Source organism: Malania oleifera, chromosome 3, assembly GCF_029873635.1.
Source record: "Malania oleifera isolate guangnan ecotype guangnan chromosome 3, ASM2987363v1, whole genome shotgun sequence".
Lineage (NCBI taxonomy): Eukaryota > Viridiplantae > Streptophyta > Magnoliopsida > Santalales > Ximeniaceae > Malania > Malania oleifera.
In genome coordinates this window covers 76958195-77030283 of record NC_080419.1, presented here as the reverse complement: position 1 = coordinate 77030283, position 72089 = coordinate 76958195, and the positions used below count along the sequence as shown (strand labels likewise).

General features: G+C 34.2%; 1 protein-coding gene across 1 annotated transcript; it reads left to right on the top strand.

The window, feature by feature from the left end:
• Nucleotides 1-25370: 25370 nt before the first annotated feature.
• Nucleotides 25371-67388, top strand: LOC131151377 (uncharacterized). Its single transcript, XM_058102622.1, has 2 exons — nucleotides 25371-25588; nucleotides 67106-67388. The coding sequence occupies exons 1-2, from the start codon at nucleotides 25371-25373 to the stop codon at nucleotides 67386-67388; spliced, it is 501 nt and encodes a 166-aa protein (XP_057958605.1).
• Nucleotides 67389-72089: the final 4701 nt, after the last annotated feature.

Below are 72089 nucleotides of genomic sequence, written 5' to 3'. Positions count from 1 at the left end.
GCATGTTGGTGGATCCTCCTTCTTTTTGTTCATGCTAGAATTTCCTCTTTCCGATTTAGAGTTTTGGAATTTTCTATTGAACTTCTTGTTCTTCTTCAAGAACTTCCTGAACTTCTTTGTTAGCAAGGCCATGTCATCATCCATTTTGGAATCAATTCCTTCACTTGAGTAGCTTGATGAAGCCTTAAGCGCAGTGACCTTCTTTGCTTTTCTTTTCTCATTTTTCCTCCTGTTTATTGCCAACTCATAGGTGATAAGTGATGTAATGAGTTCATCCACTGACATCTCCTTGAGAATTCTCCCTTCTGCTATTTCCATAGCTTTCGCTTCCCACACTGGAGGTAATCCCCTGAGTATTTTTCTGATCAACTCATAAGTAGGGTAAGTTTTTCCAAGAGCATTTAAAGAGTTAATGATGTGTGTGAATCTAGTGTACATGGATTATATGGATTCATCAGTCATCATTTTAAATGCTTCATATTCACTAGTGAGCATGTCTATCCTACTATCCTTAACTCCCTTAGTGCCTTCATATGTAACTTCTATTTTTTCCCAAATTTCTTTAGTTGAGTTACATGTCATTACCTTATTAAATTCATTCACATCTAATGCACGGAAAAGTAAGTTCATGATAGTGGCATTGATTTGTACTGACTTCCAATCTTCTTCAGTATATTCATCTTTAGTTTTAGGTACATTAATCTTATCAATTACTTTCATGGGAATGTGATTTACCTTAGCCACTATTTTACAAACCTTCCGATCTATGTTCAGTACATATATGCTAATCGTACATTTCCAATAGGTGTAATTTACGCCACAGAAAATGGGTGGTCTAGTGGATGAGTGTCCCTCACCGAATGGAGTTACACCAATGTGTGCCATGTGATCTTTTTACAAATTAACTATTAAATCTATGTAAACTCGCTCTGATACCAAATGTTGAATCAGGTGTAATCCCAAGAGGGGGGGTGAATTGGGTATTTAAAAAATTCTTTGATGCTTTTTCCCTCTTAAACCCTTCTTATATATTTACCAATAAACTCTTGTTACTCAATTACTTATGTGCAAGGCTATCCAACCTATACATACAATATAAACAATTTAAATATAGTGCTGAAAATAAAGAGTAAAGGGAAAAGAGAAGACAAACACAGTTTTACGAGGTTCAGCCGACTTGGCCTACGTCCTCGCCTTGAGCAACCACTCAAGGATTTCACTAAATCCCTACTCCTCAAATTGGGATAGAGATTCCCTTACAATCCGTTGCTTACAAGAGGCACAACTCCCTCCTACTCCGCTGCTTACAAGAGATACAACTCTCTCCTCACACACTGGTTCACACATCGAACTGTGTATACAATACAATCTGAAAAATCAACACTCAAAAATGCTTCTAACAAAAGCGTGAGAGTACAAATCAAATTCCTAACACATTAACATATGATTAAACTTGAAGCTCATGAATGTATGAAAACAATAGAATCGTTTCATGTATGGTATGCTTCAACGCACAAAACCCTTTTTATCAAAAACTCCCAAGTAAAGAAATATTTGAAATGCCTTGGAGTACATTAGGGTTCTAGTTCACTTTGTAAGGATGCACAAATATTTCTAATGTGAACTTGTTGAAATGTTTATCTTGAATGTTTTATCAATCTATATTAAAAAGCTTTCTATCAAATATTTAATCATAGCCCGATCTTCGTAATATGTAAATATACACAATATGTAATTCAAAGATCAAAATACCGAGTATAAGGTTTTCAGAAACACAATATCCCTCAATAAGATAAATATTTATGAATACCAAGGATATATATTCAAGTGTTTTAATATATCTAAATTATGAATCCTTTAATTGAAAACACACTTGAATCAAACCATTCAATCAATAACAAAACCTTAATCAAGTAATGATCTTATTAAACAAAAATAGATATATGTATATGCACATTCAAGATCAACCTTTTAATACTTAATCAAAAATAGAATTTTCAATAATATGCTATATGAACAATATATATTGATATACTATTGAATCAAAAACCAATCAACCAATGGCTAAACAACTTTCTCAAGTAATGATCATTTTAAAAACAATTTTATATGTATTTGCACACTCAAGATCAACCTTTTCTAATGATAATCAAGAGCAAGTAATGAGATGAGAAGTTCTTGAAAATAATAACTTGAATGATCAAACCTCATGAAATTAGGAATAGCTTCCCAAGAGGGGGGGTGAATTGGGTTCTAAAAATTTCTTTTAATTCCTTTTAAGATACCTTAAACTTCCTTGAATTGTTTGTTTAATTCTTTAATCACTCAAGAACTTAGTTCTTTTATCCAATCAATACCACAATTAAACAACCAATCAATTAAACACAATCTTTAAACCAAACAATCAATTTATTTGCCAAGCACAAGTTAAACAACAAACAACCAAACCAAGATATAAAGTATTCAACACTTTGGTAATATAACAACTCAAGATGGTTGTTTGTTTATATTTGCAAAATTTGAACCAAGCTCTGTAGTGAATGAGAATTTATGCTTGTTGATGTAAAGCCCTATATAGATGAATCAAATCACTCTTTCCAAATATTTAGAACTTAAATAAACTCTTGGTAAATTTATCTTTGGGGTGTTAACCAAGTAACGTACTCCCGTATGGTTTCCGCAAGATATGGTGTAACCAATGTACTCCCTTTGGGTTTCCGCAACCCAAATCAAAATTGGAGTTTAAGTGTACTTGATTTCCAAATATGCGTAGTATGTATAATTTAAATATTTAAATCATCCACGCAGTTGTATATGAACTGAAAATAAAGAATAGGGAAAGAGAGAGTGAGACGGAGATTTTTACGAGGTTCGGCTTCAACACAACCTATGTCCTCTCCTTTGGCAAACCACCAAAGGATTCACTAAAACCTGTTCTGTTGACGGGTTGAATAACCTTTACAGCACTCCTTTGTTAAGGCTAGAGCCCACCTTCTCCAAACAATATCCCCTTGTTTGGTCACTCCTTACATAGGCTAGAGCCCGCCTCTCTAAGCAATATTTCCTTACTTAGCCAACGATCCAAACAACCCTTGGAATCATCAAAGAACTAAAAAAAATAAGATATAATCTGTGTACAAGTATACTCTCTCAAAGAGCAAGTTAGTACAATTTCAGCAGCATATACTTTAAATGTAAAATATCAATATGAAATACAATGAAGCTTAAGTGTAGAATTCACCAATATCCTTCTTAGAAGAGGATTAGCAATAGAAATTAAAAGGAGGAAGGATTAGTAGTAGGAACTCAGAGAAAGAAGGATCAGCACTTCAGAATTCTCAGCAAAAGAATTTTTAAATGAGTGACCATGAGAACTTAGGAAGAACAAGAGTACTTTCAGCTTCTCAAAACAGAATTTTCAATTCTTGGATATATTTTGATTTGAAAAACCATGTATTTATAGGCTTTCAAACTTGTTTCTATGATGCAAAAGTTTCCTTAGAGAGTTTCCCAAGTTGTTAGAAAATTTGGAGCTCAAAACAGCTATATTTTAAAATATTAGAATTTAAAAATTTGCCCGTTGAACAGTGTTCAGATGACTGCAGTCTCGGGTTCAGTCGCCTGAAGTTTTATAAGATTGTAGTTTTCAAAGTTAGTACAGGTTCAGGCACCTGAACTTATAAGGTCGGTTGCCTGAGGTTGTTCTGTCTGCTGTTTAGGCGCTAAAGTTCTGCCGTGAACAGTGTTCAGTTGCCTGATAGCTTTGACCCTACTTCAGTGTTTTGGCCATAAATTTTTCTATATAACTCCAAATTAGGTTTTCTTGGTGTCAAAAGAAAGATAAGAGAAAATAATAAAAATTTCATGTTGAACACATTTTAAAATAAGGTGTTTTTGATAGAGAAAAAGTCACCTCAATGCAGATGTATAAAAACTGATAGCATTTGGAAAAACTCTTTTTGGTGCTTTTCATTCCAAAAATGATTCTAACCCTTTTAAAATAATTGTTGACCTTGTAAAAATATTTTCCAAGTATTTTAAAAGGTATGTAGGTCCAAGAAGTTATTCTAAGAGCTTTAAAATATTTCAAACGATATTTTAAACATTAAGACACTTACATGAGACTTCTAAGACATTAACATTCTAGGTTCTTGAGTTTTCATGCTTTGTCCTTGGATTGAGTCCATCTTTTCTTCAAGTTTCCATATTCTTTGAGCTTTATCACTTTTCATTTCTTTGGCTCTTTTGACTTCAATATTCCTTGGCTTTCAACAACTCATTTATGTGCTCATAATGTTCAAGGTTTAATATATAATCTTTAAATCCATGATTTGACTCATTTAAGCTTCATTTGATCCTTTTGAGCACTTTGACCTTGCTTTCTCATATGTGAGCCTTGAAATAACATTACTTACACAAATATGTTAAATTCCACTTGTTTGTTAGCATCAAAAAAAGATAACAAGATTTTAAGCCTCGTAAGGCCAACACCTCAATACTAGAATGATAATTAAGATGAGTAAACAAGTTCCCTTTGAGATTCTGAGTTGACTTGCCCAAGTTCGATGATTAGAAATTGAAGTGTAGGCAATCGTAGAGCAATTGGAGCAAGTTTTCCAATATGCTTTCAACAAGATGTGTTCTTCTCTTTCTTGTGTGTCTTAGCTTCGTTCTAGCATTTAGATATTCAGTATATATAGTGTCTTACCCTGAGGATTGATCTCAACTGTTGGATCAAAGAAATAGCTCACGAGTTCATTTAATAAAAATAAAAATTTTTAGTTTCCCGTAGGTTCAGGGGCCTGAGGGTGAAAGCCTAGGCAACCGAAGTTTCTTAACCCTTTGAAAAAATAAACTTGGAAAGCAGCGTTAGGCGCCTAAAAAGAGGGTGAGGCTCCTGAAGTCAGGTCAGGCGCCTGAGGTCACAGGGTCAAGCGATCGAAGTGCCTAAGCCAAATTGCTGTGTTTCCCAATAATTCTTCAGGCTACCGAGCTTAATCTACAGGCTTCTAAAGAAATTCTTTAGGCTACTGAGGTTGAGTTTAGGCTACCAAATTCCCCTTTTTCACAATTTTTCTTTTCTAATTTAAAAATCTGCTTTGCTATTTTTCTTTGGGGTTTTATAAAACCTACTTTCCATGATTTTAAAAGTATTTCTAAGTCCATGAAAGTACCCTAATGATGTAATTGAAATGCATGAATCCTAAAGACATTCTTAGTTATATTGAGCCTCAAATTAAATAATATGAAAATGTAAGTACATAAGTTCTAAATACTCATTCCCAAGATGTTCTTGAACTTGGCCGCTTGCATCTTGATTCTTGTACTCTTTGAGTTCTATGGATCTTGCCAAGATATGTTAGCTTTACTTTGTGACTTCCATGACTTGTTATCCTTCCGTGCATGCTTAATATAGTTCCTGTTCACAAACTCAATGAATAGATGAAATACCAAGTGATTTGTAATTATCAAAACTGGATTGGACTCGTAGAGTCAACAAAGGCTACATCCGAGCACCTGAGAGAAGGTGTCTTTGGAAAGACGAATGATGGTGCCTCGCATGGTGGAGTATGCAGAAATGCCGTGATGGGATGAAACAAAGTTGGCATAAAACTCACGAAGAAGCTCCTCGTATACAAGCTCCCCCAGGTCAAAGAGAGCATCCCACCCGACGACCTTGATTTTAGATAGCAAGGTAGGGAGGTGTAGCTCGAGGAAATTAGATGACACGATCTTTCCATGGACGATGTTCCACTTGGCGATATCATTTTTGATATTGATAGGAAGCCTCTGCGAACATGAAGCATGGATCAATATCAGTTGGATCCTGCTGAGGTTGATCGGTGGGGGGATTGTGAGAAGACCCGTCACCAGCCTCAGTTTGAAGAACCCATCGTTTGGGTCAGGGAGCCATTTGATGGTGATAGGGAAACTCTAATTGATAATGTCGGAAAGAGAAGGTAGGTACATTGGCCTTTCTCCTACAGCTTCTCCACTGGCAGAGCTGGGAGGCCTAGCGATTGCACCCATCAGCGGAGCTGCAAGCTTCGGGAGTGGTGTGGTGGTGAAATGTAGTTGCGTGCGGGTGCAATGGAAGGAAGGGAGCTTTTAGGGTGCATGAGAGAGAGTGGAATGAGGGAAGGAAGAAAGAGGGCTTCATAGGGGCGGGAGGAAGGAGAGGAGTCAACGCTTTAGGGTTAGGGTTTGAAAATAAGCCTATGGGCTAGCTGGTATTTGAGGTGTCATGATAGTTTTCGTTGAAAAGGACCCTGTGTTTATCGACAGAATTAAGGCAAGTTTGGTGATGAAACCCCTGTGTTTGTCAACAAAGACAATGGATTTCTTGGCGAATAATCCCATGTGTCCATTGATGAGGTCAGGGAGAAAAACTTAATTTGAGCTTTAGAGCGAAGGAGGAGAGACAACTAGAAGATCCTAAAATAGATCCGAGGGAGTACACATGCCCAGGGCATGCCAAATTTTATTGAACCTGTCTTCATTGAGAGGTTTTTTCAAGATATTAGCTAGCTAATTTTAAGTAGGAATGTAAACTAACTCAACATCTCCCTTTCTGCTATGAACTTGAATAAAATGATGCCTTATCTCAATATGTTTTGTCCTAGAGTGTAGGCACGAATTTTTTGAGATGTTAATGGTACTAGTGTTATCACAATGAATTGGAGTACCCTTAACTAAAACTTTGAAATCCTCAAGCTGTTGCTTTATGCATAAGGCTTGAGCACAGAAACTCCTGGTTGCAATGTATTCAGCTTCGGTGGTTGAGAAAGCAACCGAGGTTTGCTTTTTGCAAGACCATGACACAAGTGAGTGTCCTAGGAATTGACATGATCCACTAGTGCTTTTCCTATTGGTTTTGCAACCTCCATAGTTGGCATCCAAGTAGAAGGTGGGATCAAAGGGAGCATTCTTAGGGTAAAAGAGTCCTAAGTCATGTGTTCTTGCTAAGTACCTAAAAATTCTCTTGACAGCATGAAGATGAGACTCTTTGTGGCATGATTGGAATCTAGCGCATAAACAAACACTAAACATGATATTGGGTCTATTAGAAGTGAGATATAAAAGACTACTAATCATTCCATGATAAAGCTTTTGGTCGACATTCTTCCCTTGTTCATCGGTGTCAAGTTTTGTTGTGATCCTCATGGGAGTTACTTTAGATTTTCCCATTTCAAGACCGAACTTCCTAAGCATGTCCTCAACATATTTGGCTTGATTAATAAAAATTCCGTGTTTCACTTGTTTTATTTGCAACCCTAGGAAGAAGGTTAATTCACCCATCATGCTCATCTCAAATTTGTTTTGCATGGTTTGGGCAAATTCTTAACACAGAGTCTCATTTGTAGCACCGAAAATGATGTCGTCTACATATATTTGTATGACTAGCATATCCTTTTCTTTATATTTTAAGAATAATGTAGTGTCAAATTTACCTCTGTGAACCCATCTTCTAAGAGAAATTTGCTTAAACATTCATACCATGCTCTAGGTGCTTGCTTAAGTCCGTAAAGGGCTTTTGAGAGTTTGTATACATATTCGGCATGTGTGTGGCTCTCAAATCCTGGATGTTGCTTAACATAAACTTCTTCATTTATGTATCCATTTAAAAATGCACTTTTTATATCCATTTGGAATAGTTTAAAGTATTTTTAGAAATCGAATGCAAGTAACATCCTAATAGCTTCAAGTCTTGCCACAGGGGCATAAGTTTCATCATAGTCAATACCCTCCTATTGGTTATACCCTTGAGCCACTAATCTAGCTTTGTTTCTAACAATATTGCCATCCTCTCTTTCTCATTCCTAAACACCCATTGTGTGCCTATTATTGTAGTGTTTTTGGGTTTAGTAATTAAGTCCCATACTTTGTTTCTTTCAAACTGGTCTAGTTCTTCTTGCATGACATTTATCCAGTTTTCATCATTTTCAGCTTCCTCAAAGTTCTTTGGTTCTAGATGAGATATGAAGGCAATATGATTACATCCACTTCTTAAATGAGATCTAGTGCTAACTCCTTGAGATGGACTAGCTATGATAAGGTCAGTTGGGTGATTCTTGACAAATTTCCAAGCTTTAGGGAGTTCGTAATTTTCTTCTTCTAGTTCCCTAGACTTTTGAGGTGATGATTTTTGATGATCAATTTTTGTGTCTTGACAGTTCTTATCTTGATCATTATTTATCTTAAGTTGCTCAAGTTCATTTTCAATTCTAAAATCGGTGACTTGATCTTCTTCTGTGTCAACAGTTGTTTTGGATGTGTGAGGGTTAGTTTCGAAAAACAACATGTGTTGATTCTTGAATAGTTTGAGTTCTTTTTTTGAACACCCTATACACTTTGTTATTCTTTGCATATCCTATAAATATTCCCTCATCGGATTTTGAATCAAATTTTTCCAGATGATCTTGATCATTTAATATGAAACATTTGCATTTGAAAACCTTAAAATGTGACATATTTGGTTTTCTACCCTTCCATATCTCTTATGGGGTTTTTCCTAACTTGGATCTAATGATGACATGATTACTAACAAAGCAAGTTGTGCTAACGGCTTCAACCCTGAAATATTTTGGCAAATTATGTTCGTTAAGCATTGTCCTAACCATTTATTGGAGTGTTCAACTTTTTCTTTCAACTACTCCATTTTGTTGTGGAGTTTTTTGTGCGGAGAAGTTGTGTGAAAAGTCATTTTCATTACAAAAGTCTTCCAGTACTTTTTTTTTAAAATTCTCTTCCTCTATCACTCCTAATGTGAACAATTGACATTCCCTTTTCATTTTGAATTTTTCCACAAAAATGGATGAAGGCATTACAAGTAAATCTTTTGTTTGCAAGAAAGATTACCCATGAGAATCTAGAAAAATCATCAACTATTACAAAAGCATATAGTTTTCCACTAAAACTTGCAATATCATTTGGTCTGAACAAGTCAAGATGGATTAATTCTAAAGGTCTTGAAGTGGATATCATTTTATTTGTTTTGAAAGATGATTTAACATGTTCTCCATATTGACATGCATCACATACTTTGTCTTTTACATAATTATCTTTTGGTACGCCATTTACTAGTTCCTTAGATGATAGCCTATGTAGTAAATCCATGCTAGGATGACCTTGTCTTCTATGCCATAACCAACAATTTTCATTGGTTGCAGCCAAACATCTAACGTCACAAGTTTTAATGTCATCAAACTCAATTGTGTAGATGTTGGATTCACGTTTTCCTACTAGTATGGTATTTCCACTTAAATCATTTATCAAACATTAGGTGGATTGGAATGTAATGTTTAACCCTTTATCACACAATCGACTAATACTTAATAGGTTATGTTTGAGTGTATCTACCAAACATATTTGATCTTCCACCTTTTTTTTCATATTTGAATTTTCTTGAAGAATTCCCATAATCTGTTTTTTCAAGCTTCCAACTTCTTTTTGAAAAGACTCCTTGTAATTTTTACACTCCTTAGTAAATTTTTCATTTTCAAAACTGAGAGCTACATTTTCCTCTTTTAGAGTATCACATGAGTAGATTTGTTTTTGCTTACATCTTGCATGAGTTTCTTCTAAAAGTTCTTTTTTTTTTTATTTTTGGTAGCTATTAATTCAGTGTAGAACTTCCTACAATTTTCTTCTAATTCTTCATATGATGGAAGGTATTTGTCGTGAGAATTTACCTCACTTTATTCATTCGCCATAAAGCAGAAGTTGGCATTCGATTTCTTCGTTGGTTGAGTTTCCATCTAATTCATCCCATTCGGTTGCGTTCATGGCTTTGAACTTCTTTTTGTCTCCTTGATGATTGTTGCCTTTGTTTTTGAAAAGAGGGTAGTCGGCCATGCGGTGCCTAATCTTTTTGCAGTTGTAGCACCTTATGCTTGATTCCCCTTTCTCCTTTTGTTTGCCACCTCGTTTGTTCATGAAGAAATTTTTGAATCTTCTTGTGAGGAGAGCGACTTCATGATCATCGTCATTTTCTTCCTCCTCTATGAACTCTTTTTGTTTTCCAGCTTTTAGAGCAATTCCGATTGCCTTCTTTGGTGCCTCAGCTTTTGCGGTAGCGTTTTTATTTTTGATTTCATATGTCATAAGGGACCCAATTAGCTCATCGAGAGTGACCTTTGATAGGTCCTTTGCCTCCTCAATTGTTGTGGACTTTGCGTGCCAATATGCCAGTAGAGAGCGAAGGACTTTCTGCACATTATCTTCCATAGAGTATTCTTTACCAAGAGCTTTTAGTTCATTTGTGATATGTGTAAAGTGAGTAAACTTAGCAGTAATTGTTTCACCCTCTTCCATTTTAAAATTTTTATATTCTTTAACCAACATATAAATTTTTGACTTCTTTACCTGGGTTGTTCCTTCATATGTTGCCTGAAGCTTCTCCCACATGTCCTTTGCCTTGTTGCATCCACATATTCGGTTGTATTCTTCATCGTTTATAGCACAATAAAGGAAGTTTTTAGTCTTGAAATTTAGTTGTGCTAGCTTTGCATTAGCCTTGGGAAGTTTCCCAATTGGTATGTCATCGCCTTCCTCATTCTTAAAAATGTAGTCTCCTTCGGAGATGACATTCCACATTCAGTAGTCATAGGCTTGGATGAAGATTGACATCCGATCTTTCCATGTTGGGTAGTTAATTCCACAAAACTTGTGAGGATAATCCATGGATTGACCTTGGGCAAACATGTCCTCCATATTGATCTTTGCGCCTGGGAGTTACTCCAAACATCTAGCGACTGGCACTCTGATACCACTTGTTGGCTCAGATATACGTCTAGAGGGGGGTGAATAGACATCTTTCATGGATATGCAAGTTTTTCTACAATCTCAAAAATTTCTTGGCAAGGACAAGAGTATTATATCACAATATATAAATAAAGCAAACAACAATGGCTGAGCAACACAAGAGAGAAAAGAGAAGAGAAGCTTAACACAGTGATGTTAACAGGGTTCGGCATCGCGCGTACGTCCACGCCTTGAGGCCAACTCAAGGATTCCCCAAATCCACTATGTGATCGTTCTTCTAGTGGAGAAGCCTATACAAGCAGCTTCTCACAAAGAGCTCTTACAATGGTGCTCACCTAGAGACAACTTACAATGGCTCACAAAGAGCCTTTTAATACAAGCAATTTGAAGAGAAGTAGATACAATGAAAAGTGCTCCTCTAGAGCTGAATATCCCAATGAAAACCTCACACTATTTGCTCTTTGTCAATGGAGTGTAAAAAAAAGCAAGAGAGAGAGAGGGCAAGAGTGTGCACAATGAAACCCTAGAATAAATGCACAATGAATGTTCTCAACAACCAAAATAGCTTCACATGAGTGAAATCAATGCATAAGACCTATTTTAAAGGCCAAAGGGGCAAGTTGGGCACTGGAGAGCCATTGAGCATTTATTGATATGGGACAAGTTAAAAAGTAGCCATTTTGGCGCATTAAATGCCGTCTGCAGCCCGACGTTCGTCAACAAGCGCCATCAGTACCTTTGTCGATGAAGCCTTGTGTTCGTCGACGAAGCAGTGGTTCTAAGTTTTGATAGGTTTCAATTTCTTTTTGTCGACGAGTACCCTATGTATGTCAATAAAATTGAGCATACTTCACCACCAAGTCCCATGTATTCATCAACGAAGGCGGTCTGAACTTTTTAGGTGTTCTCGGTAACTTCTCGTCGACGAGTACCCTATGTATGTCGATGAGGGGATGCATTGTTCTCGTCGACGAAACCCCTGTGTTTGTCGACGAGTCCTTTACTTTTCTAGTTTTATTTCAACCAAGTTTGTGTCGAAGAAAAAGTTCCTCATCTTTATTTTTCAAATGATCTTTAGTCTATTTTAAGATGTCTTAGGTTTAATAAAACATATTTGAGGGTTTTTCACATCTTGTGTAGTTTACTTGACCCATTATGTATGTGTGGGATTGTGCCTGTGTTCTAGTGATATATATGTGATTTTCCCATCTCTTTCTTGTACTTTCGAGTTGCACCATACACAAAGGATTACATAATCAAACTCTCTAACTCTCACACACAACCTAGAGCTTGTGCTTGCTATGCAGGATCCATGAAAGCTTTGGGAAAGTTCTGGTCATGTCATATGTAGCTCTTTTCTAGTTTGAGACTTTCTTAGCTCTTTATGCTTGCTTTGGAGCTATTCTATGCAACTGAGCTAGACTATAGAAAAACTGTTAATAACCTTAAAGAACTGCTGATGGGTTGTTGTCACCAAAACACAGCTGGAATGAAAGACCCTTAACCACTAGGTCTAACACTCTTAATAAAAGAAAGTACACTTTGATTAAATGTTTGCAGAAATCTAAAAAGAGAGTACATTATTTAATCGTTTACGCAAATCATTGTTAAGAGAGTGCGAACAATTTCATTCAATACAGGTGTTGACCCTATGGGTCATGCCCTGTTTTGATTATGACAAATATTCATGTATTTAATGTCTGTCGAGTTGTTGTGCACGTTTTCATTGACAATATCATATGATGGCACTCAAAGACCCAAATAAATATGAAGACCCTTATTGCTTTTAGGTGTTGTATTTTTTTTTTTTCATTCAGTTGGGTTTGTAATAATCATTTATTCCAAGGTCTGCAATAATCTACATATCATGCATATAGGAACTTATAAGAACAAGACCATAGTTGAAAGACCTTAGGGATTACCCTACGATCGACTGACATTGGATTTTTTTGGCAAGAAAAATGACCTTAGAAAGACCCCAAGTCCGAGCACTTGCACATAAGAAATTACCCAACATCACTTAATATATTAGGGGAGTTAACTAAAACAAAATTGGACTTAATTGAAAATCTTGTGAGAGGTTGGGTGACCGAACCTGTGGCATTCAAAATGCCACAGGTGACGGAACCATGGACAAGTCTACTTGTTGACTTTTGCTCAGCAGATCAAACCATATTGTACACATCTTCCTCGTTCAATCGAACCCTTGTCAGAGCACTTTTCACCAACCCAGCTGCCCGAACCCTAGGGTTCAAAATAGCCTCGGGTGACCGAACTTGTGAGTTCAATCAACCGAATGTTCAACCATGCACCGGAACTGTGGTTTTTTTTAGGAATCACCTTGGTCAGCAAAACAAGCCCATTTTCGGGTATTCAAACCTCAAAAACACCTTTTTGTGTTGTGTCTGTTTTGGCACCCGAACCTTGGACTGGGCACCCAAAAGCTCTCGGGTTGTTTATTTTTACCAAGGTAATTAACGGTTAAAGATGGGTTAAATCTCTAAAATTGCTTTAAATCTTTTCTTATAATACCTTTTTAGTCCCCAATGATCATAATTTGCCCCTTGCCTATATATACAAGTTCATTTGTTTGGATTAACAAGGATTAGCAAAAATCATTAAGGCCAAATTCTCTCAAAATCCAAATTTCTATTTTATCCTATACTACTCTCATACACTTTGAAACTCAAATTTCTTTGATTTTCCAAGTGTTGTGAGTGTTCTTAAAGTGGTTGTGCTTAATTCTCATTTGCTCATACTCTCATTTGCACTGATTATTGTTTGATTTTATTATTGAGAGTAAAGCTTAAAGTTCTCCCACTTAATTTATTTGATAAATCTTATATGGGAAGACTTTGAGGCTTGCAGTTCTTGCATAGTTATTGCAAGGTACCTTAGCCTGTATTTTTGTGTGCAAAATATTTTACAAAGTTTGATTTCAAACAACTCTAATGCTTTATACAATTTTTGAAAAATATTTTTTTAGTTCTTTTGAATATTATTGCTAGCATATTTGAAACACAATTTTGATATTGAGATTTGATATACTTTGCTTTCAAAGATTAGCTTGTTTGAACACTCTTGTGCATACTTGAGATTATCATTGTAGTGAGTGTAGATTGCGCACATATACACCCTCAAGCAGATAATTCGTGCATGTTTGGCGTGCATTGATTATACTGTGTGTATTGTAGTACATATCTTCTTGTGTAAGAAGTGTTTGTTTTTACGAAAATTTTCATATTCGTTGTATTCCAGGTATAGGCCTGAAGGGGGAGACTAGCCCTATGGAATAGTCCCGGATTGGCTTAGACCTGGTTACGAAAGCTTGGTGCACCATCCTGGTAAGGTGTAGGTTGATGTCAGCCCTGCTAATTGACTTGGTTGTAAAGGTTGAGGTCAGCCCTATGCTAATTGACCTAGTTGTAACCGGTGCTGCTCCACCCATTGAGTAAGCTTTAGTGGAATCCTTGGGCTTGCGAGCTAGAGGTAGGGACGTAGGCACAATTAGCTTAACCCCGATAACATTTCTTGTGCCTACTTTTAATTTCTGCATTTTAAATTCTAGCACGTGAATGTTTGTATTTCACTATTGTGAATGATTGGGTTTATAATTGCATAGACAGACCCTAGGTTGAGTAATTCTGTTTTTAGATTAGTTGAACCCAAGAAGAAATTTTTAAATACCTAATTCACCCCCCTTTTGAGAATACACCAAAGCTAATAATTGGTATCAGAGCCTTGTAGCATTGACTTAAATGGTTTTGCTAAAAGATCGAGATGGCTCACATTAGCGTATCCCCGTTCAGCGAGGGATGATCACTGTCCAGTTCTCCATTGTTTTGTGGTGTCGATTACACCACCTAGAAAATTAGAATGAGCGTTTTTATAAAATCAATAGATTTGATGGCCTGGCGGGTGATTGTTAATGGAATTTGTATGCGCTTCGAAGAAAATGATATTAGGTTAATGCATATGGAGTCATAAGCCATGGACATGTTATATTTTGCACTAGATGCTAATATTTTTGTGAGTTTGTGGCATGTCATAGTGTAAAGGATATCTTGGATGAACTCAAAAGGAAATATGGAGAATCCCAAGAGAATGATACCACCACTCAGGAAGTTGTAAATGATAGGGTAATTGCTTTATCAGATGTTAAGGTATATAATTCTATCTCTGCCTCTGTTGATGAATCTTATGTTGAATGCTATGATGTATCATATGTTGAATCATCTGTTGATAATACTGTTTGTGATGCATGTAATGATTCTAGTGAAAAATACTACAATATATTGTGTGATGAATCATCTGGTATTCCTTGTGATAAATGTTGACAAAGCATGCATTGATTCATATGTTAGTTATGGAGATAAATCTTGTGATGAATCATATGTTGAAGTTTATGATGAAAGCATGCCCTTGAACAAAGAACTAGAATGTATTTTGTTTAAAATACATAAACTTCTAGTTAGGGTATCTAAGCAGAAAACAGTCTTCAAAAATGAAAGTATAAGGTTGGTAAAACTATTAGAGGATCTAAAAGATTGTCATGCTATCCTTGAGAAGAAAAATACTGGAAAGATACTGAAAATTATCTACTTAAGGAAAGAAGTGAATGATTATTCTAGAGTTTCACTCAATGTAGAATTTTAAAGGAATAATCCTAATAAAACCTTAAGAGCCAAAAGAAATTTTTTTTATTTTTTTTTCAAAAAAAGGTCATTTTATAAATCCCATAGTCATGAATATTTTCATGTCTCATCTAGTAAAAATTGGGTATGCAAGCACAATCTTTCACGTTTATTCAAAACTTGCTTGCACCATAGACTAAAAAGGCACATTTGGTTTAATTGTCTATTTAAAAGTGTCTGAGGCCTAGACAAAGAAATGAAATGGATAATTAGTAAAGCACACCCCTTATGACCTAAGGAAAATTAGATGTAAATTAATATTTCCAAATTATTTAATTCTTCCTTAGACCCTAGGACTAGATTTAGGGATTAATAGTGACATTAGGCTTGCGAAGTCGCTTAGGCTTAAAATGTTGAAGTTTTGTATATACATCCACTTCCAAATGGACAAGGCTTCTGCAGCTGGTATATAATTCAAAATGCTTAACCCACACTTAAATATAATCATCTAAAGTTAAGCATACTTTGTCCATTGCACAAGATTGAGTGTTAGGGTTCCATCTTATATCATATATCACTGTACCCTAAACTCCCTTTTGAATATGAAAAGCCTAAATAAAAATTGAGTCATCACTCTAGGTATAAGCACCGATCTTCACAAATTCCTATTCTACCTAGTGCTTAATTTAGAAGACATTTTTCATAATCAAAATTAGAGGCAACCACTAAGGGATTCGAGTTTCACAAATCAACCAAAATGATCCCTTTGAAGCTTTAAATATAAAATTCTCAAACTTTGATTCATGCAAATACCTTTATCCTCCATAGGAACTCCTTACCAAACCACGATCATATTTGGTAAGGTTTCACCCATTCCTTGGTTTGTATCCTCGCTCCTCTATGTGATCATATCTAAAGGATACAAACCACTGTCCAAAGAGTTGTATTCAAAAATTCACTCTCATAAATGCTCTTTGCTTAAACCTGGAAATGATTACTAAGCACAAAAATATTTTGGAAAATGTCCACTCATTCTAAATACTCTTCTAAACCTAATGGTAACTTAATTGTTAAGAGTATTTATTCTTCTTCACTTCATAAGCTCTCAAACATTAAGTCAAAATCTTATACAAGCAGCTTTTGAACTGTGATTAAATCATATGAAATGTGAATACATAAGTTCTAAATACCCATTCCCATGAAGTTTTTGAACGTGTTGCTTGCATCTTTATTCTTGTACTCTTTGAGTTCCATGGATTATGCCAAGACATGTATGCTTTAATCTTCATGGTTTCCATGACTTGTTATCCTTCCATGCATGCTAAACCTTGTTTATGTTCACAATCTCAATGCACAGATCAAATACCAAGTGATTTGTCATTATCAAAACCGAATTAGACACATAGAGTCAACAATCTCCCCCTTTTTGATGATGACAAAAGCACGAGCAAAAAAATATATAATGGGTTACGCCTAGCAAGGTTCCCCCTCAAATAATGCATCAAATATTCAGAAAATGAAAATATGAACTATGCTCATGCCAAATGAAATATGCTCATGTCAATACATACATTGTTTAGCCTGATTCCAAATGAAATGTGCTCATGTGAGTACACAAGTTGTTTAGCCTGATTCTTTTCCTATAGCTTGATTTTTCTCCCCTATTACATAGCTAGTGTTGCCAACAATTTTTTCTATTATTCTTCTCCCCCTTTGCACAATTAGTTTTGCCTACAATTTTTGCTTTTGCTTCTGATTTTTAAAAAAATTTTGCTCCGATTTTTAACAATATTTGCTCCTGATTTTTAACAACTTTTGCTCCTTTCTCCCTTTTTTGACGTTAACAAAAAGGTGCATAATAATAATGCATGAGTGGACATAACCTTATGTTCTTCTCCCCTTTGAAATCTTAAAGTTTTAAAAAACTTGTTCAACCACCAGATTTGAAAAATTTACTTCTCCCCCTTGCTAATGCATAAAGTTGTGTTGTTGAATGTAAATTTCATTGTGAACATACATAGTGTGGCAAATTTCAAAGATAATGTGAGGATACCAAATGCTAATTAATGTGATACCGAATGTGATACCAATTGTGAAAATTAAGTAACGTTGCTCCCCCTGAATTATGTCATCTAATATAATTCTAGGCAACCTCTCAGCTATGCATTAGACCTAATTCACGCCTAATTTGGATAAACCTATTCTCAGCAAGTGGTTTCATGAATATGTCTGCCCATTGTTCATCCGTGCATACAAACTCAAGTGTCACATCTCCTTTTTGCACATGATAACGAAGAAAGTGATGTCGTATTTCTATATGCTTAGTTCGTGAATGTAATATAGGATTCTTTGACTTGTTTATTGCACTCATATTGTTGCATCTTATAGGAATTGTTTCATCGCTTAATCCAAAATCAGTCAGTTGTTACTTCATGTATAGCGTTTGAGCACAACAACTACCTGCTGCTACGTATTCTGCCACACTTGTGGAAAGAGCTATTGAATTTTGCTTCTTGGAAAGCCAAGAGACACACGAATGTCCTAAGAAATGACATGTACCACTCGTGCTCTTTCTATCCATTTTACTACCCATAAAATAGTTGATAATCTCAAAAGATGTATACTTAGGATACCATAACCCAATTTCCAAGGTTCCTATCAGGTATCTAAGTATTTGTTTGACAGCTAACAAATGTGACTCTTTTGGTGTAGCTTGAAATCTTGCGCACAAACATACGCTAAACATTATATTAGGTCGACTAATAGTTAGATATAGTAAGCTTCCAATCATTCCACGATATAGCTTGACATCTGCTTGTATACCTTGTTCATCTTTGTCTAATTTCAATGAAGTACTCATAGGTGTACCTAGTATTTTTCCATCTTCCATATTAAACCTTTTGAGTAGATCTCTAATATACTTTGATTGATTTATAAATATTCCATGTTGTTCTTGTTTGATTTGAAGTCCCACGAAGAATTTAGTTCACCCATCATGCTAATTTCAATTTCATTTTGCATAGTGCTAGCAAACTCATTGCACAAGTCTTTATCTGTGGCTCCAAATATGATGTCATGTACGTATACTTGAACTAGGAGCAAGTCATCTTTCTTAGACTTTATGAACAAAGTTGTATCTATCTTTCCTCTGATAAATCCATTTTCTAGTAGAAAACCACTTAACCTTTCATACCAAGCTCTAGGAGCTTGCTTTAAACCGTACAAGGCTTTTGTTAATCTATAAACGTGATCTGGATTCTAATGGTTTTCAAATGCCGAGGGTTGTTCTACATATACTTCTTCACTTGTGCAACCATTTAAAAATGCGCTTTTGACATCCATTTGATATTGCTTGAAATCCTTAAAAGTAGCATAGGCTAAAAGCATTTGAATGGCTTTCATTCTAACTACAGGTGCAAAGTTTTCTTCAAAATCTATTCCTTCTTCCTGGTTATGTCCCTGAACTACTAGTCTAGCCTTATTTCTAATAACTGTCCCATGTTCATCTTTCTTGCTCTTTTATATCCATTTTGTTCCAACGATTAACTTATCTTCAGGTCTAGGAACTAATGTACATACTTCGTTTCTCTCAAACTAGTTTAACTCTTCTTGCATGGACAACACCCACGATTAATCCTCAATTGGTCCACTCACATTCCTAGGTTCTTCTTGAGATATAAAGGCTAAATGACTCATCATATTCCAAACTGAGGATCGTGTAGCTACTCCACGTAATGGTTCACCTATTACTTGATCAATTAGATGATTCTTTATGTATTTTCAATCTCTATGTGGTTTATTAACCCCATTTTCAATTTGATTAGTCTCAGTGGATGGTTCCTTAATTTTACTTTTCTTTCCTGAATCATCTTTAATGGATAGTTCTTCAAATTCCTTGTTTATCTCAATTTCATCTTCATCAGTTCTTTTGGAGAAGGGATTTGACTCATCGAACACTACATGAATAGATTCTATAACCGTTAATGTTTGTTTGTTATATACTCTATAGGCTTTGCTATCTAAGGTATATCCTAGGAAGATACCTTCATCTGATTTCACATCAAATTTTCCTAAATGTTCATTGTCTCTAAGTACAAAACATTTACAGCCAAAGAAATGAAAATATGATATGTTTGGTCTATGGCCATTCCATAATTCATATGGAGTCTTAATAACAGATGGTCTAATTAAAATTCTACTTAGACATAGTAGGCGATATTCACTGCCTCAGCCCAGAAATACTTAGGTAATCTATGTTCGTTAAGCATAGTTCTTGCCATTTCTTGTATAGACCTATTCTTCCTTTCAACTACACCATTATGTTGTGGTGTTCTAGGAGCCAAAAAATTATGAGCTATTCCTAACGAATTGCAGTAGTCTTCCATGCTTTGATTTTATAATTCTCTACCCTTTTAACTTCGAATTTTAGTGATAGTATATCCCTTTTCATTTTGAATTTTCTTGCACAGGTTTATGAATTTTTCACAAGCTTCATCTTTGTGACCTAAGAATAGTACCCATGTATATCTTGAAAAATCATCAACTATGACAAATGCATATGATTTTCCTCCTAAACTTTGAATTGGGTTTGGACCAAATAAGTCTAAGTATAGCATTTGAAGTGGCCTAGTAGTGGAGATTTCTTTCTTCTTATTAAAGCTTGTTCTTGCTTGTTTTCCTAGTTGACAAGCCTCACAAATTTTTTCTTTAATGAATTTCGTCTTAGGCAATCCCTTAACTAAGTCTCCCTTAACTAGTTTAGATATTAAGTCCATGTTTGCATGTCCTAGTCTCCTATGCCAAATCCTACTAATTTCATTAATAGCAGAGAAGCATGTCACACTTTGTGAGGTTAAGTTATCAAAACTGGTGGTGTATACGTTTTCATGATGCTCAGCAGTGAACAATATCTTATCATCAGTTTTGTGTTCAACAATGCATTTGTTATGTTCAAACGACACTTTGTAACCTTTATCACACAGTTGGCTTATACTCAATAAGTTGTGCATTAAACCATCAATCAGTAAAACATCATCGACTATTAGTGATGAATAATTACCAATTTTACCTACATCTGTGATACTTCCCTTAGCATTATCCTTAAAAGTGACAAATCCTTCATCCTTGGGTGTGATGGATGTGAACTTGACTTTATCCCCGGTCATGTGACGTGAACATCCACTATCCATATACCATCTATCTTTTGAGGATGATGATCTTAAGCATATCTTCAAGACACAATCAGACAACGAGCTTTGTTACCTAGATTTTCTTGGGTCCATGGGGGTTAGTACTAGATTCTCCTTTGACCTTCCATACTTTCTTAATTTTGACATTTTATTTTTGAAGGAACAGTCAAATTTTATGTGATCCAACCTCTTACATTTAAAGCATGTAATATTTGTATGATAGTCTTTAGTTGGAACATATGATTTTGACTCTCTTACAAAATATCCCATGTAAAGATGTCTCTCCTTTAGATTTTCCTTCCCATTAAAACCAAGCCCTTCCTTTTCTAGAGAATTTCTTTAAGCTCCTAGGAGTTTTTCAAAATTATTTAGTCTTTCAGTAAATTTACAAATAATTTCAAATTTATCTTTCAAATTCTTTTCTAACTCCTCAATTTTCAAATCTTTGTCTTTCATGAGATATGCATGACATTCATTTTGGCTTTCGACTAAACTTGAAAGTTCTTTGACTTTATTTTTCAAATCAGAAATTTTCTTAATTTTCTTCTCAAGCATTTTAACAAAGTACAGATATTCTTGTTTTAGTTCATCATATGAAAGCATGTAATTCTCATTCCCAGAATCACTAAAATAATATGAAGATGATGAGAATGATGATTGTACCTCAAGGTCATCATGTGCCATTAGACATAGATTGGTAATCTCGTCATCACTGAATTCAGATTTTGAACAGCTTGTGTTGTGCATATCGCAACTGACTTTCAGTGGCTTCTTGTCTTTCTTAGAGGCTTTCACTAGTTTGGGACACTCAGGCTTGATGTGTCCAACCTCTCTACAGTTGTAGCAAGTTGGTGGATCTTCCTTATTTTTCTTCATGCTTGACTCTCTTCTTTCTGATTTTGAGTTCCGAAATTTTCTATTGAATTTCTTATTCTTCTTCAAGAACTTCCCAAACTTCTTTGTTAGCAAGGCCATGTCACCATCTGATTCTAAATCACTTCCCTCACTAAAGTTGTTTGACGATGCCTTAAGCGCGGTAATTTTATTTGCCTTATTTTTCTCACTTTTCTTCTCATTTATTGCAAGCTCATAGGTGATGAGTGTTCCAATGAGTTCGTCAACAGACTTCTCGTCGAGATTTTTCCCTTCTGCTATTGTTGTAGCTTTCGCTTCCTAAATTGGAGGTAGTCCCCTGAGTATTTTCCCAATCAACTCATAAGTAGGGTCAGTTTTTCCAAGTGCATTTAAAAAATTTGTGATGTGAGTGAATCTAGTGTATATGGATTGAATAGATTCATTAGCAGTTGTCTTAAATGCTTCATATTCACTAGTGAGCATGTCTATCCTACTATCTTTTACTTCCTTAGTGCCTTCATATGTAACTTATAATTTTTCCCAAATTTCTTTACCATAGTTACATGCCATTACCCTATTAAATTCATTCCCATCTAATGCACAGAAAAACAAGTTCATCGTAGTAGCATTGATTTTTACTGATTTCCAGTCCTCTTCTATATACTCATCTTCATTTTTAGGTACATTTACCTTATCAATTACTTTCATGGGAACATGATTTTCCTTAATAACTATTTTCTATACTTTCCAATCCACATTTAACAGGTATATGCTCATCCTACGTTTCCAATGGGTGTAATTTACACCACAGAAAATTGGTGGTCTAGTGGATGAGTGTCCCTCACCAAATAGAGTTACACTGATGTATGCCATGTGATCTTTCTACAAATGAATTATTAAGTCTATGTAAACCTTCTATAATACCAAATGTTGATTCAGGTGTAATCCCAATACGGGGGTAAATTAGGTATTTTAAAATTTGTTAAAACCTATTTACCTCTTAGACCCTCTTTATAATTTTAATAAATTACTTATCAAGTTCATGTGAGGTTATTCAACATAAACGTGCAAACTATATATTGAAATGAAATGAAGAAAATAAAAAGAGTAAGGGAAGAGAGAATGCAAACACAGTTTTTACGAGGTTCAGCCAACTCGGTCTACGTCCTCGCCTTTAGCAACCCACTTAAGGATTCCACTATAATCCCTACTCCTTAAATTGGGATGGAGCTTCCCTTACATCCACTACTTACAAGAGGTACAACTTCCTCCTAATCTGCTGCTTACAAGAGATACAACTCTCTCCTCAAACCTGGTTCACAACCCCAACCTTGATTACAATACAAATCAAATTTGCAAAACACTCAATGTTGCTTCTAACAAAACTAGTGAATACAATGGAAATTCCTAACACATAATCATATGATGAAACGTGAAGCTCAAATATGTATGTAATGATACAATCATTAGATGAATGATATGCTCCTACACACAAATTCCCTTTTTTATCAAAACTCCGAAGTAGTGATATAATTAAATGCTTCGGAGAAAATTAGGGTTCTAGTTCACTTTACAAAAATGCTCAAATATCTAATGTGAACTTATCAAAAACTTTATCTAGAATATTATAACAATCAAAATCAATAAGCTTTTTTTTCAAATATTCAATCACAACACGATCTTTGTAATATCCAAATCAATATATATATATATACAAAATATGATTTCCAAAGATCAAAAAACTGAATATAAAGTTTTCCAAAAGAATATCCCTCAATAAAATAAATATTTATGAACACTAAGGATATTCAATCAAATAGTTTGAAATATTGAAAATATCAAGTCTTTGAATGAAAACTCACTTGACTCAAAAATATCTAATCAATGACAAAAGCTTTTCTGAAGTGGTAATCTTGTTAAAATGATTTAATATATGCACACTCAAGATCAACCTCTTAACAAATATTCAAAAATTGATTTAGCAATGACAAGCTCTTTGAAAAATATAGATATCAATCAGCAAATCAGATTAGATGAATAAACTCTATAAGAGTAGATACTAACGAGCAGATTGATTTACCAAACCTCAATACCAAATTAAAAACAAGATGTGTAAATGAAATCCCTTTATTTTTCTAAGTTGATTTGCCCAAGCTTGGTGAGTATGAGTTGGTGTGCAGGAAATCGTATGGCTATATGTTCATGTTTCTCAAGTCTCTTTCAAAAAGATGTTCTCTTCTCTTCTCGTTGATCTTTGCTTACACACTAGGGTTTAGATGTTCAATATATAGGTATCTTGCCCTTAGAATAGATCTCAACCGTTGGATCAAAAAATAGCTTGCATGTTCTTTCATTAAAAATTAGATTTTCAAACATTCCCGCAAGTTTAGGTGACTGAGGTTAAAGGCCCAAGCAACTCAAGTTCCTTAGAGCTTTGAAAATATTTACCAGGACACAGGGTTAGGCGACTGAAGTTGGGGTTAGGCTACTGAAGTGTCAGGTTCAGGTGACTAAAGTCTGAATTCAGTCAACTGAGGTGCTTCGGCAAGGTTCTGTGTTTCACCATTAATTTTTCAGGCGATTGAACTTAATCTTCAGTCTTCTAAATAAATTCCTCAGGCGACTAAACGTTGAATTCAGTCTACTAAAGTTACCAAATCCTGGATTTTTTCTTTTAATTTGAAACATCTACTTTGCACTCTTTCTTGGCTCTTTTATAAAAATATTTTTTGTAGTTTTAAATATATTTCCGAGTCCATAAATATCCCCTAAAGATGTTCACAAAATGCACGAGTCCTAAGATTATTCTAGAGTATGTTGAGCCTCAAATTAAATCATATGAAATATGAATACATAAGTTCTAAATACCCATTCCCATGACATTCTTGAACTTGTTGCTTGCATCTTCATTATTGTACTCTTTGAGTTCCATGGATTGTGCCAAGATATGTATGCTTTAATCTTCGTGGTTTCCATGACTTGTTATCCTTCCGTGCATGCTAAGCCTCGTTCCTATTCACAATCTCAATGCACAGATCAAATACCAAGTGATTTGTCATTATCAAAACCAGATTGGACTCATAGAGTCAACAGTGGATTCTTATTTAAGGGAACTAGGTTGTGCATACCCTCTACATCTCTACGTGACCAATTGATATGGGAATTGCATGCATGTGGTGCCGCAGGTCACTTTGGTAGAGATAAAACCATTGCTATGGTAGAAGATAGGTTCTTTTCGCCTAGTTTATAAAGGGATGTCACTAGAGTTGTATCTCATTGTGGTACATGTAAACCTATAAAGGGTAGGAAGCAAAATACTGGACTATACACTCCTTTACTTGTACCTCATACCCCTTGGCAGGACATTAGCAAGGATTTTGTTTCAGGACTCCCTAGGACTATTGGAAAGAATGATTCTGTGTTTGTTGTCGTCGATAGATTCTCTAATATGTCCCATTTTATTCCATGCAATGATTCGGAAAATACTTAGAGAACTTCCACCAATATGGGAACCCATGGCCACAAAAATTACGAAAGGAAGACACTTGAAAAACATGTCCCTTGATGAATCGATTGGATCGCTTCTCACCTATGAGATGGCCATAAATGAATGAAATTTTAAAAGTAACAAACACAAGAAATCAATAGCCTCTAAAGCTGCTAAAGAAAGTTCTAGTGAAAAAGAAGAAGATAATGAATTAGATGATCATGATGATATAACCTTAATTACTAGGAGACTTGGAAATTCTTCGAGAAAAAAAAGAAATTTACTCAAAAATTCAGAGGCTCAAAATTTGATAAAGGAGAAACATGCAAAAAGGAAACCAAGAATGAACCTCAAACATGTTATAATTACAAAAAAGTTGGGCATATAAAATATGATTGTCCACAACTTAAGAAAGACGCCAAGAAGAAGAAAAAGAACGCGATGAAAGCTACTACATCGGATTACAAAAGCTCAAGCGAATTAGAAAATGAATCAAGTGATCAAGATGTTTCAAATCTCTGCTTCATGGCTAAAGATGCTGAAGGAAATTCCTACACTAGCTCATCTGAAGAATCTAGTGATGAATCATGCAGCGACTCATGTGAAAGCATACCTTCATATAGAGAAATTCAGGCTATACTATTTACTTTGCATAAAAGGTTCATAAGAGTAACCAAAAGAAACTTATCTTTGAAAGAACAAATTGAAATACTCAAAACTTAGCTTGGACTCTCTATATGGCATACTTTGTAAAAGAATCTCTTTATGGCATACTAATTGCTTCTTGTGTAAAAAGAAGGGACGTATAAAGTTTGAATGTCCATTTAAAAGGAAATATGTCAAAATTAAGAAAGTATGTAGAGTCAAAACTGAAAATGTACTAAAAATAAAAAGACCTATGAAGGTTTTGGTACGAAAAGTAACACCTTGAACCCTTCTTGTAGGTGTGCTTTAGGACCACTCCATAAAAAGACAAATGGTACATAGACAGTGGGTGTTCCTGACACATGACCGGAGACAAATCAAAATTTACCACACTAATGTTGAAAGATGGTGGATATGTCATCTTCAGTGACAATGCTAAAGGAAAACCTATTCGTATCATAAAAGTAAGTAATGAACCCTCCTTAACCATTAATGATGTTTTACTAGTAGATGGGTTAACATGTAATCTACTTAGTATAAGTCAAATAAGTGATAAAGGATTTGACATAATCTTTAAACAAGACAAATGCATAGTTGAAAATCAAGAAAAACATGATATTTTATTCACTACAAATAAGGTTGATAATGTGTATTGTATAAACTTTGAAAATTTAATATCTTAAGAAATCACATGCTTGACAGCCATAAATGAAGCTAGCTTGCTATGTCATAGAAGACTATGACACGCTATTATGGATTTGTTATCTAAATTAGCTAAATAGAAGTTAGTCAAAGGTCTACCAAGCACAAAGTTCGTAAAAGACAAAATTTGTGATGCTTGCCAACTTGGGAACCAAGCTAAAACAAGTTTTAAAAAGAAGAAACACATTTCCACTAGTAGGCCCTTAGAACTTATCCACTTAGATTTATTTGACCCTACTAGAACACGAAGTCTATGAGGAAAGCAATATGCTTTCATCATAGTTAATGACTACTTTGGGTTTACATTGGTACTCTTCTTAGCCACCAAAGATAAAGCATGTAAAATATTAATAAACTTGTGGAAGAGACTCCAAAATGAAAAAGGGTATGGAGTTCTAAATATAAAAAGTGATCATGGAAGAGAATTTAAAAATAAAGAAGTTGATAAATTTTGTAATGAATATGGAATAAGTCACAATTTCTCAACACGTCGAACTCCTCAACAAAATGGGGTTGTTGAATGGAAGAATAAGTCTCTTCAATAAGTGGCAAGGATCATGCTTAATGAGCATAAATTACCTAAGTATTTTTGGGCCGAAGCGTAAATACCACATGTTACGTGATAAGTAGAGTTTCCATAAGATCAAGGCTTGATAAGATCCCCTATGAACTATAGAAAGGAAGACGACCTATAACATATCTTATTTTCATGTATTTGGATGTAAGTGTTTTGTATTGAATGATAAAAAAGACTTAGAAAAATTTGATGCAAAATCAGATGAAGGAATTTTCCTAGGGTATGCATTAAATAGTAAAGCATTTAAAATCTACAACAAAAGAACACTCACAATCATATAGAATCAATAGATGTAGCCTTTGATGAGGCAAATTCATTCACTAAAACAATTGATGTTAAGGAAGCTGAAAGAATATAAAAACTAGAAGACTTATAAATTAAAGAAATAAAAGATGAGAACAATGAATTGACCTCAAATAATGGACCTATGAATAAATCTGAACTACTTAAAGAGTGGAAGTTTGCAAGAAAACACCCAAAAGAAATTGGTGAACCTTCATATTTTCTTTCAAGCTTATCCCAGATATCCTTTGCATTGCTGCATGCCATAACCTCACACAAAACATTAGAATCTAAAACATGTAGTAAGGTATTCATAGCATCAAAGTTTACCTGCACTAAGTTCCTATCATGATCATTTAATTCATATTCAGATTTAGGAACATTAGTACAATCAGTGGATTTCACAAGCAAACTATCACCCTGATCAATGACTTTCTATAATTTCCAATTCAAAGCTTTCATAGACACAGTCGTTCTAGATTTCCATATAGCATAGTTATCACCACATACTGGAGGGTGTGTGACCAATCTTCCCTTACATAAAGGAGATGCACTAACATGAGCCATCATGATCTTTTATTAAATGATGTTTAAGTCTAAGTTACGAGGCTCTAATACCAATTGTTAGCTTTTGTGCAACCCCAAAATGGGAGGTGAATTGGCATTTAAAATTTATCTCCTAGGTTTACTAGTTTTAACAACAGTATAACACAACCTAGGGTCAATCTATGCAATTTATAAATAAAAATACACGTGCAAAAAAGTAAGGTGCCCAAAAGTACACAATACATGTGAGATGTTATCGGTTTTCGGCCAATACTGCCTACGTCCCCGCCTTGGCCACACCAACACAAGGATTTAACTACTGCTCACTTAATGGGTGGAGCGGCATCGATTACAACCAGGTCAATTCAAGGGGCTGACATCAACTAACATACCTTACCAGGATGGCGCACCTAGCTTTCCTAACCAGGTTAAGCCAATCTCAGACTATTCCACAGGGCAGGTCTCCCTCTTCAGGCCCACACCTGGAATACAACAAATGATGTAAAATTTGTACACGAAAATACACTTCTTACACAAGCAGGTATGTACACGAGTGTAGCTTAAGTAATATTGCAATCATGAATGATATGTAAATATGTTCAGTGCTCTACTGTGTGCTAAACACTCAATCAAGTATGATAATCAATCAAGATCTAGAGTGCGCATCTAAGCAAGATTTGAAACACTATATTTGAATATCATAATATCAAATCAAAGTTTCAAATATGTTAGCTAGTTGATTCAAACAAACTCAACAAGATATTCTTAATGTACTAAGCACAAGGAGTGTTTAAATGCAAACTTTGAAAATGATTTTTGCACAAAAAAATATGGGCTTAGGTGTCTTGCAATAACAATGCAAGAACCACAACCTTCTAAGTCTTTCCACACAAGATTTATCAAATAAAATCGGTGGAAGAACTTAATGCTATACTCTGCAATAACAATGCAAGAACCATAACCTTCAGTTCGAGTACGTGCGCAAGGTGAACTTGCATGCAAACCTTAGTACAACCATCAGTACCAAGAGTATTTGTCATGATCAAAACTAGGTGTGAACTATTAGGTTAAGAGGACACATGGGAAGTCCCAACGTCCTAGTCGACCGAACCACCAAGTTTAAAAGAACTTGGTCGACCAAAGTTCATAATGTTCGCTCAACCGAACTCAGTCTGGTTGACCGAACCACAGAGGTTCTAAAATCGCCTTAAGAAAGACTGACTGAACACTCAGTTCAAATTCATCCTAGTCAACTAAACTTGGTACCATGGTTGACTGAACCATAAAAGTGGTCGACTGAACCTCTCAGGTTCAGAATTTTTTAAGGGCTAAAATGTAATTATCTTTTAATTAAACAATTTGGAAAATACCCAACGTGTCCTCAATGGTCATAATTTTGGGAAGTTCTATATATACCCCTTCATAAGCCAAGATTAGCAACTTTGATTAGGCTAACTTTTCTCTCAAATCTTTTTCCTAATCAAAGTTACTCCACATATTTTTTTACTTGAAAAATCATTTTGGGGTCAAATTTTTCATACTCTCCAAACCCTCTTTCACTTATTTTTGTAAATCATTTTTAAGAGAGTATTTTGTTTAGGCATTTTTTATCCATAGCACAAATATTTTTGAGCTTAACTCCTAAATTCTCCAAACACATTCATTTGCAATCTTTGTTGGAGAACATATTTCTCATATATATATGTATTATTTTTGAAAAAATTATTGGAAGAGCAAAACGCTAGGTTCCCCTATATTATTACTGAAATATATTTTTGGAGAAAATTTCTTATTAGGGTTTGAATATATTCAAGCACCCTTACTCTAATGAGCATAAATCATATCATATTGGAGTGCATATATTTGAGTTTTATTGTGTACATTTCTACTTGTATTTCAGAAGCATTATTATACGTACAAAAATGTTTTTATTGTAACAGTTAGGTTCAGCCCAGAATTGAACTGGGGAGTCTAGGCCCCGTAAGTGAGACCGGTTCTGTTCAACCTTGAAATTGAACTGGGGAGTCTCAGCCCCGTAAGTGAGACGAGTTTGGCTCAGCCTTGTAATTGAGCTGGGGTTTTACTCGCTCCATAAGGGGAGGATGTAAACGACTTCTGCTCTGCCCATTTAAGTGAGCAGGGATAGTGGAATCCTTGGGGGTTATGCCCAAGGCGAGGATATAGACAGTATTGGCCGAACCTCATTAAAAAATCTGTGAGTCATTCTTTCTCTATCTTATTTAAATTCATGCACTTAAATTTCAGCATGTGTATGAATTTTTGTTTAATGTCATAATTATTTACATACACACACTTGATTTAAATAAGATATACTAGGCACGTGTATGTTTACTTTCACTGTTAAAATTATTTTACATACACGCGTGTACATTGAATGAGAGATATGATATGTGATGAATTGGCGTAAATGTTTAATTTAGCCAAAATGTTTTAAAACCCAATTCACCCCCTTCCTGGGATCACACCAATTCCAAGACATCCATTTGATATAATTTGAAATTCTTAAAAGAAACATATACTAGCAACATTCTCATGGCTTCTATTCTAGCTACGGGAGCCAACTTTTCCTCAAAATCTACACCTTCCTCCTTGTTATATCCTTGAGTTACTAGTCTAGTTTTGTTTCTAACTACTATTCTTTTTTCATCTCTCTTGTTCTTATATATCCATTTTGTTCCAATTACTATATGATTATCAGGTCTAGGAACTAATGTTGGGACTTTATTTCTCTCAAGTTAATTTAATTCCTCTTGTATAGATATCACCCATGATTCATCCTCAATTGCCTCACTCACATTCTTAGGCTCTTCTTGTGATAAGAATGCAAAGTGACTAACCATATTTCTAAGTGAAGATCGTGTAGTTACTCCACGTGATGGTTCACCTATGATTTGATCAATGGGATGATTCCTTACATATTTCCATTCCCTAGGTAGCTCGTTAACCTCCCTTTCTACTTGATTATCTTCATAAGATGTTTCCTTAACTTCATTGCTCTCGTCTGAATTATTTTCAATAGATAGTTTTTCTAATCCCTTACTTATCTTAATTTCATCCTCATCAGACTTTTTAGAAAATGGATTAGACTCATCGAATACTACATGAATGGATTCTACAATGGTCAATGTTCTTTTATTATATACTATGTACGCTTTACAATCTAAGCCATAACCTAGAAATATACCCTCATCGGATTTGGCATCAAATTTTCCTAGGTGTTCATTATCTCTAAGAATAAAACATTTGCAGCCAAAGACATTAAAACATGAAATATTTTGTCTATGGTCATAGGTAGTTTTATTTAGAGTGGGTCTAATCAGAACTCTATTCAATACATAGCAGACGGTGTTCATAGGCTCAGCCAAAAATTACTTTGGTAATTTATGTTTGTTAAGCATAGTTCTAGCCATTTCCTATAAAAATCTATTCTTTTGCTCAATTACCCCGTTTTATTGTGGAGTCCTATGTGCTGAGAAGTTATGAGATATACCCTCTATGTCACAGTAGTTCTCTATACCCTCGTTTTTAAATTCTCTTCCCCTATCACTTTTAATGTTCGTTATTTTGTATCCCTTTTCATTTTGGATTTTTCTGCAAACTCTAGTAAATTGTTCACAAGTTTCATCTTTATGTGCAAGAAATAGTACCCATGCGAACCTAGAATAATCATCAACAATGATGAAAGCATATAATTTATCACCTAAACTTTGAGTTGGGTTAGGATCAAATAGATATAAGTGCAACATTTGGAGTGGCCTAGTGGTGGAGATACCTTTCTTCTTCTTAAAGCAAGATTTTACTTGTTTCCCTTGTTGACATGCATCACATATTTTATCTTTCACAAATTTTGTCTTAGGTAATGCCTTCACTAATTCTCCTTTGACTAGTTTAGATAATAAGTCCATATTTGCATGTCCTAATGTCCTATGCCAAAGCCAACTAACTTCTTTTCTAAAAGAAAATCAAGTTACGTGTTGAGAAGCAAGATTATCAAAGCTAGTGGTGTAGACATTTTCATGATGATCAGCAATAAACAATGTTTCTTTTTTAGATTTATTCTCTGCAGCGCATTTGTAACTTTATAACCTTTATAACATAATTTGTAACGACCTAAAAATTACACAATTTTTTTTATATAAATTACTCTGATACCCTTGTAATTCTTGCTTTAATATCTCAGGCCCCAGATGGGCACTGAGGTATCCCTGTACACCCATTGACACACCTATGCAGCAGAAAACATTAAGTCATACACGCATATTTACAATACCATAATTCAATGTTTCCAAACCATATTTACATATTTACACATCACCCCAGTATCATTTGCTCAAAAACATAATCCCCTGAATACTCTTACCCTATAAGCAAGGCAAAATAAAAGATCTCTCTATCTGTGAGCCTGATCTGCTTGCCTATCTGGATCACTTGTAAATGTTGAACCACTGGGATGAGACAATGTTCAGTAAGAGGAATATGCTATTACTAGTGTGTGGGGATTGAGTTTTATAAAGATTATAAAGACAATATCTGAAACTGTAAAAGCTGGTAAATCGATATACAGTATAACTTGCATTTTTCATATTTTAAAATATAACTGCAATATATGAGTTTTTTCTACTTTTTCATACTTCCTGTATCATACTATATTGGTAATGTTCTGTAAATCTGTATACATATACATAATTGAAATGTTTACCTTGAAAATTTGTATGCATGATTTAACCCCTCATGACAAGTTTGTACGGCCCATAGGTGGGACTTAATCCTGGTTGGCCTACCAGGTAAATTAATTGTACTCTACCAATCCTTGGTCCAACCCCAAATTGCAAACTCTCCAAGGCTCGGAACTAGTAACTACCTTGTCAACCCGGTCCTCTAAACCCATAATACTGGGGAGACTACAAACTCTCCAGACACTGTTTGATGGACTCCATATACTATCTGAGATATGTAGTTGCACTCTGATATGAAAATAGCAATGGTACCGTGCTCTGCTAACTAAACATGACTTGATTCATCAGGGTCTGATACTGCATATACTATTTGTATAAATATCCTACTATTTTCATCATGATTCCAAAATAACCATAACACTATAAATCTGATCTGACAATACTGCAATATCTAATTGAATAACTGTAATATCTGATTATACAATCTGTGATGTCTGAGTGTTATGGTTTTGGAAAGCTTGGTATTCTGAACTCCGGGCACACAATTAAATAATTCGATTCACATATTCTAAAATCTGTATTTTTTATTATACTAATATTTTATAATCTGAATAATACTAATCTGGTAAAACATATAATTTTCGCAGATAATCATACTAAAATTCCTAGCATTGCATATTTCCCTTACCTAACTGGCTACGAGGCTCGCCTCCAACTTAATCCTTACGCTCACGGCATACTATCCGCAAAATCCTAAAATAATACATATGTACATATTTCCAATAAATTAACTATATTTCCCCAAACTCACATACTCATAAATTCTCTAAATTATAATTTACCTAGGCTCTTGAAAATATGTTCTGCATCTTCAGCCCATGCCTGCATGGTCCCAAAACACCCTATTTCTGAAAATATAATACCCTAATTTTACTTCACAAAACTCTAGTATATTCGCATATAATACAGAATCTGACCTCAAATGAACTAGGCAATACTGAAAATACTCAAATAATCCACTCACCCTGGTTTTGGATGGTTTCCAAACTTCTCAAATCAACATTTTGCTCCAGCTATGTTGTAGTGAATCTCCCCAGGATCATCATGGTAGCTTCTGATCGTCGAATAGGGAAGAGACAAAGCAAGAAACTTATAGAGAAGTGAAAGAATCTTATTTTTAGAGAGGGAAAATGAGAGAGAGAAAATTTTCTTTGCTAAAAACACGTTTCTGCATATTTATAGATGTCTTGAAACGTTGCCTCGACAACGAGCCATGTCACCTCGTCGACGAGTCTAAGAGGTGTTTCGTCGACAAACCCTTACTCCTCGTCTGCAAAATTCAGGTCTAGGAAACCATCCCCTCGGTATCTTCTCGTCAATAAGACACGTGTCCACATCGATGATCGCAACAAGGCTGTTCGTCGATGAGACCATGCTGACCTTCTTAAAATTTTCCTTTACTTCCACCTTTCTTTTATTATTAAATTACCATAATTCTATAGGTCTCTACATTCTCCCCTCCTTATAAAGTTTCGTCCTCGAAATTTACTATTTATATTGAACACCACTCTTAACATAAGCGGGCCACTTATTTTATTACTAACCCTCACTTATGGTGGAGGAATATCGTGGTTACATAAGCAGTTCTGAAAGATTACAAATATACTCATAAAAGAAAATTCTCTCAAAACTAAAAAGTCTACCTATTCTATACTCTATATTACAATTACACATTCATTACACTGTGCTAAAAAAAATAAAACTGTTATTATTTAACTTACAACTCACTACTGTACCCCACTAACAAGTGTAGGTATTTCTACCTGATTTCCTCTTCAAGCTCCCAAGAAGCTTCTTTTACTGCATGATTCCTCCATAGGACCTTTACTAGTGGTATTTTCTTACTACGCAATTCATGTTCCTTCCTGTCTACGATCTGTACTAAAGCTTCCTCATATGCTAGAGTATCACTGAATTCTAATTCTGCATAACTGACGACATGAGAAGGATCTAAGATGTATTTCCTTAACATGGAAACATGAAATACGTCATGTATTATGAACAAAGCTGGTGGTAAAGCTAACCAATAGACAACTGACCCAATCTCCTCGAATATCTCAAATGGACCAATAAACATGGGGCTCAAGTTATCCTTCTCCCCAAACCTCATTACTCTCTTCAATGGTGCTATTTTCATAAACACATGGTCACCAATTTTAAATTCCAATTCCTGGCGGTGAGTATCCGCGTAGCTATTCTGCAAACTCTATGCTGCACTGATTCTGTCTCGAATAAGTTGGACTTTATCGTATGCTTGCTGTACTATTTCTAACCCCAAAACTCGCCTCTCACCTAACTCATCCCAATACAAAGGAGAATGACATCTCCTACCATATAGTGCCTCGTAAGGTGCCATGGTGATGCTAGTTTAATAGCTATTATTGTAGGCAAATTCAACTAGTGGCAAATACTGGGTCCATCTACTCCCAAAGTCCAATACATACACTCACAGCAAATCCTTAAGTACCTAAATTGTTCTTCCTGTCTGCCCATCCATAAAATGATGAAAAGCAGTGCTAAATGCTAACTAGGACCCCAAAGCCTCCTATAAGCTCTTACAACATCGTGACGTAAAGCGTGGATCACAATCCGAGATTATAGACACTAGTACTCCATGGGGTCGAACAATCTTCTGAATTAAAATCTCTTCCATTCTGTTCATAAGGTAGCTAACTTTAATAGGTAGAAAATGAGTTGTCTTCATCAGCCGATCAACAACTACCCAAATGGCATTTTGACCATGTGGTGCTGACGATAGCCCAGTGACAAAATCCATGGATATGTGGTCCCACTTCCACTCATGGATAAAGAGTGGTTGTAACTTCCCTGTCGGCTTTTGGTGCTCAACCGCAATCTACTAGCATGTCAAGCACTACTACACAAATTTGGCAATATCCCTCTTCATGCCACTCAACCAAAAATACTCTAGCAGATCCTTATACATTTTAGTACTACTAGGAAGAACCGTGTATAGAGATCTGTGAGCCTCCTCTAAAATCGTTCTCCTAATATCATCATCTGCAAGCACACACAATTTGGTGCGAAACCTTAAAACCCCATCATCAGAGATACAAAACTCCTCTCCCTGACCATCTTGTACTCTGAGTATTACCTCTACTAATTCTGCGCCATCTCCCTAAGCGACTTTAATCTTTTCATATAATGCAAGTTGCACAACCAAGCTGGCTATAAATGCCTCAGGATTACTCTCTACTAATTCTACACCAAGTCTCTCTAAATCCATCAGGATCAGATGCTGAACCTCCATAACTGCCAGTGCTGGTCGCACTGATTTCCTACTCAGAGCATTTATTACCACATTCAATTTCCCTGGGTGGTAACTAATAGTGCAGTCATAATATTTAATGAGTTCTAGCCACTGTCTTTACCTCATATTTAAATCTTTCTAGGTAAAGAAATATTTTAAGCTATTGTGGTAGTTGAAGATTTCGCATTTCCCACCATATAAATAATGTCAAAGGGTAATTCTTTTCATATTCTTTAAGCTCTCTAGAAGCGTAGGCAATAACTCTTCCATGTTGTATTAACACACATCCAAAACCCCTCAAATATGCATCACTGTATATCAAAAATCCATCCTCCCCTGATGGAATAGCTAGTATCGGTGCTGAAATCAACCACTACTTTAACTCCTGGAAGCGCACCTCAAAATCATTAGTCTAATAAAAGTTCACATTTTTTGTTGTGAGTCGTGTTAGTGGACCTGATAATTTGGAGAAACCATCAACGAAATGTCAGTAGTAGCCTCCTAAACCCAAATAACTCTTGACCTCCTGGGCTTTTCTTGGCCTAACCCAACTCACCACTTCCTCTATCTTACTTGAGTCAACCGATATACCATCCTCGGAGATCACATGCCTAAGGAAAGTAACCTGCCTTAACTAGTATTCACATTTTTTGAATTTTTCATACAACTTTCTTTCTCTCAATATCAACAACACCAGCTTCAGATAATGCTCGTGTTCCTCAAAACTTCTTGAGTAAACCAATATATCATTAATGAAGACCACAACAAACTGGCTCAAGTACTGATAAAACATCCGATTCATTAAATCCATAAATAACGCTGGTGCATGAGTCAACCCAAACAACATCACCAAAAATTCATAATGTCCTTATCTGGTTCAGAATATTGTTTTCAAAATATCATCTGCTCTAACTTTCACCTCATGATAACCCGGCCGCAAGTCAATTTTAGAGTAGACCTGGGTCCCTTAGAGCTGATCAAATAAGTCATCAATCCTGGGAAGAAGATATCTATTCTTGACTATTAATTTGTTTATCTCCCTATAATATATGCACAAACTCATGGTCCCATCTTTCTTTTTCCACAAATATGACTGGGCCCCCCACACCGACACACTAGGCTCGATAAATCCTTTATCCAGCAACTATTGCAACTGATCTTTCAATTCCTTTAATTCAACTAGATCCATATGGTATGGTGTTTTAGATATCGGTGCCGACCTTGGTAGTAGATCCACGGTAAATTCAATCTCTCAGTCTGGAGGTAGGCCAGACAATTCTTCTAGAAAAATATTTGGGAATTCTCTAACCACTAAAATATCAACCTATTTTAGTTCTTCTTTTGGCATTTCTTTTATGTAGGCAACATACCTCTGGCAACCACCCTGTAGTAGTCTTTTCAACTAAATTACTGACACTAGCTGTGGCGAGGAACGTACACATGAAACCACAAATCCGTATTCTTGCTCACTTGGGGGGTCTAAAAATCACTTCCTTTTGATGGCAATCTATGCTGGCGTGATTAGTTGCCAGGCAATCCATACCCAGTATTACATCAAACCCCTACATATCTAGTACCACGAGATAAGCTTGTAGTACTTTTTCCTGAATGCTTATTGGAAAGTTTTGAAGTACCTTCCTACACCTCACCAGAGATCCCATCGGCGTGACTACAAACAATTCTACATCTAATAAATGTGTCTCTATCCTAGTTACTTTAACATACCTCGTTAATATAAAGGAATGGGTGGCACCTGTTTGAAACAAAACAATAATATTATTTGACACTACAGTAATTGTACCGTGACAACATCTTTAGCAGTCTCAATGTCTCTCAACGCCAATGCATAGACCCACACTGGTGTCGTATTCCTTAGTTGGCCTCCATGAGGCCTTTGATGACCACCCTGATTTGTTCAGGGAGCTGGTGCATAAATCGGTGGTCCCTGACATGTTCTAGCCATATGGTTAGGCCTCCCACAACAGTAGTAGACATTTTCCCCCAACCAGCACTCACCTGGATGGCTCCATCCACATATGGGGCAGGTGGGATAAGACTGCCCACTCTGAAATCCACTGTACTTTGTCATTTGCCTCTGACCCCCATCAGATTTACCACCCTGAAAAATCAAGGGTGCGGCCCTCTTCTTCTGCTATTATGACCCTGTCAACTAGCTTTAAGAAGTCCTGTATCCTTAGTATTGCCACCTGTCTATAAATATCTAGCTTCAAATTCCTCTTGAACATTCTGGCCTTTTTAGCTTCATCTAGAACAATATAAGGGCACAAACGTGACAACTCAATGAATTGTTCCGCGTACTGCTAGACTTTCATTGATCCCTAGGACAAGCTAAAAAACTCTTGTACTCTAGCCTCTCTAACCGAGGCAGGATAGTATCTATCAAAGAACATGTCCCTGAATCAAGCCAGGTCATCGACACTAGAATTGATCTCCACTCCTCTAGTAAACTAATGGTCATCCACCATCTCTCGGCCTCCCCGGTCAGCTTATACGTGGCATAGAGGACCCTCTGCTCATCAGTGCAATGAAGTACCCTCAAAATCTTCTCTATCTCGTACATCCAGTTCTCCGCAACTGCACGATCAGCCGCTCCTAAAAATGCTTGTGGATTCATCTTCGTTAATTTTTCTATCATGCATCCCTGAGCTGTAGATGAACCTATCTATTTCCTGGAGCTTCAAGAAATCTTAGCTATAACCTACTGAGCCACACTGCGTAACACAGCATCTAAGTTCCTGCCTCTCACACCAAAAGGCCCCGCTCCATCATCACCACTAGTGTGAGCGCTACTACCTCCTAGGCCCATCTTGCAATATTATCAATTTATTCCAAGAATCCGAACCTTACAATACTATTCTAACAAAAAATACCCCTGACCTCTTATCACTAATTTACGGTCTGACCCTACCATATGGAAATGGAAATCGTCGATAGTTTACTATGGTTTTCGGGAAATCATCACCCCAGGGAAAACATAGTTTATTATGGTTTTCTTGAAATCATCACCCCAGGGAAAACATAGAAACCACCCTACAACTATATCTCTAAATCGCAGGACAGATCCCTAAATTCTTATCCTAATTCCCCAACATTAACTCACTATTATCCATTTCCATTCTTCTTAAAATTCCATTCCAATATTCTGGTATTGTTTTCCTTTGTACTCTAGAGTCTGCAGAACCTAGCAACCTAGGCTCTGATACCAAACTGTAACAACCCAAAAATTACACATTTTTTTTTATATAAATTACTCTGATACCCTTGTAATTCTTGCTTTAATATCTCAGGCCCCAGATGGGCACGGAGGTATCCTTGTACACCCATTGACACACCTATGCAGTGGAAAACATTAAGTTATACACCCATATTTACAATACCATAATTCAATGTTTCCAAACCATATATACATATTTACACATCACCCCAGTATCATTTGCTCAAAAACATAATCCCCTGAATACTCTTACCATATAAGCAGGGCAAAATAAAAGATCTCTCTATCTGCTCGCCTGATTTGCTCGCCTATCTGGATCACTTGTAAATGTTAAACCACTAGGATGAGACAATGCTTAGTAAGAGGAAATATGCTATTTCTAGTGTGTGGTGACTGAGTTTTGTAAAGATTATAAAAACAGTATTTGAAACTGTAAAAGCTTGTAAATCAATATTCAGTATAACTTGCATTTATCATATTTTAAAATATAACTGTAATATATGAGTTTTTCTACTTTTTCATACTTCTAGTATCATACTATATTGCTAATGTTCTGTAAATCTATATACAAATACAAAAATGAAATGTTTACCTTGTAAAATTGTACGTCGTGATTTAAACCCTCATTATAGGGTTGTGCAGCCTGTAGGCGAGACTTAATCGTGGTTGGCCTACCGGATAAGTTAGCTGTTGTCTACCAATCCTCAGTCCGACCCAAAACTACAAACTCTCCAAGGCTCGGAACTAGTAACTAACTCATCAAACTGGTCCCCTCAACCTAGAATATTGGGGAGACTGGAAACTCTCCATACACGGTTTGAGGGAATCCACATACTATCTGAGATATGTGGTTCCACTTTGATCTGAAAATAGCAATGGTACCGTGCTCTACTAACTGAACATAACTTGATTCATAAGGGTCTGATTTTTTATATACTATTTCTATAAATATCCTATCGTTTTCAGCATGATTCCAAAATAACCATAACACTCTAAATCTGATATGAGAATACTTTAATATCTAACTGAATAATTGTAATATTTAACTGTATAATCTATAATGTCTGAGTGTTATGGTTTTGAAAAGCTTGATATTCTTAATTACTGTAAAATACTGGTCTATATAATATCTGTATAATATATATCCAGTAAATATCTGTCTATATCGATATATATACTGTAAATCATGATATTCTGAAAATTATACAAATTATGTACTAATCAAATATCTACTCATGCAACACAATTAAGTAATTCGATTCACATGCTCTGAAATATGTATTTTCTGTTATACTTATCATCTGAATAATAATAATAATAATTTGGTAAAACATATAATTTCTGTAGATAATCATACTAAAATTCCTATCATACCATATTTCCCTTACACTCACGGCGTACTATCTCCAAAGTCCTAAAATAATGCATATGTACATATTTCCAATAAATCAACTATATTTCCCCAAACTCACATACTAATAAATTCTCTAAATTATAATTTACCTGAGCTACTAAAAATATTTTCTGGGTCTTCAGCCCATGCCTGCAGGATCCCAAAACATCTTATTCCTGAATATATAATACCCTAATTTTACTTCACAAAACTCCAATATATTCACATATAATACAAAATCTGACCTCAAACAAACTGTGTACTTCTGAAAATACTCAAATAATCCACTCACCCTGGTTTTGGGATGGTTTTCAAACTTCTCAAATCAACATTTCGCTCTGGCTATGTTGTAGAGAATCTCCCTAGGATCATCGTGGTAGCTTCTTATAGTCAAACCAGGGAGAGACGGAACCAGAAACTTGGAGAGAAGTGCGAGAATCCCATTTTTAGAGAGAGAAAATTTTCTTCATTGAAAACCCATTTTTGCGTATTTATAGATGTCTTGACACGTGGCCTAGTCGATGAGCCACGTCACCTTGTCGATGAGTCTAAGAGGTGTTTCATCGACAAACCCTTACTCCTCATCAACAAAATTCACGTCCAGGAAATCATCCCCATGGTATCTTCTCATCGATGAGACATGTGTCCATGTCAATGATCCCAAGAAGCCTGTTTGTCGACGAAAGCTCCACCTTTCTTTTATTATTTAATTACCATAATTCTACGGGTCTCTATGTAATTGACTTATACTTAACAAGTTATGTTTTAAAAAATCTACTAAGAACATATTATCAATAACAAGGGAAGGTTTCTTACCAACCTTACTTACTCCAATGATTCTACCTTTTGCATTGTCGCTGAAGGTGAAGAATCCTCCACCCTTAGGTGTCGTGGATGCAAATTTTGCTTTGTCTCTATTTATATGTCCAGAACATCCATTATTCGTATACCATCTATCATTTGAAGAAGATCATCTCATGCACACCCACCATGGACATTCAAATGACTAATTTTGATACCCATATTTTCTTGGGTCCATGGGGATTAGTGCTAGACTCTCTTTTGACTTTCTAGACTTTCTTAATTTTAACATCTATTTTATTAAAAAGAAAGTCAAATTTTACGTAACCTAGATTTTTACATTCAAAACATGTAGTATATCTATAAGCATCTTTAGTTGGAAGATAGGATTTCGACTATCTCACAAAGTATCCCATGAAAAGATGTTTCTGTTTAAGATTTTATTTTCCATTAAAACCGAGACCTTCCTTATCTAGGGAATTTCTTTGTACTCCAATAATCCTTTTAAAATTATTTTGACCCTTTGTGAATTTATAAATAATTTTAGATTTGTCTTCCAATTTTTTTTTCTAACTCCTTAATTTTCAAATCTTTGTCTGTTATTAAAGATGCATTAGATTCATTTTGTCTTTCCGACAACTTTGAAAATTCCTTTAATTTTAATTTCAAATAAGGATTTCTCTTAGCCATTTTTTCAAGCATTTTAAGAGTATACAGATATTCCTGTTGCAATTCATTATGCGGAATCATGCTATCATCACTATCAGAATCACTAGAATAATATGATGAAGCTGAGCAAAATGAATGTACCTCGTGGTCTTCATGAGCCATTAGACATAGATTTGCAATTTGCTTGTCACTAGATTCAAAGTCTGAGCTAATGGTACTATGAGTGTCCCAACCAAGCTTTAGTGCCTTCTTCTTATTTTTGGACGCTTTCTTTAGCTAGGGATAATCCATATTGATGTGCCCAACTTCTCTACAGTTATAACAAGTAGAAGGATCATCCTTTTGCTTCCTTCTACTTGACTCTCCCCTTTCTATTTTTGAGTCCTAGAATTTTTTGGTATACCTCCTATTCATTTTTAGGAACTTTCCAAACCTCTTGGTTAGAAGAGTTGTTGGCTTTTTGAGTCCAATCTCGGTTTTGATAATGACAAACCACTAGTTACTTATGTGTGTATCTAGTGATTGAATAGATTATAAATCAACACACACATAAAGGGATTGATAATGGAATTCAAAGACGCATAAAGCTCATATGATTAGGCATTCTCCATGAAAATTAAAGAGCAAAGAAGATAAAGAAGTCATTTGTTTTTATTTTTTATTGCATTTAATCTTTAAATTTGGTATGTAATAATGGTCTGTAATAACTGCATCTCATGGATGATAGGTTTATGCTCTAAGGCCATAGTCCGTCCATAAGGAAAATCAGAAGATCATAGACAAACTTTGGTCGATCGACCTTAGGTTTTTAGGCTTAATTAAAAATCCTCAGTCGACCAATACCCTTTGAATCAAAAGACATATGCTTATTCACACAAGTTTGATAAAGCACAGAAGCCAAAATGAACTTAAATGCACATTTTAAGTAGTCTCGGTCGACTAAACCCTTGGCATTAAAAATGCCTCGGTCGACCAAATCGGTCAAAAATCAACATGTTGACTTCCCTTGGTCCACCGTTCTATTTTGAATGTGCCTCCCTCAGTCGACTGAACTATAAAGTGTTTGTCTCCCCAACTACTTGGTCGACCAAATATGTAGTTCAAAATCTTGATGGTTGGCCAAACCATATAAATGGTCGACTGGCCAAGTGCCTTGGTCAACCGAACCTATGAAGGGTTTCGGTTTGCCTTGCATTGGTCGACCACCCATTTCTTTTGTCAACCGAATCTTTTAAAATTTGAATTCCCTACTAGTGCTCAGCGGACCGCTGGTTCTCTTCGGTCAACCAAACTTTCATGTTTGGTCAACCACCCTTGTCCTCAGTCAACTGAACCTCCCAGTTCAGGCCATTTTTAAATGCTTAAACACACTTAAAAATTAATTTAACTTTTCTAATAATACTCAGCATGGCCCCAACAGTCATTTTTTTCGCCCAACTCTATACATACCCCTTCATAATTCATAATTAGCAAGATGATTAGTTAGAAAAACCTCTAAAAATTTGATATCCTATTTTCATCTTCCTAAGCCTATTTTTTTCATCCTCCCTTTATTATTACATTGAAAAGTCATTTTCTAAAAAGAGTGCTTGCTTGATATTATCTTGTTGAGAATAAGCAAATTATTTTCCTTGTGATTTAATTCATAAAACTTATTTTGGGAAAAACCTTCTTGAGTTAGTGAGTCTTTGCATACTTGTTGCAAGGTTCAAGACCTTGTCTTTTATTTTAGTAAAATATGTTTGACAAGTCGTAAACCCTATTGTCTATTGTGCTTGATATTTGAAAAATCTCATTGAGATATTTTCTTAGGGCTGTAAAATATATATATATATATATTTGAGCACTCATCATACACATTTTTATTCAAAAGATTATTTTAGTGAAAATCACATTCTTACTTTGAGCTTAAATCCTTATCATACGTGAGTGTATTAAGCATATTGTTGTACATCATCTACTTATTTTAAAAGCATATTTCCTTGTACACAAAATTTATTTTAATATCTATTGTATTCCCGACGGGTGGTCTGAAGAGGGAGACTAGCCTTATGAATAGTCCTGAATTTGCTCAAACCCGGTTAGGAGAGCACCGGACTAGTTCAGACTCGGTTATGAGAATTAGGTGCACCATCTTGGTAAGGTGTTGTAAACGGTGTCGCTCCACCCATGAAGTGAGCAACTAGTAGAATCTTTGAGTTGCGGCTTAAAGCAGGGACGTAGGCAGTATGGCCGAACCCTGATAACATATTTGGTGTAATTTTTTATTTTTTTGAAATTTATTTTCCGCACCTGCATGTTATTAGTTATTGCTTTGATCATTTTACATATATGCATTGAATGATTAATAATACTGAGATTGGTTTATTAGATTAAATATTTGCTCGGTAGTTTATCCATTGAATTGGTATGTGTTTAGACAAACCCTAGGTTTGTGTAATATTGTTTGTGGAATTTGAATTGACCTAGGAGAAAACTTTTAAATATCCAATTCACCCCCCCCCCTCTTGGGAATACACCAATTCCAACAAGAGCTATATTATTATCTGATTCTCAATAGTTTTCTTCACTGGAATTGCTTGAGGATGCTTTGAGGGCTGTTACTTTCTTAGTTTTATTCTGCTCACTTAGTCTTTCATTTATTGTCAGCTCATATGTTATGAGCAACCTGATCAACTCATCTAGTGCCATTGCTTTCAGGCTCCGTCCTTCTGCTATGGGTGTAGCCTTTGCCTCCCAAATTTGTGGTAATCCCCTATAAATTTTCTTGATCATTTCATAAGTGGGGTAAGTTTTACCAAGAACATGCAATGAATTCGTGATGTGAGTGAACCTGGTGTACATGGATTGAATAGATTCACTAGAAGACATTTTAAAAGCTTCGTATTCACTTGTTAGCATATCTATTCTACTGCCTTTTACATCTTTAGTGCCATCATAAGTGACTTCTAATTTATCGCATATTTCCTTAGCAGTTGTACATGTCGTGACCCTATTAAATTCATTTACGTCTAAAGCACAATATAACATATTCATTGCAATAGCATTTATTTGAAGAGCTTTCATGTCCTCATCTATGTATTCATCTTCAATTTTAGGTATATTTTCTTTCTCTACAATTTTCATAGAAATATGACTTCCTCTAGAAACAACTTTCAATACTTTCCAATCAGCATTTTGAAGAAAGATTCTCATTCTTTGTTTCCATTATGTGTAGTTAACACCAAAAAAATGGGTGGTCGTGTGGATGAGTGTCCCCCACCGAATGGAGTTACACCAATGTGTGCCATTGTAATCTTTCACAAAAAACATGTTTAACTATAGTGTAACCTCACTCTGATACCAAATGTTAATTTAGGTGTAATCCCAAAAGGGGGGCTGAATTGGGTATTTAAAAATTTCTTAAGATTATTGTATCACTTAATCCCTAATTTAATATTTAATAGAATAATCACAAGTTAGGGAATGCTTAGATTTCAATTTATTACACTATTTAATAAAAGTAATATCTTAATAAGCTTCATGTTACCCAATTAACTCTCAAGTGCACATAATATTTAGCAACATACATACATATAAGATTGACAGTTAAACGCAAAGGGAAATTAAAAGGAGATGAGGGAAGAGAGATGCAAACACAAAATTTTACGAGGTTTGGCCTACCTCGGCCTACGTCCTCACCTCGAGCAACCCACTTAAGGATTCCACTAATTTGCTTATTTAATTGGGAAAGAGCTTCCCTTTACACTCCACTACTTACAAGAGGTGTAGCTTCCTCCTCACCCAAGTTCAAAACCCAAAACGTCAATAAAATAATAAGATTACAATTTTCTACAAACTCAAATGCTCCTTAACAAGCTAATGAGTACAATCAAATCTTAATACATACTCAAATGATATAACTCGAAGCTTAATAGAATGTATGTAATATGATGAATGAAATTATTTTGCAATAATAATTCGATAATCTTTGAATAAATATATGTATGACTATTATGCTTCCAAAATTAAATCCAACTATATGATCTTTATAAAAATATATGTAAAATAGTTTTGCTCCAAAAGATTGAAATGAAATAGTTTTTTGCAATAATGAAACTGATATGAAATCTTTGAATAAGATATATAAAAGTGAATGCTTTCAAATATTTATGCTTAGATAAGCCCTTTAAAAATTCTTCAAGTAATATATATATGTATATATATATATATATATATATATATATATGAAGATCTCAAGTTCTTGCTCTCGAGGAATATTTAATAATTGAATTATGAGAGTATAAACCCTTTGATAATGAAGATCTATATATCAAAAATGATACTTTGTTTACCAAACCTCAAAGAACACGATTTTTCTTGCAAAAATATGAGTGAATTCTCTTTGATCATGAGAGTAATGTGTGCCTAAAAATCTGAATGCAACAGCGTGTAGGCAAGAGGTTCAAACATTGCGAAAGTACTTTTCGTCTTTTTTCTCTTCTTGTTCTTCTTGTTGTTCTTCTATGTAAGACTAGGGTTTTAGGTTAAAATATATAAGCATGGTCAGCAGATGGGCACATCTTGACTGTTAGATCAATCAAGATATATTTTAGTTAAGAAAATTCTGCCCATTGGGTGCTGGAGCGTCAGTCTGCCCGATAGAATCGTCGGCGAGTGCACATCTTTGTCAATGAGTGTTCAACACTCATTTGTCGACAAGAACATGGGTTCATCAATGGGTGGATTGTCTGAGATTTTTGAGCTCTTTTCTATTCTCTCGTCAACGAGAGCAAAGCATTCGCTGCGGAGTGGCCTTTATGAATTCATCGACGACGCCAAGAGGTTCATCGATGAGGCCTCTATTTTTTAGAACAATTTGCCTCTAAAATATCCATCCAACCTAGAACTGATGTAAATAGATTTTTCACGAAATGAATGAGTCCTAAGGTCAAACTAAGGTTTTTTTGAGCTTCTAACTACATCATATGAGATATGTAAATACAAGTAATACTAAATAACCATTACAATTGAAAACTTGAAGTTTCTTCATCCTTTTGCTTTTCTAATTCCATGGAGTGTGTCAGGTTGTATATGCTTTAAGTTCCTCATGGCTTCCATGACATTCTTACCTTTCGTGCACGCTAAGTAATTATCTTGTTCACAATCTCAATGTAAAGGTAAGACACTATGTGATTTGTTATTATCAAAATGGGATTAGACTCATAGAGTAAACATATCTAGTGATACCTTTGGCGATTGATTAAACAAGAAACACGTCATACTTGCTAACTTTACCAAGAGTTTCTTTGCAAGCCCTGCATATAACCTGTCATACTCATAAAACTCCTTTAGCACCAGTGTACACAACTTCAACATTTGACCTGTAGAATTCTCTCCTAGTCTAGTATTCCACCTCAGTCACAAGTTTAACCTAGGAAACATCTCCAACTTGTGCCTCACGAAACACCCCCAGTCCTTTTTGAAATTAGGATTGCTTCCCAAGAGGGGGTGAATTGGGATTAAAAAAAAAATTATTCCCTTTTTAATACTTTTGTGTTATAACAATAATCACACCTCAACCACAATCACAAAAATCAAACACTTAATAATAGCCTTGTAGTAATGTGTAAAGTTTGTTGAATTTGTATAAGCCCTGTTGTTAAATTCCACAAACAACCTTCTTCCTAATGTTCAGCTTTTAAATAAACTTTCAGTTTAATAAGTTAAAGATGATCAACCAACGTAGTCCCTTTCGGCTTCTACAATCAATGTTGATCAAACCAAAACAAATTACCTTCCGGTCTATTTAACAACCAAACATTTAGAATTTAGAGTTTGATAAAGTATCCACGCAATTTATAAATTTTGCTGAAAAGTAAAGAGTAGGGAAGAGAGAAGACCACAAGATTTTATGAGGTTCGGCTTCAACACAGCCTACGTCCTCGCCCTTGGCAAAACCACCAAATGATTCACTATCATTGTTCCTTTACCAAGCGGAACAATACCGATTACAACACTCCTTGGTTAAGGCTAGAGACCGCCTTCTCCAAACAATATTCCCTTGTTTATCCAACGATTCAATACTCGAACCATCTATCAATCTGTTACAAAGATTTAAAACATGATGTACAACAATTGCTCCTTATAGAGCTGATTAGTACAGATCAAAAACTATATACTTTAGTAAATTCACAATACAAAATTCAGATTGAAGCTCTAGAGTTTTATCACCGTAGGAATCTTTCAAATGATAAAAGAATTAATGATTGTAGCGCAATATCAGTGAGAAAATCAGCAGAACTTTAGAGAACTTCGTGGATGTTGTGAGCAACAAAGAACTTTCAAAATTTCAGAATGCTTGAGAGAGAGTTTGATTGCTGATTTGAAATCTTGGTGTCTAAATTAATGTAACTTGAGGGTACTTATAAATGTAGAAAGGTTTCTAACTTGTTCCCCAAGTTTACTTGGTTTTGGATTAATTTGGGCTTCAAGTAATTTAAATTTTAAAAATATGCTCGTTGAGTATTTTGAATTTTGCCGCGAGCCAGACGAATGTGTGCTCTCTGGTAGTCGTCTATCCATGTATTTCAAAGAAAATTTTCACAAACAGAAAGGTGGCAGTCGTCTGTCCTTAGGGTGGCAGTTGCCTATCACTGAACAACTATATTTTTTAACACACACAGAAAAGTGGTAGTCAGTTGACAAAACCCACACAGACGTCTCATTTTGCACTGACAGTTGTCTGTCAAGTGCTTTCCAGTCGTCTATCATGTTTCTGTTACTTGTTTAAGATCCTTGAAAAATATGCCAGTCATTTTTCCATAGACAGACAGTCGTCTATCAAGCAGATTTTCCTTCTTGTAAAAACATCTTTATCTCTCTCATATTTTATTAATTAATCTTGGAATATTAACTTGCTTAACTTTGAAAAAAAAATGTTCCAAGACTTTAAAACTTAAGGTTTCTAAGTGTGTCTTTGCCTAATGAGTTTCAAAAAGAACATTCATAATTGAATCAACTTGAAGTACTTACAAAGCTTTGTTCTAAAAACAAATTTGACACTTCTTTTCATTGAGTTCTTTTTGTCACTGATCTTTGATCTTTCAGACATCTCTGAGCTTTCATTATGGATCACTTGCATTTATGTGAGGCTTTCCTTATTCCGTGATCCTTGTGAGCTTTTGAAGATATGGCATTTAAGTTTGAGCTTTCCAAATTTTCCTTTCTATTACTGAAATCATCTTTTCCTGAAATAGTATCACTTGGAAACACATTAGATAACCTTACTTTATTATCATCAAAATCAAGAGTTGTAAGCCTAGCTAGGCCAACAATCTTCCGCTTTTTGATGATGAAAAAGAAAGAGCAAAGATATAAAAAATAATAATACTTCCCCTATCAATAAGCATAGGCTCGACATAATTTCACATTTAACATTGAAGCATATTCATCGAGACAAATACATAGAACTCATAGTTCATCAAACTAGAAACATAGACTCATAGAATTTGCGCGCACACATACACCCCCTTTTGACATCAACCAAAAGGCATAATACATCCATAAACTGAGCATGTGTGGCATACAAAACAACAAAAAATTCAAACATCATCAAAATTCTTTAGTCAAGTATCAGAATCTGTGTCACTTTCTGCAGCAATTCTTTTTCCTTTAGATTGTTGTGATCCTTCTTCTTCTTCTTCTTCAGCTTCAGCAGAGTCTTCATTTGATTTTTCCTAAGAGTCTTCATCATTTTTTTCATTACTTTATTTATTTGAATCAGTGTCATTTTGTGTGACACATTGCTCTATTTTGTCAAGACATTTTTCTAGTAAAGTGTATTTATCATCAATATTTGCGATCTTGTCTCAAAGAGAAGCAAAACCATCCCTCATATCAGAACTGAAGCTGGAATAATGCTGATAAAAAGGAAGAAACCGTGTGGCATATTGGCTTCTTCAGGAGCTGGATTACGTTCTTCTAGTGCTGGTCGTGCAAGTCTATTTCCATTAAACATCCATCCCTCTATATATTTCTTGTAACCCATCATTTTTTAAAGTAGTGGAGGAGAATATGTTGTAGTGGGTTCGCTTCATTATTTTGGAAGATGGAGTGAGGACTTGGAAGTGAGAAAAAACTAATGAAAGAATACCACCATATGGAAGCCCAATTCTAGGAGATTAGAGCTTCATGACCATCCATTTGAGTATGAGGCTAGCTAAATCTAATTTCTCCCATTTTAGTATGTACCACATGACAAAGCAATCAAAGAAGGAGATATGATCAAAGGATCCTAATCGAGGAATTATATTATAAGCAATGATCTTGTGAAGAATCTATGCTTGCAAATTGAGCTGTCTGTATTGTGAAGAATTTCCAAAATAGATGGGTTGATCGTTCATCACAAGAGGCAGAAATTCTTGTGGTGAAAAACTCTACTCCATTGTCCACTATTTTTTTATTGGATTGCACTCAAAATCACCATGCTTTGTACGAAGTATTTTCCTTAGTAATGTGGAGTACGTGTGGTCTTTTGGCCAAATACTTCGGTGGCAAATCCAACATCTTTCTTTACCAAGTTGGAATAAAAAAGTTTGATTTGATCAGGGTAATATCCCTTAACTTGGTGAAGAATAAACTTAACCCATCTTATATTTTTGAATAATTCAAGAATCTTAGGGAAATTTTATTCATAGAAAAAGACATCGATTACCTTACCAAATATGGGATCGATAGTTGAGATGTGATTTTGGTACAATGCTTTTGCGTGATATGAGACTAACCACTTTTCAATTTCATTGTTGCTAGTTGGCCTTAAAGAAGAGGATGCTTTAACCTTTTTCCTGACTATTTTGGTTTGTGGCATTTTGATGAAGCACGAGTTTAAGGAACCCTAGATGTGAAGGATTTATGGTTTTGATGGAGTGACGTTGGGAAGAGGTTTGGAGACGAGAAACATAGAGAATAGATGAAGAGGAGCTACTTTAGTGAAGGGTAGATGAGTGGACAGGCATCTGGGGCTTTAAAAAGAGTGTTTTACATGTTAAATAAACGTGAACTGCCGCGAGACAGGGGTCTGTCATCAAGGTGACAATCGTCTGTCAACTGTCTTTCTAGATAGACAGTAGCCTGTCAGGCGCCTACCTTGTGTCTATTAGTCGTTTGCCCTAAAGAAAAATTATTTTCTCTCTTAGTTAACCTCTTGTATATGTAACATTCTCAATTCCCGTTGGATAAATACAAATTGATCTTCAACCAGTGGTTTTGTGAATATATTAGCTAATTGATTGTGAGTGTTAACAAATTCAAGAACTATTTCTTTCTTATCTACATTATCTCTTAAGAAATGATGATGTATATCAATATGTTTGGTTCTTGAGTATGATACTGGATCCTTTGAAATATTTATAACACTTGTATTGTCACACTTTATATGGATTGTTTGATATTGAATTTTGAAGTCCCTTAATTATTGTTTCATATATAACGTTTGAGCACAACAGTCCCCAACTGCTATGTATTCTGCTCTAGCTGTAGATAATGTTATGGAATCTTATTTATTTGAAAACCAAGAAAATAGTGAGTGTCCTAAAAAGTGACAAGTCCCATTATTGCTCTTTCTATCTATTTTGCATCCTACATGATCCGCATCTAAATAACTTATTATTTCGAAATGAGTTCCCTTTGGATATCATAAACCTAGTTCAAGTGTGCCTAGTAAATATCTAAGGATTCGTTTAACTGCGATTTGATGTGATTCCTTAAGAGTCGAATGAAACCTAGCACACATACAAATACTAAACATGATATCCGGTCTACTTGCTGTTAAATAAAGTAAGCTTCCTATCATTCCTCGGTAATATTTGGTATCTACTTGTTCTCCTTCTTCATCCTTGTCAAGACTCATTAAGGTGCTCATGGGAGTTCCTATGGGTTTGCTTTCTTCCATATCAAACTTTTTTAACATGTCTTTGATATATTTAGTCTGATTTATGAATGTTCCATTTTTAGCTTGTTTAATTTGTAACCCTAGGAAGTAGTTTAATTCTCTCATCATGCTCATTTCAAACTCTCTTTGCATAGTTGTAGCAAATTCATTACATAAATCTTCATGAGTTGCTCCAAATATGATATCATTAACATAAATTTGTACCATAAGCATATCATATTTTTTATTTTTATAAATAAAGTGCTATCTATCTTTCCTCTTGAAAAATTCTTTTGGCGTGGGAATTTGCTTAGTTTTTCATAACAAGCTCTAGGAGCTTGTTTCAATCCATATAAGGCTTCAGTTAACTTGAATACATGATTTGGGTTTTTAGGATCTTCAAATCCTGGAGGTTGTTTAACATAAACTTCTTCATTTATATAACCGTTTAAAAATGCATTTTTTACATCCATTTGGTATAATTTAAAATCTTTATGTGCTGCATAGGCAAGAAGCATCCTTATAGCTTCCATTTTTTCTATGGGAGCAAAGGTTTCTTCATGATCGATACCTTCTTCTTGATTATAACCTTGTGCTATTAACCTAGTTTTGTTTCTAATAACTACTCCATTTTCATCCTTCTTATTTCTAACTACCCATTTGGTTCCTATGATTGATTTATCTTTCGGTTTAAGTATAAGTTCCCATACTTGAATCCTTTCAAATTGATTTAGTTCCTCCTGCATAGCTATAATCCAAGAATCATCTTTTAAGACTTCTTCTATATTCTTGGGTTCATCTTGAGACAAAAAAGCATAATGATTACAAATATTTTTTTAATGAGGCTCTAGTGGTTATTCCTTTTGATGGTTCACCAAGAATTTGATCCTTTGGGTGACTTTTAACATATCTCCATTCTTTAGGTAGTTCTAGATTTTCTATAATGTTTTCATTTGAAGCTTCATTATTATTTTCTTCTTTTATTTTAAGATCTTCTTCTTTTTGTGAGATATCTTCTTTTTCATCATTCTTAACTTTATTGTCATAATTATTTGATTCATCAAATGTTACGTGTATTGATTCAATAATAGTAAGAGTCCTTTTATTATAAACCCTATAAGGTTTACTATTTGTAGAATAACCTAAGAAGATACCTTCATCAAATTTTGCATCGAACTTTCCTAAATCATCTTTAGTATTAAGAATAAAGCATTTGCACCCAAATACATGAAAGTAGAAAATGTTGGGTTTTCTACCTTTCCATAGTCCATTCGATGTTTTTTCCATACTTGATCTTATGGAAACCTTATTTATAATGTATCAAGTTGTATTCACAGCTTTCGCCCAAAAGTATTTGGGTAGATTATTTTCGTTTCTTATGGTTCTTGGCATTTCTTGGAGGGTTCTATTTTTTCTTTCTACAACTCCATTTTATTGGGGAGTCCTAGGTGCTGAAAAATTATGGTTTATTCCATGTTCATTACAGAATTTATCAACATATTTGTTTTTAAATTCCCTACCTTGATCACTTCTAAAAATAGTTATATTATAGCCTTTTTCATTTTGTAATTTCTTGCATAAGGTGATTAGCATGTCACAAGCTTCATCTTTATTTGCTAAGAATAATACCCATGCAAATATTGAATAATCATCTACAATTACAAAAGCATATCATTTGCCTCCTAAGCTTAAGGTTCTAGTTGGGCCAATTAAGTATAGGTGCAAGAGTTCTAGGGGTCTTTTAGTAGATATGTATTTTTTCTTTTTGAAACTTGTTTTGACTTGCTTTCCTTTTTGGCATGCATCACACATCTTATCTTTTATGAATTTAGTATTTGTTAATCCTTTTACAAGATTTTTCTTAGATAATTTGGATAAAAGATCCATACTAGCATGTCCTAGTTTCCTATGCCAAAGCCAACTCATTTCATTCATTGTAGCTAAACATGTTTTTATTTACCTATTTTTCCAATGGCAATAACTTTACCTTTGCCATTGTCGCCGAAGGTGATGTATCCCCCATCCTTTTGTTTTAATGTGGTGAACTTGGTCCTATCACCGGTCATGTGCCTTGAACACCCACTATCCAAATACCATTTATTTGTTGATGGTGTTGTCCTAAAGCATACCTACAGTGAGGGATTCATTGTGCTAGTCTTTGGAACCAAAATTCTCTTAACTTTCTTTGAATTGTTTTCAGTTCCATTATTTTTTTTTTGGATTGCGCACCGGGTATCCACGTGCCCATTTTACGATCCACGTGACTAATCCTGCACCCCTTGAAGTTGACCCCACAACTCCAAAGGGAGGGTAAATTCAGGAGTCTAGGAGCGGAAACGAACCCGGGAGGGTTTGAACGCCTGACCTCCTGAAAGGCACTCCCGCAACCCGCACTACCACCTGATCCACACCCTAGGGGTTGTTTTTAGTTCCAATATTTACTTTCCATTCTCCTTGTACTTTAACATATTTTCCTTTTAGTGGGCAATTGAACATTACATGACCTTTATTCTTGCACATGTGGCAGGTGGTGTGTTCATGTTTGTTATTTGAAGTACTAGCATAGTGCTTGGCTTCTTTGACAAAATATCACATGTATAATTTTTTACTTCTTTTATTTGTTTTTCCATTATAACCTATCCCTTCTTTATTTCCATGTAATCTTTGTTGTCCAATCATTTTTTCAAAATTTTATTTTCTTTTGGTAAAGTTATATATAATTTTTTCTTTATCCTCTACTAATTATTTAAGTTCAATTATCTCTAACTCTTTTTTTTTTTAAATCAACTTTTTTAATTTTTCCTATCTCTTGAGTAATTTCTTTTATTTCATTTTCTAATTTTTCAATACAAGAATCTTTCTCTTTTCCATTGGTTTTAGATGCTTCAAGTTGCTTCATTAATTCTTTATTTTGATCTTTCAAAGTAATGTTTCTCTTTGAAATTTTTATGAATCTTTTATGTAAAGAAATTAACTCAACTTGTAATTCCTTATAGGAAGGCATACTATCGCAAGATTCATCACAACACTCATTGTAAGATTCTGTTGAGGAGTAGTAGGAATTTACCTCTTCGTCATTCGCCATGAAGCATATATTTGCCATCTCTTATCCACTTGACTCATTTTCCGTCCCGCTAGAGCTTGAATCATCCCAAGTGGCCTTCATAGCTTCCTTATTTTTCTTCTTGTCTTTCTTGAGTAACGGGCAGTCCGGCTTGATGTGCCTTGGTTTCTTGCAATGATAGCATATAAGAGGTTCATTTTTACTTTTATTTTTTTTTCTACTTGTTTCTCATTTTTCGGGTTTCTTTTTATTAAACTTTCTATGAAACCTTTTATTTTTCATATAGAATTTACCCAGTCTTTTAGTGATGAATGCTAATTCATCCTTATCTAAGTCGCTTGATTCTCTTTCCTCTTCACTTGAGCTATTACTAGAAGCTTTTAATGCAATGGACCTTTTATGCTTTGGTTCATGATTTCTTTCCTTTAAAGTCATTTCATAGGTAAGTAATGAACCTATGAGTTCATCTAGAGAGGTGGTTTTAAGATTTCTACCTTTCGTGATAGTAGTAGCCTTTGGTTCCCTTATGGAGGGAAGGTCTCTTATAATTTTTCTAATCATTTCGCAGGTAGTATAAGTCTTTCCTAAGGCACTTAAGGAATTGATTATGTGGGTAAATCTGGTATACATACTAGAGATTGGTTCATCTGAGTTCATTTTGAATGCTTCATACTCACTCGTTAACATATCTATCCTGTTGTCCATAACATCTATTGTTCTTTCATATGTTACTTCTAATTTGTCCCATATTTCTTTAGCTGTCTTACAGGCCATGACCCTATTGAACTCATTAACATCTAAAGCACAGTATAGGGCATTTATAACACTTGAACTTATTTGGATTATCTTATAGTCTATATCGGTCATATCTTTTTTTTCTTTGGGAATTTGTTTTCCATCTATTACCTTAGTATGGATTAGGTCTCCATCCATAACTACTTCTCAAGTCTTCCAATCCATGTGTTGGAGATATATTTGCATTCTCTTTTTCCAAAAGGCATAGTTGTGTCCACAAAAGATTGGTGGACGGGTTGAGGATTAGCCCTCACCGAAGGGTGCAACTCCTATATTTTCCATTTGACCTTTCTATAGTTTCTTGTTAGGAATTACTATAACTAGGCTCTAATACCAATTGAAATTATGATAGCTTCCCAAGAGGGGGGTGAATTGGGATAAAAAAAATTTATTCCCTTTTTAATATTTCTGTGTTATACAATAATGACACCTCAACCAAAATCACAAAATTGATTCAAAATAATCACAACCAAAACAAAATAAGCAAACACTTAATAATAGCTCTGTCGTAATGTGTAAACTTGCTGAATTTGTATAATCCTTGTTGTTAAATTCCACAAAAAACCTTCTTCCCAATGTTCAGCTTTTAAATAAAATTTCATTTTAATAAGTTAAAGATGATCAACCAACATAGTCCATTCGATTTCCGCAATCAATGCTGATCAAACCAAAATAAATTACCTTCTGGTCTATTTAACAACCAAACATTTAGAATTCAGAGTTTGATAAAGCATCCATGCAATTTATAAATTTTGCTGAGAAATAAAGAGTAGGGAAGAGAGAAGAACACAAGATTTTACGAGGTTCGGCTTCAACACAGCCTACGTCCTCGCCCTTGGAAAAACCACCAAAGGATTCACTATCACCGTTCCTTTACCAAGCGAAACAATACCGATTACAACACTCCTTGGTTAAGGCTAGAGCCCGCCTTCTCCAAACAATATTCCCTTGTTTGGTCCAACGATTCAACACTTGAACTGACTATCAATGTGTTGCAAAGATTTAAAACAAGATGTACAAGAATTGCTTCTTAAAAATCTGATTAGTACAAATCAAAAACTATATACTTCAGTAAATTCACAATACAAAATTCAAATTGAAGACCTAGAGTTTTATCACTGTAGGAATCTTTCAATAGATGAAAGAATTAACGATTGTGGCGCAATATCAGTGAGAAAATTGGTAGAACATTAGAGAACTTCGTGGGTGTTGTGAGCAACAAAGAAATTTCATAATTTCAGAATGCTTAAGAGAGAGTTTGATTACTGATTTGAAATTTTGGTGTCTAAATCAATGTAACTTGAGGGTATTTATAGATGTAGAAAGGTTTCTAACTTGTTCCCCAAAATTACTTGGAGTAGGGTCTAAGTTTTGGATTAATTTGGGCTTCAAGTAATTTAAATTTTAAAAATATGCCCGTTGAGTATTTTGAATTTTGCCGCAAACCAAACGACTGTGTGCCCTCTAGCAATCGTCTGTCCATGTATTTCAAAGGCAACTTTCACAACCAGAAAGGTGGCAGTCGTCTGTCCTCAGGGTGACAGTTTTCTATCATTGACCAACTTTTATTTTTTAACACATACAGAAGAGTGGCAATCGGCTAACAAAACCCACACAGACATCTCATTTTGCACTAACAGTCATCTGTCAAGTGCTTGTCAGTCGTCTGTTATAATTTTGTTACCTGTTTAAAAACCTTTAAAAATATGCTAGTCATCTGTCAAGTAGATTTTCCTTCTTTTAAAAACATCTTTATCTCTCTCATATTTTCTTAATTAATCTTGGAATATTAACTTGTTTAACTTTGAAAAACATGTTCCAAGACTTTAAAACTTCAGGTTTCTAAGTGTCTCTTTGCCTAATGAGCTTCAAAAAAACATTCATACTTGAATCAACTTGAAGTACTTACAAAGCTTTGTTCTAGAAACAAATTTGACATTTCATTGCTTTGAGTTCTTTTTGTCGCCGATCTTTGATCTTTTAGACATCTCTGAGCTTTCATTATGGATCCCTTGCATTTATGTGAGGCTTTCCTTATTCCTTGATCCTTGTGAGCTTTTGAAGATATGGCATTTGAAGTTTGAGCTTTTGGAATTTTTCTTTCTATTATTGAAATCATCTTTGCCTGGAATAGTATCACTTGGAAACACATTAGATAACCTTACTTTGTTATCATCAAAATCAAAAGTTGTAAGCCTAGCTAGGCCAACACTTTTAAGATAAACTCACGAAATACCCATGTCCAACCCGTGATGCTGCTCTCATCAGTCCCCAAATGTCAAAAATAATGTTGTTAAGAATACCCTCCATTTTTGTGTGGGATTGTTTTACATAAAATGGTATTATTTGACTCATAACTTTAGTTGCAACTTGAAAACTAAGGTATAGTCTCGAAAGGGGGGGGGGGTTAATTGGGCTATTAAATTTTTTTTTTTAATTCTTTTATGAATTCTTTGACCTCTTATTAATTAATCAAATATCCAGAAAAGCTTAGTGAATCAATCCTTAACAGCACACAAGTGAACCAAAACTTAAACAAACATTCAACAAATCAATCAACTTTAAAGTAATTAACCACTCAATATAATATTCAGCTTTTTGTATGTAGCCCTTTGTATTGATTGATTCAAGCCCTGTATTGATGGATTTGATTTTCAATGTGAAGCACAATATGAAATTCAACACTCTTTCCAAAAATTTGGACCTTAAATAAACTTTTAGTTAAAGAGTCTTTGGCTGTTGAACCGATTAACGTACTCCCTTATGGTTTCCGAAATTTGTGTTCGTCAACTAACATACTTCCTTTCGATTTCCGAAAATTCCCAAAAACAAATTAAGCTTTAGTTTATTTAATATGCAATCCATGTAATGTATATGATCAGAAATTAAACACAACCACACAGTTAATATTTGGTGAAAATTAAAAGGAATAGGGAAAGAGAGTGACACCACGTTTTTTACGAGGTTTGACTTATCCCCAACCTACGTCATTGCCTTTGGCAAATACCACCAAATGATTCCACTACACTATTCCTTTCCGAGTGGAACAAACCTTTTACAAGTGATATCCCATGCTTAGACACTCCTTAAGAAGGCTAGAGCAATGCCTCTCCAAGCGATACACCACATTTAGTCACTTCTTCAATAGGCTAGAGCAACACCTCTCTAAGAGAAACCCCACACTCAGTTAGTCCTTCAACAAGCTAGAGGAACGCCTCTCCAAGTGATACCCCATGCTTGGTCAATGATCCAAATCATCCTTAAACTGTCAAAGAACTACAAGAATACAAAGAAAAACTCTGCGTACAAGAACACCATCAAGCATATTAGTACAAATTGAAACACTATGTACTTCAATATTAAATATCAATATGAAATAAGATGAAGCACAGGATTAGATATCACCAGAGGTTCTTTCATAGGATTTGAGAAATCTCACTAGCAAACTTAGAGCCGTAGGCTTTTGATAAGCAACAATTTCAATAGTATTCTTCCAGTAGAATTTGAGCAAGAGTGAACTTTAGAAGAGATTGCAAGTAGAGTGCTTGAATGTTGATTGTATGTGTTGGCCTAATAAGGCTTACAATTCTTATTTTGATGATAACAAATCAATGATATGTTTAATATGGTTCAAGTAAATTTTTTTCAGGAAAGTGACAAACCCCAAGTGCATAAAGAAGCCTATGAATTACAAAGAATTCTTGAATAATACAAGTATAGTTTATGGATTACAAAGAATCCTTGAAGAACACAAAGAAAAGCTTATGGATTACAAAGAGCATGAGGAATACAATTATACTGGTGAAAAGCTCAAATAAAAGATTGAAACAACAAAGACGATGGAAGAACAAGATTGAAGATTAAAGAATTATATTGTAGGATGTTCTTAATGTAAGTACTTCAAAGGTTAAACTCAAATATAAAGTGGTTGAAGCTCATAGAAAATCAAAAATATTTTTTTTTAACATATATACTCTAAAAAGTATTTTTTTCATAAATAAAATGGGCTTAAGAAGGGAAGATTTTTTAAACCATTTTTTTAAACATATATAGCCTAAAAAGTATTTTTTTTAATAAATAAAAAGGGCTTAAGAAGGGAAGATTTTTTAAACCATGTTTTTAAACATTTTATTTCAAAATATTTAGAAATGAATTTTAGGAATCTTTGGGAGTAATGGATGGCTTCTAAAAACATCTATAAATAGTGAAAAGCTTCAAAGGTTTAAAATAATGATCATAGAGGCAATATTAAAAGGTTTTTGAAATTTAGAAATTCTCAAAAGTTTCAGATCCAGAAATCTTCTAAAGTTTCAAATCCAGAAATCTTCAAAGTTTCAAATCCAGCAATCTTCAAAGTTTAAGATCAAGCAACCTTCAAGGTTTTTAGATCAAGCTACTTTTCAAAGGTTTTTAGATCAAGTGATTTTCAAATATTCAAATTTCTTAAAGGATCTAAATTTTCTTGTGCTTAAACTTTCTGATCTGATATTGATTTATATTTTTGAAGCAAAGCTTTAAAAAATCAGAATATTTCATTTTCTTTGAAAAATCATTTGGTAATTTATACTAAGCATTGAGCTTCAAATTTCTTATATTTGAATTACTTTGGAGTATAAGTGAGCTGATCATTGTACTAATCTACTCTATTGTGAGAGTTCTCTTTTGTACACAAATTTATTTATCATCATTCTTAAACAATTCAGAGTTGTTGAATCGTTGGACCAAACAAGGGGTTATTGTTTGGAGAGGCAGACTCTAGCCTGATAGAAGGAGTGGTTGTAAATTGGTATTGTTCCACCAGGTAACGGAACTGATATAGTGGAATCCTTTGGTGTTTTGCCAAAGGCGAGGACGTAGGCTGTGTTGAAGCCGAACCTCGTAAAAATCTTGTGTCTTTCTCTCTACTTTACTTTATATTATTTACTTGCTATTGTGGTATGATTTAAATGTGCAGGTTGCAGATTCCTAAGTGAGAAAGAAACAAAGGTACTTGATATTTAGAAAGTACGTTTTGATTAATTATTTGCGGAAACCCAAAAAGGGAGTACGTTGGTCAATCTGCGGAAATCTTGATCAAGTAAAGTGCATAATAAGAGTTTACAGAAAAATCAATTAAAGCTCTAATATTTTTGGTTGAATGATTGAATTACGTTGATTTCATTAATTGACTTGTGAATTTAAATTTCTGTATTTTTAAGTGTAGTTATCGTTTATATATATCTTGTTTCTGGGTAATTAAAATCAATAGCTTTAAAATCATTAAAATTTAAAGAGATTCCAATTCACCCCCCCCCCCCGGCGGCTCTTGGAAAGCTATTCCTCATTGCAATTGGTATCAGAGCCTAGTTATAGAAATTCCTAACAAGAATCTATAAAAAGATCTAATGGCAAACATTGGAGTAGCACCCTTTGGTGAAGGACAATCCTCAACCCGTCCGCCAATCTTTTGTGGACATAATTACACATTTTAGAAAAAGAGAATGGAAATATATCTCCAAAATATAGATTGGAAAGCTTGGGAAGTTTTTATGGATGGAAATCTTATTCCCACTAAGTTAGTTGATGGAAAACACATTCCAAAAGAAAAGAAAGACACGACAGACTTAGACTATAAAATGCTTCAGATATATGCAAGTGCTATAAATGCGTTATATTGTGCATTAGATGCTAATGAGTTTAATCGAGTCATGCCTTGCAAAACAGCTAAGGAAATTTGGGATAAGTTAGAAGTAGCTTATGAAGGAACCATCAATGTTAGAGACAATAGGATAGATATGCTAACAAGTGAATACGAAGCTTTCAAAATGAATTCTGAAGAAACAATATCAAGCATGTACACCAAATTTACCCACATAATAAAATCTTTAAGTGCCTTAGGAAAAACCTATGCTACATATGAAATGATTAGGAAAATTCTAAGAGGTCTACCCTCTATTTGGGAACCAAAGGCCACAGCTATCACGGAAGGTAGAAACCTTACGACTATGTCTTTGGATGAACTTATAGGTTCACTTCTTGCATATGAAATGGCACTGAAAGAAAGAAACCCCGAACTAAAGCATAAAAAATCCATAGCTCTAAAGGCATCTAGCCATAGCTATAGGGAAGAAGAAAGCGAAACAAGTGACCTAGATCAAGATGAATTGGCATTCATTACTAAGAGACTAGGAAAATTCTATAGAAGAAATAAAAGGTTTCATAGAAAATTCTACAAAAATAAAACTGAAAAAGGAGATACAAGTAGGAAAGAAAATAAAGGTAAGAATGAATTACCAATTTGTTATCACTGCAAAAATCCAGGATATATTAAACCGGAGTGTCCATTGTTCAAGAAGGACAAGAAGAAAAAGAAGGAAGCAATGAAAGCTACTTGGGACGATTCAAGCTCCAGCAAAACTAAAACTAAATCAAGTGAACAAGAGATGACAAATATATGCTTCATGGCAAATGATGAAGAGGTAAATTCTTATTATTCTTCAACAGAATCTCAAAATGTGTCTTGTGATGAGTCATGTGATAGTTTGCCTTCTTACAAGGAATTACAAATTGAATTATTTTCACTACATAAAAGATTTATAAAAGTGTCTAAAAGAAATATAACTTTGAAAGATCATAATCAAGAACTTGTAAAGCAACTAGAATCATTCAAAGTTATTGAAGAAGAAAGAAATACTTAAATTAAGAAGCTGGAAGAAGAAATAAAACAAGAATTAGATAAAACTCATATAGATGGTTTGAATAAGAAAGATTTAGAAATAAATGAACTCAAAAAGATAGTTAAGGATAAGGAAAAGATTATCTATAACTTTACTAAAGGTAAAGAGAACTTTGAAAAGATGATTGGACAGCAAAGGCTTCATGGAAACAAAGAAGGAATAGGCTACAATGGTAAAACAAATAAAAAGAATAAAAAGCTATACATGGGATACTTTAATAAGTAAGCTAGGTTTTATGCTAGCACTTCATCAAATAACAAACATGAACACACCACTTGCTATATGTGCAAGACTAAAGGTCATATAATGTTTAATTGTCCATTAAAGAAAAAATATGTTAAAGTCGAAGGAGAATGGAAAACAAATAGTGGAACTAACAGTAAAACAATGAAAGTCAAAAGAATTTGGGTTCCAAAAACTAACACATAGTGTCCCTCATTATAGGTTTTCCTTAGGACAACAACGACAATGGACAAATGGTACTTGGATAGCAGATGCTCAAGACATATGACCGGTGACAAGAACAAGTTCACTACCTTAAAACAAAAAATTGGGGATACGTCACCTTCAGCAACAATGCCAATGGTAAAATTGTCGGTATAGGTAAAATTGGTAAAGAACCTTCACTCACTATAGATAATGTGTTATTAGTAGAAGGACTAAAACATAATATTTTAAGTATCAGTCAATTAAGTGATAAAGGGTTTGAAGTAATGTTCATGAAAGAAAAATGTGTTATCTAGAATCCCAAAAATAGAGAAACCTTGTTTATGGCTCATAGAATAAATAATGTTTACTGTATAAATCTCAAGAAAATAAAATATCAAAACATAACCTGTTTAACAGCTATGAATGAAGTAAGTTGGTTATGACATAGGAAGCTAGGACATGCTAGCATGGACCTACTATCTAAATTATCTAAGAAAAATCTTGTAAAAGGATTACCAAATATTAAGTATGTAAAAGACAAGATATATGTAATGCTTGTCAAAAGGGAAAAACAAGTAAAAACAAGTTTTAAAAAGAAAAAAATTCATATCCACCAAAAGAATACACTTAGAATTATTTGGTCCAACTAGAACCTTAAGTTTAGGTTGAAAACAATATGCTTTTATAATAGTAGATGATTTTTCAAGATTTACTTGGGTAATATTTTTAGCAAACAAAGATGAAGCTTACAATCAATTCATAACCTTATGCAAGAAACTACAAAATGAGAAAGGTTATAATGTAACAACCTTTAGAAGTGACCAAGGAAGAGAGTTTAAAAATAAGGAAGTTGATAAATTTTGTAATGAACATGGAATAACTCACAATTTTTCAGCACCTAGAACTCCACAGCAAAATGGAGTTGTTGAAAGGAAAAATAGAACTTTGCAAGAAATGGCAAGAACAATGCTCAATGAAAATAGTTTACCTAAATATTTTTGGGCAGAAGCTGTAAATACAACATGTTATATTGTAAATAGGGTATCAATAAGATCAAAAATAGATAAAACACCATATGAACTTTGGAAAGATAGAAAACCAAATATATCCTACTTTCATGTATTCGGTTGCAAATGTTTTATATTAAATACTAAAGATGACCTAGGAAAATTTGATGCAAAGTCGGATGAAGGTATTTTCTTAGGTTATTCTACAAATAGTAAAGCTTATAGGATTTACAATAAAAGAACTTCTACATATATGGAATCAATTCATATAACTTTTGATGAATCAAATCATTATAACATTAAATATATGAATGATGAAAAAGTAGTCACTTCACAAAAGGAAGATGTTCTTGAAATAAAAGAAGAAAAGAACAATGATACATTAAATGAAAACCTTTCAGAGAAACTAAAACTTCCTAAAGAGTGGAAATATGACAAAAATCACCAAAAAGAACAAATTCTCGGTGAAACCTCAAAAGGAATAACTACTAGAGCCTTACTAAAAAATATTTGCAATCATTATACTTTCTTATCCCAACATGAACCAAAAAATATTGAAGATGCCTTAAATGATGACTCTTGGATTATACCTATGCAAGAGGAATTAAATCAATTCAAAAGAAGTCAAGTATGGGAACTAATACCAAAACCCAAAGATAAATCAATTATAGGAACTAAATGGGTGTTTAGAAATAAGAAGGATGAAAGTGGAGTTGTTGTGAGAAATAAAGCTAGGTTAGTGGCACAAGGATATAATCAAGAAGAGGGAATTGATTACGATGAAACTTTTGCACATGTGGCAAGAATGGAAGCCATTAGGATGCTTTTAGCCTATACAGCCCATAAGGATTTTAAGTTATATCAAATGGATGTGAAGAGTGCATTTTTGAATGGATATATAAACGAAGAAGTATATGTCAAACAACCACCAGGATTTGATAATTCTAAAAATTCAAACCATGTATTCAAATTGACAAAAGCTCTTTATGGTTTGAAACAAGCTCCAAGATCTTGGTATGAGAGATTAAGTAAATTCTTACTTAAAAATGAATTTACAAGAGGAAAAGTTGATAGTACCTTATTCATTAAACCTAAAAACAAAGATTTGTTATTAGTTCAAATATATGTGGATGATATTATATTTGGAGCTATAAATAAAGATCTATGTAAAGAATTTGCCACAGGTATGCAAAAAGAGTTTGAGATGAGTATGATGGGAGAATTAAATTACTTTCTTGGATTACAAATCAAACAAGCAAAAAATGGAATCTTTATAAATCAAACTAAATACATTAAAGACATGTTAAAAAATTTTGATATGGAAGAAGGTAAACCCATAGGAGCTCCTATGGGTACTTCAACTAGTCTTGACAAAGATGAAAAAGGGAAACAAGTTGATACTAAGCATTATCGAGGAATGATAGGAAGCCTACTCTATTTAACAGCAAGTAGGCCAGATATTATGTTTAGTGTATGTATGTGTGCAAGATTTCAGTCAGCCCCAATGGAATCACATCAAACAGTAGTCAAAAGAATTCTTAGGTATCTCTTAGGTACACTTGAACTAGGTTTATGGTATCCAAAGGAATCTGGATTTGAAATGATTAGTTATTCAAATGCAGACTTTGCTGGATGTAAAATAGATAGAAAAAGCACAAGTGAAACATGTCATTTTCTAGGACATTCTCTAGTTTCATGGTCTTCAAAGAAACAAAATTCTGTAGCATTATCCATAGCAGAAGCAGAATACATTGCTGCAGGAAGTTGTTGTGCTCAAACATTATATATGAAACAACAGTTAAAAGATTTTCAAATACAATATCAAACTATCCCTATCAAATGTGATAACACAAGTGCTATTAATATTTCAAAAAAATCCAATATCTCACTCAAGAACAAAACAAATCGATATAAGACATCATTTCTTGAGAGATCATGTACAAAATGAAGATATAGTACTAGAATTTGTAAATACACATGATCAATTAGCAGATATTTTTACAAAACCTTTGTCGGAAGAAAGATTCATATTTATAAGAAGAGAATTGGGCATGCTTCACAGTCGTGAAGTAATCTAGAAATTGTTCTGGTTGACAGGTGACTACCACCAGGGTACTAGGCAACTACCTGGCTATTGTCTTTCAAAATTCCACAAAGACAAGTGCCTGCCATATTAAAGCAGGCGACTACCTCGTGGCGGGTAGGGTTTAAAACCCTATTTTAAGTCATTTTAAAACCCACCAAGCACCTGACCATTCATTTTTTCTCTCTGAAACCCTTCGTCTCCATCACTTTCCATACACAAATCTTGCTTAAAGCATCTTGCAACCTAGTATCAAATCCTTCCTCCACACAAACACCGAGCTTAACTTAGAGTTTCTTTTTTTTTTTTCTTCATCCAAACATGCCTAGATCAAAATTCGTTGGTGTTAAAGGATCTTCCTCTTCCACAAGAATAAATAACGATGAGGTGGAGAAATGGTTGGTCACTCCACACGCCAAGCACCTTTACTAAAATGAAATTGCTTCAACTGAACCGATATTAGGTAAGGTACTCGTCATAACATTCTTCAATTCTGATTTTCCTGAAATCTTGGAACTTTTCAAGAACATTGGAAGGGATAAGTTTATCACCTACCAAGCTAAAGGCTATTATCCTAATGTTGTACGTATTTTTTACGCAAACATGGAGTGATGCGAAAATGGAATCAAAACAAATTTTCTTGGGAAAGACATCCATCTAAATCCCATATTTTTGGGAAAGATTCTTCGAATTAAGCTAGGGGATTTTGAGATTCATATTATTGAGAAGCAATGGATTATGGCTCAAGGTTTTACACCACAAGAGTTTTTGCCACTGGTTATGACTACCACTCCAGTAAACTTTGGTCATCCTCCACTTTATAAGCAGTTTAGTTTGAAAGCCCTCATTTTGCACAAGCTCATTACAAACAACAGTTTACCATGATCTGGTTCTCACGATCACATTTCATTTTTGGACTATTTTGTAATGTGGTGCATTCTAAAAAGGAAGAAGATGGATCTTCCAAGTTTGATCATACAGTGGATTATCATGAAAGTTGATGCTCCCCGTGTTGTTCTACCATATGCGGGAATGTTGAATATGGTTTTCGCTCATTTTAATGTATTAACACCATCATTCAACTTCATTAGCAAGACATACTATGACATCTTTTATGATACCATTCTAAAATGGATGGGCTATAAAAATTCTCCTCAAGAGTGGTTTCATAAAGGACATAGGAATGTCTCATCTACACCACCACCTTCTTCATCTTCCATCCAAGCATCTTCAGTTCAGCTTGATGCATACACTCCTTCATGTTTGTTTCATTTTTTAACCATTACATGACGTTTAGTGATGGTATGAAATCTGGCCTCAGTACTCTGCAAGAGAAGGTTACCTCCATCGAAACTCATTGTTTACACATTGATAATAGAGTTGAAAAGATTGAGCAACAGTTGGCCAGTTCTTCAAAACGAAAATCTCCTATGAGTATTAGTTCTGATACATCTAGTGAGGATGACTCTGGTAACCAAGAGGAAGGAGATCATGAAAGTGAACAAGAAGAAGGAACTAATGAAACTAATGACCAAGAGGAAGGAGATGATGAGAGTGACTCTATGGAAGCTTCTAACTGATGTGTTCTTATCTACAAGATATATATCACTTTTATGTGCTCAAGTTTTATCGGATAGGTTATTTTCTGGTATTTTAAAAAACGAGTACTTTGACTTGCAGCATTGCTCTGTTTTTGTATCTCCTTCTCCTTTTTGATTGATGTCCAAAGGGGAAGAAAATGTTTAAGAGAAGTGAGTGCAAAAATATGATATATAATGGTTTGTAAAACCTTTTAAATACCTTTTAAATGGATGGATGAATCTTTTACATGTATGTATGGTTTATTCATGGATTATCTTTTGGACTTACATGAATTGTATCATGCTTATTGATAGGGGGAGCCATGAATATTAAAATCTTATTATTGTTGCTCTCGATTTGTCATCATCAAAAAGGGAGAGATTGTTGGCCTAATAAGGCTTACAATTCTTATTTTGATGATAAGAAATCAATGATATGTTTAATATGTCTCAAGTAAAATTTTTTCAGGAAAGTGATAAAGCCCAAGTGCATAAAGAAGCCTATGGATTACAAAAAATTCTTGAAGAACACAAGTATAGTTTATGGATTACAAAGAATCCTTGAAGAACACAAAGAAAAGCTTATGGATTACAAAGAGCATGAGGAATAATATTATACTGGTGAAAAGTTCAAATAAAAGATTGAAACAACAAAGATGATGGAAGAATAAGATTGAAGATGAAAGAATTATATTGTAGGATGTTCTTAATGTAAGTACTTCAAAGGTTAAACTCAAATATAAAGTGGTTTGAAGCTCATAGAAAATCAAAAATAGTTTTTTTAACATATATACTCTAAAAAGTTTTTTTTTTTATAAATAAAAAGGGCTTAAGAAGGTAAGATTTTTTAAACCATTTTTTTAAACATATATAGTCTAAAAAGTATTTTTTTTAATAAATAAAAAGGGCTTAAGAAGGGAAGATTTTTTAAACCATGTTTCTAAACATATTTATTTCAAAATATTTGGAAATGAATTTTAGGAATCTTTGGGAGTAATGGATGGCTTCTAAAAACATATATAAATAGTCAAAAGTTTCAAAGGTTTAAAATAATGATCTTAGAGGCAATATTGAAAGGTTTTTGAAATTAAGAAATTCTCAAAAGTTTCAGATCCAGAAATCTTCAAAAGTTTCAAATCTAGAAATCTTCAAAGTTTCAGATCCAGCAATCTTCAAAGTTTAAGATCAAGCAACCTTCAAGGTTTTTAGATCAAGGTACGTTTCAAAAGTTTTTTAGATCAAGTGATTTTCAAATATTCGAATTTCTCAAGGGATCTAAAATTTTCTTATGCTTAAACTTTCTGATCTGATATTGATTTATATTTTTGAAACAAAGCTTTAAAAAATTAGAATCTTTCATTTTCTTTAAAAAATCATTTGGTAATTCATACTAAGCATTGAGCTTCAAATTTCTTATATTTGAATTACTTTGGAGTATAAGTGAGCTGATCATTGTACTAATCTACTCTATTGTGAGAGTTCTCTTTTGTACACAAATTTCTTTATCATCATTCTTAAACGATTTAGAGTTGTTGAAACGTTGGACCAGACAAGGGGTTATTGTTTGGAGAGGCAGGCTCTAGGCTGACAAAAGGAGTGGTTGTAAATTGGTATTGTTCCACCAGGTAACGGAACTGATATAGTGGAATCCTTAGGTGTTTTGCCAATGGCGAGGACGTAGGCTGTGTTGAAGCCGAACCTCGTAAAAATCTTATGTCTTTCTCTCTACTTTACTTTATATTATTTACTTGCTATTGTGGTATGATTTAAATGTGCAGGTTGCATATTCTTAAGTGAGAAAGAAAAAAAGGTACTTGATATTTAGAAAGTACGTTTTGATTAATCATTTGCGGAAACCCAAAAAGGGAGTATGTTGATTAATCTGCGGAAATCTTGATCAAGTAAAGTGCATACTAAGAGTTTACAGAAAAATCAACTAAAGCTCTAATATTTTTGGTTGAGTGATTGAATTACGTTGATTTCATTAATTGACTTGTGAATTTAAATTTCAGTATTTTTAAGTGTAGTTATCGTTTATATATATCTTGTTTTCTGGGTAATTAAAATCAATAGTTTAAAAATCATTAAAATTTTAAAAGAATCCAATTTACCCCCCATCTTGGGAAGCTATTCCTCATTTCAGTATGCTTGGTGATTTAATTCATTAGGTTAAAGGGGTATTTATAGAGTTTTTAGAGTGAGTTTCCTTGTTTCCCACATTGCTTGGAGTGTGCCCCAAATTTTTATAATGTTTAGATTTGAAAAACTAATTTTTGGAATTTTCCCGTTGAAGTTCAAATTTTAAAATCTCCACAAGGTCAGTCAGTTGCGTCACTCGACCGGGCCTGTTTTTTATAGGGTCAGCCAACTAAGTCCATTCTGTTTGTCCAAAAATTAAAATATTTACTTGTCAGTTAGCTGAGTGAACACCGTTCATTTTGGTCAGTCAACTGGGCAGTCCAATTTGTTAGTCGGCTAAATGAACATAGCTCATTGAGGTTAGGTGGCTGGATAGTTCCATTTTTCAAAAACTTTCATTTTTAAGGCTTTGAACTTTTGTTGTTTGAAAAACTGAAAGGTGACTTTTAAAATCATTTTCTAGGATTTTCAAGAATTAGTCTCTAAGTCAATATTGCATCCTAAAGAGCTTCCAAGTATTTCATAAGATACTTAAGCATGAAGTACATACATAAAAACTTCTTAAGACTTTGACATTGTAAACACTTAAGTCTTCATGCTTGCTTTGTCTTCAAGCTTTTACTTTGAGCTTTCTCTTTAATATCCAACCTCTCATAATCTTCAAACTTTAATATATCATCTTGGAATCTATGCCTTTAAGCTTCTTTTGATCATATTTCTTTGGGTTTTAAGCTTTCAATGGATCATTGTGAACACTTGACTTTACTTTCTCATAGCTGAGTCCGGAAATGTCATTGCTTAACCAAATATATTAAGTTCCTCTTGTTTGTTATCATCAAAACAATATGTTAAGTCTTGTAAGGCCAACAATCTCTCACTTTTTGATGATGACAAACAAGGAGAAAAAATTTGAGTGAGCCTTGAAAAAAAAAAAAAAGACTCCCCCCTAACAATAAGCATCATCTTTACAAACTTAACAATATCAAGATCAATTTCAAAAACTTGTTTACTATCATGCTCAATATCAATAAGCATCATTCAAGATCAAATACTTTCATAGTTGAGCCAATATTCATGCGTAGGTATGCAATATCATGTTTAATTTTTGCCCAAAACTTCTCCCCCTTTTGACATCAATCAAAAAGAGTAAGATATCAAGAGAAACATATAAATACTAAGAAAATGAACAACCATAAGTAAAAGTATAGATCTTGTGAAGGCTCAAAATAGAAATTTTGAATTATTTTCAATGGTGAACATAAATCATGATATCAATTCTAACTCCCCCTAAATGAAGTATTTTATATTCAATAAATTCAGACTTCCATTTATGAATTTGTAAACTTATGTATTCAGGAAGATACCAATTGTGTTTTTAAATTGTGACACCAATTGAGCTTTTAAATTTATCATGCTATGTTTCAAATATTAATTTATTCTATGTACGTACTCATGGATATCAATATCAAGAATAATACCAACTATCATATCAATATCAAAACATTCTCATGGATACAAATGTGCTATCATGCTCAAGTATCAGTTATTATACTCATGTATAGCAATATATTTCATAGATACCAATACTAATATCATATCATGTACTACTTATACCAATTTTTTTAAGTCGACTCTTTCTCCCTTCTTTTTATATTTAACAAAACAATTGAGAACTAAGGTACTAAAGACAAAAACAAATTTCTCATTTAGACTGCAATACCAAGGTCCATAAGCCAACTTATATTTTAATCATGATATGTTTATCTATTAGTCAATCATGCAAGCTATATATAATGTGATCCATTATGAATTAATCTTGTACTCATATATCATACCAAGATTCATGCTTCCTAATCATGCTCAAATTTGCAATATAGTAAGCCATAAATCATTAATATGAGTTATTTCTTTGGCAATATCAAGATATCATATAGCATTTTAACATGCAAGTATAACAACATATCATATAAGCATGGAGCATATTATTATCATTTGTGCATTGTGCTACATGTTTTCTTAAATTGTTCTTATGTTGCTCAAATATCTCTTATTCTTAAATATCTCTCATATTAAATTTAAAATCTATTAAAACTTGTTTCCTTCAGTTAATTGACTGGAGTTATGGTCAGTCAGCTGACCTTTGTTTTCTTTTTAAAGTTTTGTTTAGTTAGTGAACTGGGACTATGATCAGTTGGCTGACCTTTGTTTTCCTTTAAAATTTGTTTCTTTCTACAATCTTTCTACTGTGTATAAAATCAAGCTCTCTTCTTATATCAAAATATTCATGTAATAAGTTCAACATGCTTCAGATTTTCTTTTCTTTTGACTTCATATGAACACCCAAAATCCATATTGCTTTCCAAATCTTAATATTTTCTAAGTTAAGCCTTATACAAATCATCCTATGATTTTGGCCAACAATGTCATTTTTGTTTTATTTGTCTCAATGTTATAGTTGTCAATAAGCTCCTAAACTCTTCTTTCAGATTATCCACTAGTTTAATATCCTTGTATTATGAAATGATTTTCCATAGATTTGAACAAGGAGAATTTTCTTCTTGA

Excerpts from the sequence above, each read along its gene's own strand:
- LOC131151377 (XM_058102622.1), top strand. The coding sequence starts at position 25,371 with ATGAAAGCTACTACATCGGATTACAAAAGCTCAAGCGAATTAGAAAAT. Across the intron at positions 25,589-67,105 it reads CTATTTACTTTGCATAAAAG|TGATGGTATGAAATCTGGCC; the intron begins GTTCATAAGAGT and ends CATGACGTTTAG.